Raw genomic sequence first — 64,352 nt, forward strand, 5'->3', positions numbered from 1 at the left:
GCAGATGGGAAGTCCTAGCGAGTGAAGCCAGACACATGAAAATCTAGGTGGGTCAAGGTTGACCGGACACCTGGTATTGAGAAGTCCAAGTAGGTCAAAGGGTTGACCTAGACCGGATACTTGGCATGAGGAGGAAAAGTCAAAGTGGGTCAAAGAGATTGACCGGGCACTTGGTGAGGAAGTCCTAGCAGGTCGAGGTTGACCGGATGCTAGGCATGATGTCCCAACAGGTCATGGTTGACCAGATGTTGGGTTTTAGGGGCTTGAGACTTGATTAGGGCAAATCAAGTTGGATCAATCGATCAACCGATCGATGGACTCATGGCCAATCGATCGGTTGATCGATTCGGTGAAGTGCCGCGACAAAACCTGCTCCCAATTGATCAACGGATCGATTAGGGAGAATCGGCGCGAGCACAGAACGCCTCTCAATCGATCACCCGATCGATTGGGAGCCTCCAATCGATCGGGTGATCGATTGAGAGGCTGGAAATCGCAAGTAAACATTGAATCGATCGGGCAATCGATTCAAGCGATTTCCAGAGAGCATAGAGGTGCTCTGGATCGATCGATCGATTGATCCAAAGCCTCCCCAATGGATTGGGAGCAATCCAATCAATTGGGATCCGACCGTTGGCGTAGATTATATCTGTTAGCGAGTGTTCTTCTTCGATATATACACAGTTCTTCGCCCAATTCATCTCAGATCTTCACAACAACTTCTCCAAGATCTCACCGCCAATTCTTGAAGGTTCTTGGAGGCAAGTGCTTGTGCACGTCCAAGTCAAGAGGCGATCTGTAACAAGAAGAAGAAGCTAGGGTTAGGGTTTCAAGTGTAAATCTTGTAAGATTTCAATTGTATTTGCTTCCCTTTCTTTCTTCTTGTACTGAGAGTGTTGTAGGGTTTCTCTGCCTTCGGTAGTTACCATAAAGGAGTGCTTTCATAGTGGAGAGTGTGTGTCGTGTGTGGATCCTTGGATTAGTCACCTCTTCTTGAGGTGGATACCAAGTAAATCCTTGTGTTAGCATTGTAATTGTGTTTCTTGTATTTTTCGCTGCATATCATCACCAAGAAGCAAGCAACGACGAGCACGATGAGCTATTCACCCCCCCCCCTCTAGCACATTTCGACTCTAACAAGTGGTATCAGAGCGAGGTCGCTCTTCACCGGAATCATCGCCGGAAGGGGAAACAAACCTAGAGGGCAAAGAAGTTGAAGCAAATTCAAAAGTCAAAGAATTCATCAAAAGCTCAACTTCAAATGGAATTCCGAGATGGACTCGGATTCGACACAAGGGTACCACCACCATTCACAATGACAAGCTTCGATTCTTGGAAATCAAGGATCGAAAATTTTCTTATGATGGAGATAGAGCAATGGTTTGCTCTAATGAAAGGCTTCAAAGCTCTAAGAAATTCAAAAGGCAAGATCCTCAAGAAGAGCAAATGGGGCCAAGAGAAAATTCAAAGGAGCGAGGCAAATGACAAAGTGACCAAGCTATTGGTCAATTTACTGCCAAGCAATATTTTGGCTCAAATTGTAGAATTCGAGGATGCCAAGGAGCTTTGGAGCAAATTGGCAAAGATTCACGAGATCCCCTCTACTGTACCAAATCAAGAAGAATCCAAAGAGTGTGACTCAGTGAATCAAGGTCAAGAGCAAGAGGACTCCGAAGTTGAGAGATGCTCAACTTTCGAAGAGGAAGTCCAAGAAGCCTCATCTTCAAAGGAATGCAATGAAAAGAGCAAGGAAGGAGCATATTCCTTATTCCATGTACAAGATGAAGATGAAGAAGCCTCTGTTGGTTGCTACTCGGAAAGCCTAGAGGTTCCACTGTACAAAAATTTTGTACAAAGGTCTGAACCTTTTCCTAGCTACCATGTGTTCTTTTAAATTAAATTTTGGATCGCCTGCGAAACTTAACACGTTTGATCCAAAACTTAATCTATTTGTTCTTTTAGGTTTTGACTTGGATCTCCTGCGGAACTTAACACGTTCGACCCAAATCACCTTAAGTTATTAATTCCATTAAATATTAATTTCCATAATTGGTTCCCAGTACTGACGTGGCGAGGCACATGGCCTTCTTGGATATGGGAGCAACCACCACTGACTAGACAAACCTTTTATAGAAATCTAATATTTAATTTCCTAAAATAACTTTAGGTTAACCGAAAAGAACAATCAAATCACAAGGAAAAATAAAACAAAAAAAAAACACAACTTCGAAAAACATATTCGAAATACTAGAATCGTAAGCCTCTTGTATTTGGTATTATTTCCAAAAATAACTAGTATGATGCGGAAAGAAAAAATACTAGTTATACCTTTTAGAAAGACCTCTTGATCTTCTACCGTATTCCTCTTCTAACCTCGGACGTTGTGTGGGCAACGATCTTCCGAGATGAGAATCCACCAAAGCACCTTCTTCTCCTTTCTTCAAGTTTCGGCCAAGCACAAAGCTTCCAAAAGATGAAGATCTTTTTCCACCAACCAAGCTCCAAGGGATACAAGCTTTGTCTCCTTCTTCTTCTTCTTCTCCAAGTAGTATCCGGCCACCACAAGAGCTCCAAGCAAATAGAGAAGGTTCGGCCACCACCAAGAGGAAGAGAGGAAGAGAGGTTGGCCGGCCACAACACCAAGGAAAAGAGGGAGAGAAATAATAGAGGTTGTTCACCATGAAGCCTTCTCTACCCCCTCTTTTATAATCCTTGGTCTTGGCAAATAAGGAAATTTAATTAAAAACTTCCTTAATTCTTTTGCCATGAAAAGGAAAAATTTATTTAATTAAAAATAATTTTCCTTTTCTCAATTTACATGGCCGGCCACCATCAAGCTATAAACAAGGAGAGTTTTAATTAATTAAAACTTCCTAATTTGTCTCCAGAAATTTATAAAATTTCTCCAATAATTTAATCCCTTCATGATTGGTTTATAAAAAGGAAATTTAATAAATTAAAATCTTTCTTTTAAACATGTGGATAAAAAGAAAGTTATCTCTAAAAATTAAAATCTCTTTTAATCTACAAATAAGGAAAGATATCAAATCATTTCTCAATCTTTTGTAGAAACTAATAAAAGAGAATTATTAATTTTTAAACTTTCTTTTAAATCATGAACATGGTTAAAAAGGAAAGTTTTCTTAAAATTTAAAATCCTCATTTAATCAACAAATAAGGAAAGATTTCAAATTTTAAACTCTCTTTTAAACATGTAGATGATTTACAAATAAGGAAAGTTTTTACCAAAAATTAAAACCATCCTTTTAATCTACAAATAAGGAAAGAGATTAATCTCTTCTCTTAATCTTTTGTAGAAAGTTATAAAAGGAAATTTTTAATTTTTAAACTCTCTTTAAAATCATGATATCCACATAAGAAATAATTTTAATAAAATCCTTTTAATATTCTAGTGGCGGCCACCTAAGCTTGGGACCCAAGCTTTGGCGACCACCATCATGACTCATCCACTTGGTCTTGGCCGGCCCTAGCTTGGGTTCCAAGCTAGCTTGGCCGGCCCCATTGGATGGGTAAGAAGGTGGGTATGCGGTGGGTATAAATCTCTATATACTAGAGGCTACGATAGGGACCGAGAGGAGGAATTGGTTTTGGTCTCCCGATGAAATTAAGCATCCCGTGTTCGCCCCAAACACACAACTTAATTTCATCAATAATAATTCATTCCACTAAAGAACTATTATTGAACTACCGCACCAATCCCAAATTACATTTTGGGCTCCTTCTTATTATGAGCATGTTAGTCTCCCTGTGTTTAAGATATCGAATGCCCACTAATTAAGTGAGTTACTGACAACTCATTTAATTAATATCTAGGTCCAGGAGTAGTACCACTCAACCTTATCGTCATGTCGGACTAAGTCCACCTGCAGGGTTTAACATGACAATCCTTATGAGCTCCTCTTGGGGACATTATCAACCTAGTATCTCTAGGACACAGTTTCCTTCTATAATCAACAACACACACTATAAGTGATACCATTTCCCAACTTATCGGGTTTATTGATTCATCGAACTAAATCTCACCCATTGATAAATTAAAGAAATAAATATCAAACATATGTGCTTGTTATTATATTAGGATTAAGAGCACACACTTCCATAATAACTGAGGTCTTTGTTTCTTTATAAAGTCAGTATAAAAGAAACGACCTCTAATGGTCCTACTCAATACACTCTAAGTGTACTAGTGTAATTATATAGTTAAGATAAACTAATACCTAATTACACTACGACCTTCCAATGGTTTGTTCCTTTCCATTATGGTCGTGAGCTACTGTTTATAATTTATAAGGTACTGATAACATGATCCTCTGTGTGTGACACCACACACCATGTTATCTACAATATAAATTAATTGAACAACTACATTTATCATAAATGTAGATATTTGACCAATGTGATTCTTATTTCTAGATAAATGTTTATACCAAAAGCTAGGCTTTTAGTATACACTCTAACAGCCTCCACCTCTAGGATTGAGGGGGAGAGACCTTCATTGACACTGGATCAAGAAGAAGGAGAAGCTTCTACTTCCGGGTCAAGAAAAGAAGAAGAAGATGATGTATCCTCCAAAAATCAAGAGACATCAAATGGAGGATCAAGTGTCATCCCTACACATAAAGGTATAATTATTTCAATTAAAAATAAAAATCATATTATATGTTTTGAGTGTAGGGAACATGGACACTACAAAAGCAAGTGTCCTAAATTGGCCAAGAAGAAAGATCAAGTGGCACCAAAGGGCAAGGAGAAGCCCAAGGAGACCGCCCCCACAACAAAGAAGAGCAAGGAACACATTGTGTGTTTCTTTGTCAACAAAAAGGACATTATCAGAGTCAATGTCCAAAGGGGAAGAAGGTGGTCAAAGTCAAAGGAGGAAGCACAAGTCAAGGGGGAACTTCCAAGGTAAAACCCAAGGTATCGTTTATTGAGTCTACCTCTTTAAATAATGGTAAAAGCATGCTAGCTCTAATTTATTTCATTTTAATGCTATTTACCATAAAAATAGAAAGCATGACAGCATTAAGGAAAAACATGTAGCTCTTCATGCTAAAACTACCACACCTAAGGTTAGGAAGGTAGATAAAAATTTAGACAAGAACCCTAAGGATCATAGTTATAAGCCTAGAAATAAAAATGCTCAAGGACATAATGAAAAATCAAAGTCTAGGGATTTATGGAAAGAAAATCAAGTTTTGAGGTCAAGACTTGATAAAATGGAAAAGACCCTCAAAAGGATGAAAAATATCCTAAAAGGGCAAAAAGAGCATAAAATAGGTCTAGGAGCACATAAGTCATCCAATGGTCATAGGGGTTTGGGATATAAACCTAAAACCAAGAAGGATGTGCCTTCTTATCATAGGGTTCCTTATAGTTATGGAACAAACCCTAGGTCTAGCGGTCAAGTCAAGGATACAAGGGAAGTTATCCCTAGGAATATCTTTGTAATGACAAATGTGACTAAGACTTCAAAGAAGTCTAAGAAAGTCACTAATAAGGTCACAAGGGAAGAAATCCCTAGAGTTGACCTAGAAAAGGTGACCAAGGCTTCTAAGAAGCCTAACAAGGTCATTAGAAAGATATCTAGGGAAGTTATCCCTAGTGAGTACCTAGAGCATCCAAGGAGCACCAATAGGTTTTGGGTTCCTAGGAGCATTTTCTCTACCCCTTAGATGGGTTAGAGAGTGTCAACTCTAATTGGAAGGGTAGTTAACTCAACCTTGATGAAGTTGACACTCGGAGAGCATTTTCAAGGTTATTATTAACCTTTGAAAATGAAGTGAATTTTCATTTACACTTTAAAAGAGTAAAATGTGCCATAATTTGAAATTTTTGATTTTATTTTAAATTGGCACAAATTGGGAAAACATAAGAAATACCAAGTTGGAGTTTTGGTATTTTCTTAGGAATTTAAAGGCAAATTTAAGCCTTAATTTAAAATTTTTACTCTTTGGACGAGTAAAATGTGCCAAATATTTGAGGATTATACTTAATTTTAATTGGCACAATTTAATCATGGGATAAAGAAATGTCAATTTGGATTTTTGGCATTTTCATGAGTAGATAAGAGGCAATCTAAGTTAATTTTAGGTTTAGCTAAGGATTTAAGAACACTTAGATAGATAATCTAGGTACTTTATTTAAGCTAAACTACCATGCCTTGATTGCTCATCACTTGTCATGACAACATTCTAGCATTCATGTTTTATTATGAAAAATATAAAAATATCATGTCATGTCATACATACATCATGTAGTTATAGAAAATTTTCTTTTGAAAATTATTTATTTTGATGTATGTCATAGCACATCATGCATTATTTTTAATTCCTTGCAATTAAGGACAAATGACATTTACCAACAAGTAACATCCTTGGTGGATGTTCAAAATTCTTAAAATGTATAGATATAAATGCATGATCCCTAGTTTAGGGCAAAAATAAATTTTACATCTCACAAAGACTTATAAGATGACTTGTATGTATTTTAGTGCATATTAGATACAAGTGAGATGTTAGAACAATGAACAAAACTCAAGATGTTGATTTAGTGCATTCTTTTGAGTTTTAGGTTCATCAAAACACATAGTTATGTGTTTTCCAATCATTGGGAAAGCTAATGTACAAGTCATGTGCATTGAGCCCAAATAATATGATTGGATATTGGTTTTGAAAAATATTTTAAAATATACTTTGGAAAACCTTGGTGAAGGCTATCTTTTGATAGTAATCATCATTGAAAAGTTAGATACAAACTTGAACAAAACACTAAAGTTTTTGTAAGTTTTCAAGTTTGTGTCAATCTTTGAAAATAGGAAGTATTTTCATAGAAAACTATTTTTCCTTGATAGTGTATATCCTAAGTAATGTCTACATGAATTTTCACGATTTTTAGAATTTTGTAGAATTTTTGGGGAGTTTCTGAAGTTTACTAAAATCAAATTTCAGAAAATCAGGCATTCAATCGATCACCCAATCGATTGAAGTGCCTCAATCGATCGGGTGATCGATTGAGAAGGATTTTATCATGAACAGAAGATTAATCGATCGATCCACACCTATTGAATCGATCAGTGGATCGATTGGGTCAGATTCAATTGATTCAAATCCCATTTTCAATCGATTGAAGTGCTGATTTTGGCTGGGAAAGACTGTTTTCAGTTGTTTAAACCTTTTTTAGTCCATGTAACCATTCCTAAACCCTCAAAACATATTTGTATACATTTAGGGAGAGTTTTCATGATGAAAACAAGATTAGATTGGTTAAGGAAGACTAAGTAGAAGTTTAGGTTGAGGTTTGGTTTCATTATTGAATTTTTGAACCTCCAACTTCTAAATTTGGGTTTCCTAAAGATTTAGGGATTCCAAGTCATTGTTGGTGCAATGACAGAAGTTACGTGCATGTCTTTAGGGGAAGTCACTCTTTAAGGACATGGAAATTATTTTTCAAAACCTTTGAAGGTGGTTAAACCTTCATTTTGAAAAACAATGCTCAAGGTTGAGCGTTGAAAAGCAATGGAGAGTGGATATCTTCATTGTGGGGTTATGGATGCTCTAGGATGAGCATCATAATGTGGAATAATGCTCCAGGGTGAGCATTTAATATAGTGAAGGGTATGAGACCTTCATTGTTGGATTGGTTAACACTCAAGGGTGAGCATTGAAGATAATGAAGGGTATGAGACCTTCATTGTAGTGTTGTGTCCAACAAGTGAAGTTATGAACAACGGTGAGTAACTCTTCAGGGGGAGAGTTCTTTTTGATGTGTGCCAATAGGGGGAGAATGTAGAGTTTAAGTTAGGCCTTCATTATCTAAGGAGGGAGTTTACTCTCTAGGAAAGGGGGAGAATGAAGGAAACCCTCATTCATGCCTTGGCATGAAGGAAGTTGAGGCTATGAGATTAGCCTAACTTAAAGGTATTGTCAAACATCAAAAAGGGGGAGATTGTTGGTGCAATATTCTCTAGGTCAAGGTTGACCTGGTTGACTAAGCTTGAGATGGCTCAAGCTTGAGTCTGGATGTTTGGATTTCGATATTTGACAATACATGGAGACTGATAATACATGGAGATTGCATGTGCAATTGTTCATTTGGGAAGATTGTTGGTACAATTCTCCTTTGGTTAAGGTTGGCCAGTTAGATGTGAAGAAGAGTCAAGTAGGTCAAGACTGATTGGATACTTGATTGAGAAATCCTAGTGAGTGAAGCCAGGTGAAAGACCTAGTGAGTGAAGCTAGGTGAAAGTCCTGATGAGTGAAGCTAGGCAGATGAGAAACCCTAGTGAGTGAAGCTAGGTGAGTGAAGCTAGGCAGTATGAAAATCCTAGTGAGTGAAGCTAGGTGAAAGCCCTGGTGAGTGAAGCCAGGCAGATGGGAAACCCTAGTAAGTGAAGCTAGGTGAAAGTCCTAGTGAGTGAAGCCAGACAGATGGAAAGTCCTGGTGAGTGAAGCCAAACAGATGGGAAGTCCTGGTGAGTGAAGCCAGGCACATGGAAATCCAGGTGGGTTAAGGTTAACTGGATACCTGGTATTGAGAAGTTCAAGTAGGTCAAAGGGTTGACCGGATACTTGGCACGAGAAGGAAAAGTCCAAGTGGGTCAAAGGGATTGACCGGACACTTGGTGAGGAAGTCCTAGCAGGTCGAGGGTGACCAGATACTAGGCATGATATCCCAACAGGTCATCGTTGACTAGATGTTGGGTTTTAGGGGCTTGGGACTTGATTAGGGCAAATCAAGTTGGATCAATCAATCAACCGATCGATTGACTCATGCCCACTCGATCAGTTGATCGATTGGGTGAAGTGCCGCGACAAAACCTACTCCCAATCGATCAGTGGATCGATTGGGGAGAATCGGCACGAGCACAGAATGCCTCCCAATCGATCACCCGATCGATTGGGAGCCTCCAATCGATTGGGCGATCGATTGAGAGGATGGAAATCGCAAGTAAACATTGAATCGATCGGGCAATCGATTCAAGCGATTTCTAGAGAGCACAGAGGCGCTCTGGATCAATCGACCGATCGATTCAAAGCCTTCCCAATCGATTGGGATCCGACCGTTGGCGCAGATTATATCTGTTGGCGAGTGTTCTTCTTCGCCCGATTCATCTCAGATCTTCACAGCAACTTCTCCAAGCTCTCACCACCAGTTCTTGAAGGTTCTTGGAGACGAGTGCTTGTGCACGTCCAAGTCAAGAGGCCATCTATAACAAGAAGAAGAAGCTTGGGTTAGGGTTTCAAGTGTAAATCTTGTAAGATTTCAATTGTATTTACTTCCCTTTCTTTCTTCTTGTACTAAGAGTGTTGTAGGGCTTCTCCACCTTCGGTAGTTACCGTAAAGGAGTGCTTTCATAGTGGAGAGTGTGTGTCGTGTGTGGATCCTTGGATCAGTCACCTTTTCTTGAGGTGGATACCAAGTAAATCCTTGTGTTAGCGTTGTAATTATGTTTCTTTTATTTTCCACTACATATCATCACCAAGAAGCAAGCAACGACGAGCACGACGAGCTATTCACTCCCCCCCCCCTCTAGCACATTTCGACCCTAACATTAGCCAATTATGTGACTCAAGATACTTAGTCACATTCTCAAAATCTAAATGCTTAATTAAAAATGTTGAAAACCCTAACATTACACTTAAGTGTATTAGGAAAAAGAACATCTATTCAATTGATCTACCAGCCTCCTCACTTAAGTGTCTATTGACATAACAAGAGAAAACTAAGTTGTGGCACAGAAGACTAGGTCACACTCACACCAGACTCATTTCAAAAATGAGTCAAATGGCTTAGTTAGAGACTTGCCCAAATTAAAATTTACCGAAAATTTAATTTGTAATGCATGTCAACAAGGTAAACAAACCAAGTCAACTCATAAATCAACCAATTTAAGTAGAACTAACTCAATATTTGAACTTCTACACTTAGACATGTTTGATTCACATGGGGCTAAGTCACTAAGCAAAAACCAATATTGCTTAGTAATAATTGATGATTACTCAAGGTTTACTTGGGTAAAATTTCTAAAATCTAAAGATGAAAGCTATGAAATCTTTAAAACTTTTTGTAACTTAGTAGAAAATGAAAAACATACTAAAATTAAAAGAATTAGAAGTGACTATGGGGGAGGATTTGAAAACCTAAAATTTATTGAATTTTGAGAGATTAATGGATATAAACATGAATATTCATGCCCTATAACCCCCCAACAAAATGGTCTTGTAGAAAGAAAAAATAGAACCCTACAAGAAGCCGCTAGAACTATGTTAAATGAATACAACTTAAATAATCAATTCTGGGCCAAGACAATTAATATAGCATGTTACATTCAAAATAGAATTTTAATTAATAAAATACAAAATAAAACTCTATATTAATTATATTACAACAAGATTCCTAACTTAAATTATTTAAAAGTTTTTGGGTGTAAAGTTCATATATTAAACACTAAGGACTACTTAGGAAAATTCACATCTAAGTCAATCCCAGGAATCTTTCTAGGGTATTCCACAACCAGTAGGGTCTATAGAGTTTATAACAAAAAAAAACTTAAAAGTTGAAGAAACAACTAATGTAATTTTTTATGAAGAAAATAACTTACCTAACTTGATAAACAAAATATTACTCAAAACACAGAAAATATTAATTCAAGAAATTTAGAAGATGATGAAGACATTCAAATAAAATCTAGTCAATCACAAGAACCAATTATTGACTCTAACATAAGACCATCAAGAACAAGTACCAATCACCCACCTGATCAAATTTTGGGTGATCCAACCATTGGCGTTTGAACTAGATCATCTTATAGGAACCTAAGTAAGATAGCTCTCATTTCAAAAATTGAACCCAAAACTATAGAAGAAGCCTACCTGGCCCAGACTGGATACTAGCAATGCAAGAGAAGTTAGCCCAATTTGAAAGAAACTAGGTCTAGGAACTAGTACCCAAACCTAATAACAAAATCATAGTTGACACTAAATGGGTATTTAGAAATAAATTGGATGATAAGGGTGAAATTGTAAGAAATAAGGCTAGGTTAGTAGCTAAAGGGTTCAATCAAGTAGAAGAGTTAGACTATGATGAGACCTATGCCCCGTAGCAAGACTTGAATCTATTAGAATGCTGCTGGCCTATGCAGTACACAAAGGATTCAAGTTATTCCAAATGGATGTAAAATCCGCCTTTTTAAACGGATTCATCAAAGAAGAGGTATATGTAAGTCAACCCCCAAGATTTGAGGACTTGGACCACCTGAACCATGTTTTTAGTCTAAAAAAGGCCCTATATGGGCTAAAGCAAGCACCTAGGGCATGATATGAGCGACTATCAAATTATCTAATATCTAAAGATTTTAAACAAGGTCAAATAGATCAAACCTTATTTGTAAAAACCTTAGAAAAAGATATTTTTATAGCCCAAATCTAAATTGACGATATAATTTTTTGTTCAACCAACACAAAATTTCTAAAAGAATTTACCAAATTAATGGAGAGTGAATTTGAAATGAGCCTCGTAGGTGAACTTAACTTTGTCTTATGCTTACAAATTAAACAAACCAAAGATGAAATTTACATCTTTCAAACAAAATATGCCAACAAATTAATTAGAAAATTTGCAATGGAAAATTAAAAAATTATAAGTACTCCAATAGCTACAAATATTAAAATTGACTCTGACTTAGAAAAAAAAACCAGTAGACTTAAAATACTATCAAAGTGCGATAGGAAGTCTACTCTACCTAACTGCAAGTCGATCGGACATCCTATTTACAGTAGGTATGTGTGCAAGATACCAATCTTGTACAAAAGAGTCACATCTAACAAATGTTAAAAGAATACTTAGGTATATTAAGGGAACCCTAAATGTAGGACTTTGGTATCCTAGAACTTGCACCTTTGACCTAATCGGCTACTCTGACTCAGACTATGTCGGGTGCAAATTAGATAGAAAAAGCAAAAGTTGTAGCTGTCAATTTCTAGGTCAGCGCCTAGTAAGTTGGTCAAGTAGAAAGCAACACTATGTTGCTTTATCCACTAGTACTGAAGCTGAATACATAGCTTTAGGGGAATGTGCATCCCAACTATTATGGATGATGCATACCTTAAAGGACTATCAACTGGAATATAAAAATACAAAAAATTTTATTGATAATATAAGTTCAATTAACTTAACCAAGAATCCAATTCACCATAAGGACTAAGCACATAAAAGTTAAACACCACTTTGTAAGGGATCATATAGCTAAGGGTGACATTGTGCTAATTAACTATGTTGAGTCCAAGTCAAACCTAGCTAATATTTTCACAAAATCCTTACCTGAACTTGAGTTCAGTGCACTTAGAAGGCAAATAGGGATGTGCTTAGTAGATAAGGTTTTTTTTATTCTTCATTTGTAATTTCAAAATACTTTGAATTTAAATTCTAGGAAAAATAAATTTCAAAAATTCCAAGTTTATTAGTTTTTCAAAATTTTAGATTTAGCCTAGGAATTTACCCCTAGAAAGCATCTACCCGTAGTTTTCAGCCAGAGCATCTCACAAGCACACTAGGATTACCTTGCTTGTGTATGAAAACACTTAGAATGGTGTGAGATGCATAGGGTACTGCTTAGACTTCAGAATTCTTATATCTGTGCATCACAGTAAGTCTGGGCAATAAATATCAAATTTACATTAATCAAGTTAAGTTATCCTGTCTTAGTCAAATCTAACTGGATCACTAACTTAACTTGACTAATCAAGTGAAAGCTATTACCTTTTTAGGTAAGTAGTTAGTAGCTAATGGTTAGACATTTGGCTAAGGAAACTAAGTATTTAGTTTGAATTTTTAATTACTCATGCTTGGATTTTAGAACTTTGGAAAAGAAAACTAAGTTTTTCTTTAACAAAATTATCTTACTCTTTTTGGTTCTAAATGAAAGTGGACTTAACTAAAGTTAAACAAATTGATACTATTTAAGCTAAGTACTTTTCAAATTTTAACTAAGTAAAATTACTTTTTGAAACACTAAAGTGTTTCTTTTTGAAAAATTCCTTCTTAAAAAATATTCTTAAAGTTTTATCAAATATTTTTTAACTCAAATTTAGCTAAGTTACTTTTCAAAGTCAATAAACTTTCCCTTAGCTAAACTACTCTCCAAACTTAGTTGTTGAGCAAAACATTTTCTTTAAGGAAAAGATTTTTTTTAAAAGCTAAGTACTGATTTATTTTTTAATCTATTCATTTACTTAGCTAAAAAGTCTTACAAGAAAATTTGTTCTAAAAGCTAAGTGTTTATCAAATGTTTTAAGTATTTATTCAACCTCCTATTAAACTAAGTTAGCTAGTTTTAAACTAAATTTTCTTTTCTCATATTTTTAAAAAGCTAAGTTCTTATAAGCTAAACTTTTCGAAAACTTAGTCTTTATCAATTTGTTAATAAATCAAAATTTTTTTTTAGCAAAGTGTTGTCAAATAGCATTTTCTTACTCCTTCCCTCACAAAGTTTTTTGATATATGGTAGAGGGGGAGAGAATAAAAAAATTCAAATCTAAAAGTCAAGAAAATTCTAAAAAGAGGAGCTTTTACTAAGGGGGAGCTTTTCACTTAAATTTATGCTTGAGTTGTTATTTAAATTCAGTTATGCTTGTGCTGTTCTCAAATTCTTTATAGCATTATTCCTTATTCTTTATGTCTTTTTACTTAACTTTGAATTTTTGTTGCCATAATCAAAAAGGGGGAGATTGTTGGTGCGGGAAGCATCCGACGATCAAACCTGAGTTTTGATAATGACAAAGGATTCAAAGTTAAGGTTATTTGTGATCTAATGTGGTTGAATGAGTTTGTAGGAAAAGTCTTAATGTATCTTAGGCAAAAGTCCTAGTTGCGGTTAAGTAGGTAGAAAACCCTAGGGGGTGGTAACCCTAGGTCTTAGGGGGTGGTAACCCTAGGCGGAAAGCTTTGACGGGTCAAGGTCTTCGGGCAAAAGTCTTAGAGTCAGAAACTCTAGGTGAAAATCCCGATGTCGCGAATCGGGTGGAAAGTCTGGGCGGGTCGTGGAGCAGACGTCCAACGAAAAGACCTGAAGACTCGGGCGCTGAGAAAAAATCCAGTCGATCTAGAGGATCAAACTAGCAACAGGTATACTCTCCTGAGTGGAGTAGGTGAGGACGCGTTCTCCGCTGAGGGAACAGTAGGCGTCGGTTCGACCTAGGATTCCCGATCGGAAATCTGAAGTTAGAACCGGACAATTCGGTGATTGTCAGACATTTATGTTTATGTTATTATTATTATTATTATGTGCTAACTTTGTGTTGCAGGGTATGTTTGGTATTTTGGGACTAACATATCTTGCAGAGAAAAAAGAGCAAGTTTTACCTCGGATGAACAGTACCGAGGTGCCCTTCATGAAGCTTGGAGGCACCTCGGGTGCAAGGACTGAGGAGTTTACGCAGCGGAGCTGGAGGCGCTCTCAAGGGAGCTAAAGGCGCCCTCAAGGGAACTGGAGACGCCTCGGACAGCCTTGGAGGCGCCCTCAAGAGGATAAGTTGCGGGAGTTGTGGATCTTATCTACGCTGCGAATCCGCCGGTGATGGAGGCGCCCTCAAGGGCCTTGAAGGCACCCTCAATGGCCTATATCATTCGGTCTCAACCAGCAGCTTCAAACAACACCTTCTAAGTAATCCTTCTTCAGCGCACTGCTAACGAGACGATCCGGCTAAGCTACAACAAGACACTGACGACCAGAAGCTTCGAATTTACGATTCCTTTGTAGTCGGTATAATTTCTTTACAGTATTCTAAATTGTAAGACTCTCTTGTAAAATTTCCGAACTGATAGTGAATTGCCCAAAATAAACACTCAACGAGTGTGAACCTAGGAGTCGCTACAGGCTCCGAACTAAGTAAAACCAACCTACGTACTTGGTGTGTTTTCCTTGTGTTGTTTTCTTTTATTCCGCTGCATTTACTCGATCGTTTTAAAAACGAAAGTGAAAATCACGAGCACTATTCACCTTCCCCTAGTGCTTTTCGATGCAACAGATGATTTATAATTTTGTTATAAAATTTGTTATAAATTTGGGATGAAAATTTTTATCCCTAAATTAAAGTTTTTTTTAGTGAGAGGGAGAGAGAGCAATTGTAATTTGGTGAGTTGGCTTTGCTGAGGAGGAACGCTTATATATAGGGATATGGTCGAAATTAAATAAGTCTAAAAGTGATTTAATTATGTATTTTTGGATGATAATTTTGGTAACGGAATTTAGTGTTGAACGGAGAGAGATTGAAACCGTACTTTTTTCCTTTTTTGCATTATTTTTCAATGAGTGAAACGGCATCAAAGCGCATAAATCGCGCCGAGTAGTTTTGGGGGTTTTGCCGTGTTGGTTGTATTCTGTGGATTAGATACATTTGGTTATGTCAATTATATCTACTTTGCTGTATCTGTAGCTAAATTTGGTATGAGATATTTAATATTTTTTTTACGAGATCTTTTTAATATATTAGTGTTTTGACATTTATTATGGATTCCTTGCACAACAAAGAGGGCTAAGACAATGACGGAGGAATTGTAATCTACTCGGACTAACAATGGCCTCCGGATGGACCTCCGGGTTAATATCAAAAAGAAATAAAATAACTTACGAGTGGCTCTCAGGCTAAAGCTCAAGTACTCTGGTACTCGGCTCCGCCCTTGCTAGAGATATTTCAAATTTTTTTTATGCAGTGTTCTCCATCTTTTTTTTTTATCCCATCCTTACCGACTCAAGTACTTGGAAGCACTAGTAATAAGAGCACGTCTTTATCTCCAAATTAATTTACTTTAAGGCAGGGATAAAACCAGAGGAAAAAAATTATAGTAGAAAATTATCTTCCAAACAAAGGAAAGAGAAAGGTTAAAGAAATATTTTTGATAGAAGAAGATAGATACATATATGATATAGTTTTGTAAATAAAAAAAAAATATATACAGCATTTTTTTTTAAGTATATAGTATAATTTTATAAGTTAAAAAGATACATGCGTCAATTTTTTTAGTTATATAATGTAATCTTGTGAATAGAAAATTGTGCATGTGTCATTTTTGTCATCCGTTGTTTTCCGTCCAATTTTAAGATGATCAATTTTGACTTTAAAATTATCCATTGATGGATTATATTTCTCTTCCGTCTGAAAATTTTAATAAAATAAATAACAGAAACTTTTCTGCTATGATTTTTTTTTTAATTTTATTTTCCGCTCTTCCAAATAAATAGGGCGTAAGTATCAATATGTATCCCAACTGAGGAGTGAGGATTGATTATGATGTTCTAAGAATTCACTTTGACACCTTTACTGATGCACCATGACTGGGAGCATGTTAGAGATTTTTTAATTTTGTTCATAGTTTAGGTGCTCAATTTTTACAACTCAACTAATTTTGGAAGTGATTCGTGTTGTCCTATGGAAGTTTTTCATCGATCCCTAGATAAATCATGGAAGTGCTATAGTAAGTCGTCGGTAGTGGACCTTCATGGTTTTCGCCGTCCCTGTAAGATCGTGGAGGCTAGCTAGAGATTTTTTATTTTTATTTTATTTTTGATAGTCTAAGTGTCCAGTTCTTACTACCCATAATCTTTGAGACGATCAGTCATGTCCTACGGAAGTTTTCCACTGATCCCCTGACTAAATCACAGAAGCACTGTAGAAGTCGTTGAGAGTGGACCTCCGCGATCTTCACCATCCCTATAAGATCGTGGGAACAAGTTAGAGATTTTTCATTTTTTTTTTAGCCTAGGTGTCTAGTTCTTACTACCCAACTAATCTTGGAGATGATCGACCTTATTTTACGGAAGTTTTTTACCGATCTTCATGATAAATCATGGAAGCCCTACAACAAGTCGTCGACAATGAACCTCCATCATTTTCGTCGCCCCTATAAGATCGTCCAACACCGAGCGAAACTTCGCTCATGAAGGCAAACTTATGGGATTTTTCCACCCATAGGTACTTCAGCTCACCGCCTCTAAGCCCAAATTTTTCCATTAAATTTAGCGTCATTACATATCCCAGCATAGTATTGAACCGTGACACTCTCTTTAACTCCATTGCGCCTTAATCGTTGTGTCATGTCCGTGGGGTCGGGCTAGAGATTTTTCACGAGAGCCCATCATGTTCATGAAATTAAAATTCGAATAATTATTTGCCTAAGTTCGCATTCAGTCAATTTTACAATTGACTAAACTCTTCAATTGAATAAGATTCACATCCAACTCAAACCAATCGACGCGACACTATCGAGACATCTAGCTCTACAAGCTCCATGAGTATTATTTCATGTCCTAACACAAACTCTGTTTCAAACACATCAAAACAACTTAGGGGGCGTTTGGTTCTTTCCTAGGAATAGAAATCGGAATGGGAATCATTGTATTGTGGAATGGGAATGGGTATGAGCATGGATATCACTCTTAAAAGCAATGTTTGGTTAGTTGTATATCTTCTATCGGAATAAATCAAAGTTTCCTTTTTTACCCTTAAAGAAAAATAAGAGAAAAAATTAGGTGTGAGAGAAAGATGAATGTGAGAGAAAAATATGATGAAAGAGAATTATGAGAGAGAAAGTGTGATAAGAAAGAATGAAGAGAGAGAAAGTGTGATGAGAGAAAATGAAAAAAGAGAGTGATTGGAGAGAGCATGATGAGAGAAAATATGATGTGAGAGAAAGTATGATAGGAGAGGATGAAGAGAGAGAAAATATAGTGAGAAAAAAATGATGAGAGAGAGTGTGATGAGAGAGATTGAGGAGAGAGAAAGTATGGTGAGAGAAAAAAGAACAGTGAATATGATGAGAGAGATTGAGGAGAGAGAAAGTATGATGAGAGAGAAAGTGTGTTGAGGAAAAAGGAGTAAATGTGATAAGAGAGATTGAGGAGAGAGAAAGTATGATGAGAGAGAAAGTGTGATGAGAGAGAAAGTGTGATGAGGAAAAAAGGAGGAAGTGTGATAAGAGAGATTGAGGAGAGAGAAAGTGTGATGAGAAAAAAGATAAAAGAGAGTGTGATGGGAGAGATTGAGGAGAGAGAAAGTGTGATGAGAGAGAAAGTGTGATGAGGAACAAGAGAAGGAAGAGGGTGCGATGGAAGAGATTGAGGAGAGAGAAAGTATGATGAGAGAGAAAGTGTAATGAGAAAAAAAGAGGAAAGAGAGTGTGATAGGAGAGATTAAGGAGAGAGAAAGTGTGTGATAAAATGATGAGAGAGAAACTATGATGAGAGAGAAAATATAATGAGAGAGAATAAGGAGAGATAAGTGATATGAAAGAAAAAATAAATAAATATATTTTGATATTTGATATTAATGGAGAAAATTTTAGTTTTAAGTCAATGATATTTTTGGAATAAGGGAATATTTTGATTGATGAAAATAGGGTAATGGCTCATTGAAGGGGAGGTACATGGGAATGAGTCATTACCCAATTTCAAGGATTCATTCCCTTATTTGTATTCCTATTCCTATAATCCAAACATTAACAATGGGAATCAATGATTCTCATTCCCATTCCCCACTCCTATTACCCTAAACCAAACGCCCCCTAAGGGATATATTAGTATTATTTACGTTACTTACATGGAAGGGAAAGAAAAAAAAAAGATAAAGAAAAAAAATCCAAGTTAAGGAAAAAATAAAATAAAATCTACAATTTTAATTTCATTGTTTTGCATTCAACTTATTTCCTTGGAAGGAAGGAATAAAAACTACATGATTTAATTATGTGTTTATTAAATGCTTAATTCCATTTTCTTCTCCTTGGAAGGAAGAAAAGAATGGCATGGAATTAGATTTCTTCTCGCCTTTGTTTTTTTTAAGTAAATAAGATATTTTCTCTCTTTTATAACTCACTAGGTTCTAAAGACATGTAATATATGATGATTTTACTACTAAATTCTTTGATAAGGGACCATCTCAAGCAATGGGAATTTTTGTTTAAAAAATTCACTTAGATAGCTATTGACCGGTTGTGCTGTGCAGTCCATGGAATGGAAGGGACTTGATGACTAACAATAGTTTTTTATAAGTATAATTGGGATTAGATTTGTGGAAATTTTTATCTAAATACATATAAAATTAAGGTGACATTTGATATGTGGGTATGGAAATAGAGAATTTGATTTATTCTCAAATCTTGATTATAGGAATGGAATTAAGATTTTAGAATGGAATCTAAAAATTTAGATATGGATGAAATCCACCTTTTATCTTAGATTTTGATGAGAATTGGAATGAGAATTAAGTTTTGGACAAAAATACTTTTAATATATTTGTTCAATTTTTCTTTTATAACACTTTCTCTTTTCTTGTTCTCTCTCATCATACTTTCTTTCTCCTCATTTCCGTATCATACTTTCTCTTTTATCGTACTTTCTTTCTCCTCATTCTTTTTCATCATACATTCTCTACTATTTTCTCTCTCATCATGCATTCTCTCCGATCATATACTCTATCTCCTCTTCCTCTCTCATCATGCTTTCTATGTCATCACACACTCTCTTCTCATTTTTTTTCTCACCACACTTTCTCTCTCATCATTCTCTCTCATTACATTTTTCTCTCATATTACTTTCTCTCTCCTCTGAGAACAAAGCAAAGAATGCATATAAAGTGTAAAAGGCAACAAAGCGAAGGAGAGAAAGAGGTAGCAGCAAAAAGAAGACTAGCAAATTGTATTGCGAAAACTTAGGTTTACAAAGGAAAAGAAAATATAAATAGATAATAAAAATAATAATAAAAAACTAGTCTACCCTTATATAATAATAATTTATCATATACTAACATCCCATCAAACTCACGATACACGAATAGAAAACATTGAGAGTTTGTTAACTAGAAATTAAAACCATGCAGTAGAATGTGCCTTGGTAAGTAAGTTTGCAATTTGCGTGGAAGATGAGACAAATGGCAAAGTGATGGTGCCATTCTGATAGCGATGGCGAATAAAATAACAATCAATCTCGATATGTCTGGTGTGCTCATGAAAGATAGAATTGCGAGTAATTTGAATGGCAATGGAATTGTCACAATACATAGAGGTAGGGTTCAAAAGAAAAACACCCATATCAGCAAGTAGCCAACGTAACCAAACAATTTTAGCAGTAATAGAGGCTATAGCATGATATTCTACTTCGGTAGAAGAACAAGAGACATCTTTCTTTTTACTCTTCCAAGAGATAAAAGAAGATATCAAAGGATAAAGAAAACTGTAGAATCACCACCCCAATCTACATTTGAATAGGCCCACAACTCTAAGGTAGAAGTAGAAGGATAAAGAAAACTATGAAACTGGGTACCTCGAAGATATCAAAGGATGCAAAGCACAGCTTCCCAATGTACTGAAGTGAGAGAATCAACAAATTGGTTGACAATATGTACAGCATAAGCAATGTCAGGTCTAGTAATGGTGAGATATACTAGACTGCCAACAAGAGTGCGATATAAATATGGATCTGGCAAGGGAACCCCATCAATAAAAGAGTACTGAGCATTAACCTCATGCGGAATATCAACAGTGCGAATGTTGGATAGATGAGCTTGCTCTAGAATGTCACCAATATATTTGGATTGCGAGAGAAGATAGCTGCGAAGAGAATAAGCTACTTCACGTACCAAAAAATAATGTAGAGGACCCGAATCTTTCATATCAAACTCACGAACCAAATGCAATTTCAACTCTTCTATTCCACTTAAATTATCCCCTATAATAATCATGTCATCAACATAAAGAGAGAGTAATGTGAGACCTGACGAAGTATAATGAACAAAAAGAGTAGAGTCATGCTGGCTAGGAAGAAAGCCAAGAGATCCAATCACAATGGAGAACTTGTCAAACCAAGCTCAAGGAGCTTGTTTAAGGTCATAAAGAGCCTTCTTTAGTCTGCAAACTTCACTAGGGTTGTGAGTGACACCTAGTAGAGGCACAATGTAGACTTCTTCTTAAATATTTCTATTTAAAAAGTATTTTTAACATCCATCTAAAAAATAAACCATTGACGAACTGATGCAACTGCAATAAGAGTACGAATAGTAACAAACTTGGAAACTGAAGAAAAGGTTTCCTCATAATCCATACTATATTGTTGGGAAAATCCATTAGCAATCAAACGAGCTTTATATCGCTCAACTGAACCATCAGATTTAGTTTTGATCTTATACACCCATCGAGAATCAACGCACGCTTCCCCAAAGGAAGAGGAACAAGATCCCAAGTATCTATTTGATACAAAGCAGAAAGTTCTTTCTGTTGGAGCAATCCCAATGGTCCGTGCGACCATGTGTTTTGGTGTTTGGGCAAAGGGTTTAAGTTAGGTTCACCCTTGTATTTGATATGTGTATTTGAGTTGTGCAGGTTTGCAGGATACACATGTGACTCAGGTTGATGGCTTCGGGTCTGGTGAAGGATGGAGCATCTGAGGGACCATGGACAAGGCAGCGAGGACAAGGGCCGAGGGAAGCGACTTCGAGGCATACGCGAAGGATGGCATTGGGGACGAGCCGCGGGCTTGAATGCATCCGAGGGACGAGAGCCAAAGGAAATAGGCTTGAAGGTAAAAGGTCAAAGCTGCAAAGGAAGCATCAAGTGAGTCATAAGGGTGAGGGTACGAGAGATTGTACTCGGAGTAAAATTCTAGTTTTAGCAGTACTGTAGCAGTCGACTGGATGTTTTAGCAGTCGACTGCATGTTTTAGACTGGGGCAGTCGACTGGCAGCGAACAGAATGTGTGGAATCGAGCCGTTGGGATGTAACGGTCGAATTTCCATAGAGGGCAGTCGACTGCATGTTTTAGCAGTCGACTGGTAGGCGGGGTTTTCCAACCCGTGGCCTATAAAACCAAAGCTTGGGAGCTTGGTTTGAGTTGATGAAATAGAGGTGGTTAATCTCTATTAGTAGTCTACTTGTGCCCTAGCGTCAAAAGAGCTCTTGTGAGGGTTGTGGTGAGGTTTCTCCACCCACAAGGAGGTTTGAGCTAGCCGGAAGTTTTCCGGGGAGTAATCCACCGAAGGATCGGGATCGTCCACCTTACGGACACGCCGTGGAGTAGGAGCTTTATCTCCGAACCACGTAAATGATCGTGTAGCTTGGTTTGAATTCTTTCCTTTAGTATTTAGCTTTCTACTTGTTTTGTTTGCATTTCCGCTTGCGCACTAACGTTGTAGAAAGAAGCGAGTATTTGGGGGCGCCGTCTATCCAACCCCCCTTCAAGCCGGTCGTCCGATCCCCAACAAGTGGTATCAGAGCGAGGCCGCTCTCCATTGGACTAATCGCCAAGGAAGCAAAGATGATCGGCTTGATTGAACCGCCAAAATTTGAAGGAGGAAGCCTTGGGGACATCACGTATTGGATGATGAAGATGGAGATCTTCTTCAATACGGATTGGGACATCATGATGATTATCAAGGACCCATTTGAAGTCCCAAGAGACAAGAAGGGAAAAAGACTCCGACCACGACATTGGACGGAAGAGCAAACCTCACGATCGGAGGCAAACTCAAAGGTAATATCAATCTTAATAGATATATTGCCGTCTAATGTGATAAATGGTGTAGGTGAGTATAAGAACACCCACGAGTTGTGGAGCAAAATAAAGAAGGTTCAATGGGAAAAACTCATGCCTACACAAGAAGAAGAAGAAAAAGAAAAATCCGAAGAAACGGATGTAGAAGCTCAAGTAGAGGAAGATCAACAAGAAGTTGAGAAATGTTCAACATCCGAGGAGAAGAAGAAAGATGAAGTGGTTCAAGAGGAGAAGAAGGACCATTTGGATGTGGAGACCAATTCAATATCAAAAGAGGAAGAGGAAGTGAATTCGGTCACATCTAAGGAGAAGGAGGATGAAGAAAGGCCATCCACAAGTGTGGATGAGGAAGATGAGGCATCATCAACATCCTCAAGAAGTGAAGAAAAATCCAAGACAAGTGAAGAGGATGAAGAAGAGGTCTTGGAAGTGGCCAACATAGCAAGCACCTCCACCGAAGTGAAGTCAAAGGACAACATAATATGTTTCGAGTGCAATGAGAAGGGACACTACAAGAGTAGATGTCCATTGGGTAAGAAGAAGGTAAATCCTAAACCCGTTCAAGTTAATTTAAACACTAACAAGGGTTGTAGGAATAAAGAAACCCAAGGAAAAAGGATGCGTATCATATGCTTCACGTGTGGGGAGAAGGGGCATTACCACACAAAATGCCCCAAGAAGAGGGAGATCAAGAAGCTTGCGCAATTAAAGAAATGGGAGAAAGAGAAGAAGAAGAAAAGCTCAAGTCAAGGGGGAGCTTCAAGGGTAAGGGAGGTATACCCTAATTTGAAGTGTAACTCAAATTCAAATTCTTATGTTCCCATGCATGTTAGGAAAAATAATGTTAATCATTATATGCCCATGAAAAATTTTGGTTTTAAATATCATGATAGGAATAGGGTTAATGTAGATCAAAACCCTAGGAAATCTATGCATGAAAAATCTAGAAACAATAGACCTAGGGAGACCCAAGGCATTAATCCCAAAAAGGGGAGACACATGCCTAGGAAGGGTAGGTCTAGGAATGTCCAATTTGGACAAATTAACTCTAGGGTTAGAAACCTAGAGAAGGAGAATCAAGCTTTAAGGGGAAAGCTTGATAAGTTGGAACAATTCCTTAAGAGATTCAATGTTGGATCTAAGGAATTAAGGATGATGTTGGGTAGCCAAAGACCCAATAATGATAGATCGGGCTTGGGATACCGATCTAGTCCCTCCAAGGCCAATGAGAGTTCATATGCTAGGGTGGCAAATGATCATGGCAAGGGAGAGGTCTCCAAGGCTAAGGGAAAGTCTTATGCTAGGGTTGCATATGACTATAGCAAGGAGAAGTCAATTAATGGCAAGGGAAAGTCATTTAATGGTAAGAAGAAATTAACCAAGGACAAGGTGTCCAAGGTTAAGAAAGTTACGTTTGTAGGCCAAGTGTCACCGGGGGTGGATCGATGTGGCCTAGCCATTGTGGAAGAGTCACCTAGGGAGGTGGCTAAGGCTAAGAGCTCTAGGGGGAGCTCAAAGAGTCAATTTGGGACCCATGGCCAATGGATCTCAGGTGGGTTCTACTTGGGGGTCTAGAGGAGCCATGGAGTGTGCCAAGTGGTTTAGAGACGGACTTGAGTCTCAAACCTAGGGAATTGGCACACATGGTTTATGTTTCATGCAAGAAATATGACAATTGGGGTCATATTGCATGATAATTGGTTTTGGAAGTATAGATGCCATATAAACCAATGCTAGGGATGCATTGTGGGTTGGTATGGGCAAATACATCAAGAGGAAGCCAAAACTAGGACTTTAGGTCAAGGTTCAATTGAACTTTTTAGCTAGTTTTGTGTTTTGTGTCAATCTTGGGATTGGTGATAGATATATTTTTATATATATTTTTCCCAAGTAGATATTGATATAATAGACCTCTCCACAAAATTTGGGGATTTTTGGAGGTCTGTGGAATTTCTGGCGCATTTCTGAAGTTGGCCAGAAAAGGCTGATTTTTTCATGAATAGTGTACCAGTCGACTGGTACAGTTACCAGTCGACTGGTAACACTGTTCATTGTAAGCTCGTTTTCATGGGGGCAGTCGACTGGTACTTCTTGCAGTCGACTGATACCAGTCTGAAAGTGTTTTCAGCACTAGATTTTGACCGGGTCAGCTCATATAGATGTATGCGATCCATGGGTGATACATACATGAGTTTAGGGTCATTTGGATGACAAGTTTTCAATAATTGGGATATTGTTGGAGAACTTTTTGGATGTTAGGCAAAGGGGGAGAAGTAAGGTTTAGTTAGGAAAACCTGAAAGTACCTTTGTGTAGGGGGAGCCTTGGGATAGGTTCTTAAAAAGCCCGTTGTAAAAATCCTAGCTCAATGGAGAGCTTAGGTAAAGGGGGAGCCTTGGGATAGGTCCTTCAAAAGCCTTATGTGGAAAATCCTAGCTCAATGGGAGCTTAGGTGTAGGGGGAGCCTTGGGATAGGTTCTTAAAAAGCCCTATGCATTGTTTCGGCGGTTGCCAAGTGTGTAGCCTTGGCAACGTAAGTCCATTCGGCGGTATAAGTCCAAGTGTGTAACCTTGGCAACGTAAGTCCATTTGTTTTAGCATGTTTATTTGTTATATGTTTTCCCTAACTTAAATGTATTGCCAAATACCAAAAAGGGGGAGATTGTTGGAGCAATCCCAATGGTCCGTGCGACCATGTGTTTTGGTGTTTGGGCAAAGGGTTTAAGTTAGGTTCACCCTTGTATTTGATATGTGTATTTGAGTTGTGCAGGTTTGCAGGATACACATGTGACTCAGGTTGATGGCTTCGGGTCTGGTGAAGGATGGAGCATCTGAGGGACCATGGACAAGGCAGCGAGGACAAGGGCCGAGGGAAGCGACTTCGAGGCATACGCGAAGGATGGCATTGGGGACGAGCCGCGGGCTTGAATGCATCCGAGGGACGAGAGCCAAAGGAAGTAGGCTTGAAGGTAAAAGGTCAAAGCTGCAAAGGAAGCATCAAGTGAGTCATAAGGGTGAGGGTACGATGCACGAGAGATTGTACTCGGAGTAAAATTCTAGTTTTTAGGGTTTTACTGTAGCAGCACTGTAGCGCTACTGTAGCAGTACTGTAGCAGTCGACTGCATGTTTTAGCAGTCGACTGGTGCAGTCGATTCGTGTGGAATCGAGCCGTTGGGATGTAACGGTCGAATTTCCACGAAGGGCAGTCGACTGGTAGGCGGGGTTTTCCAACCCGTGGCCTATAAAACCAAAGCTTGGGAGCTTGGTTTGAGTTGACGAAATAGAGGTGGTTAATCTCTATTAGTAGTCTACTTGTGCCCTAGCGTCAAAAGAGCTCTTGTGAGGGTTGTGGTGAGGTTTCTCCACCCACAAGGAGGTTTGAGCTAGCCGGAAGTTTTCCGGGGAGTAATCCACCGAAGGATCGGGATCGTCCACCTTACGGACACGCCGTGGAGTAGGAGCTTTATCTCCGAACCACGTAAATGATCGTGTAGCTTGGTTTGAATTCTTTCCTTTAGTATTTAGCTTTCTACTTGTTTTGTTTGCATTTCCGCTTGCGCACTAACGTTGTAGAAAGAAGCGAGTATTTGGGGGCGCCGTCTATCCAACCCCCCTTCAAGCCGGTCGTCCAATCCCCAACACTTTCTCCATAGCCTACTGCCAAAGAGGATCAAGAACAGCCTCTCTATAAGAGGAGGGCTCAGAAAATTGGTAAATAGAAGCCAAAAAAGAAGAAAAAGAACCAAAATAAGTAGAATACATAAAATCAGGTAATTGAGTAGACTTATGAGATTATTAAGGGTACTGAGAAGGAGGATATGCTATCACAGGAATATTAAGGGAAGCAGTAGGAGTAGAGGGATCATCAGGGAGCTGAAGACCAGAATCTGCATTAGTGTCAATCCTGCAAGTAGCATCATTAGAAAAAGAGGTGCTAGGGTGGTCTAATTGTAGGGAAACATGAGATGACATATCATCAAAGTCAGTGCAAAAAGGATCAATACAAGTGAGATCAGATTTTCTAAGATTAGGAGTCTCAGAGTGAATGGAATAGAATGGGATGTGTTCAAGAAAAATAATATGACGTGAGACATAGACTTTTTGAATAACTACATTATAACATCTATATCCCTTTTGACCCTCGCCGTAGCCAAGAAAACACAAAAAGTGGACCAAGAACTAAGCTTACTATGTTCAACATGAGGATGAAGGACAAAACATGGGGATCCAAAAACTCTTAAGACAGAATAATCAAGAACATAACCATATAGTTTTCAAAAGGAGACAAACCGGATGTAATAGAAGATGGAATTCTATTGATAGAATGGATTGTAGTAAGAATAGCTTCGCTCCAGAACTCGCTAGGAACATATGCAGATAATAGGAGAGAACATGTAGTTTCAACAATATGTCTATGTTTTCTTTCAGCAACACTATTTTGTTCAAGAGTGTCAATACAAGAATTTTGACAAAGTGTACCATATGAGGCAAGTAGTTCAGAAAAAAGATTGGATGTATATTCACCACCCAATTCACATCGAAAGTATTTAATAACAGCGTTATGTTGAGTTTTTACCATGGCAGAAAATATTTGATAGATACCAAGGAAATCAGAAAGATGTTTCATAAGATAAACCCAAGTATAATGAGTATAATCATCAATAAAAGAAATGTATAACAGGATCCACCAGGTGTATGAATAGGTGATGAACCCCACACATCAAAATGAACTAACTCAAATGGTGCAAGAGAAACAGAGATACTTCTATAGAAAGGTAAATCAAAGAATTTTATCAATTTACAGCGACAACAATTTGAAATATCATGAGTTTGCAATTTTCCTAAATTTCCTTTAGAAGCTAAGTATTTCAAATGAGAAGAAAAAACATATCCAAGACGAGAATGCCGCAAATAAAAATCAGAAGAAGTAGAGCTTAACCGAAAGGATGACAAATCAACACTAGAAGCTGCAACATCTGGAACTTTTAGCTCTTCTAATAATACATATAGCCCCCCCTGCCTACGACCTATCCCAATCGGCTTCTAGGATCGTGGATCCTGCACATAACAATAAGATGAAGTAAAAGAAACTGAGAAATCATAGTCACATAATTGACCGACTGAGACAAGATTCAAAGTAAGATTAGGAATATGATATACATTAGACATGGATAAATTAGACGTACAAATAGAGCCAATACCAGCTAATGACATGGGAGAACTACCAACGGTCATGATCGACATAGAAGGTGATGAATTTATAGATATAAAAGAATTAGCATTATGCGACATATGATGTGAAGCTCCAGAATCAAGGATCCAGATGGGGAATGTATACCTGAGGTACCACTAGAGGGCAAATTAAACCTATCTGAGAAGAGACAAACATTGCATGTGGTTGAGATGCAAGGAACTTTTAAAACTATTCTATAAGAGCAACACCACTATAATCACCATAGCCACCTCTAGAAGTACCTCCCCGCCACCATAGCCACCACTACCATAGCTGCCTCCATAACCACCACCGCCATGAAATCCACTCATTCGATCAATAGCATAATTAACTCTGACCATCCAGCCATGAACATCCTTTTTATCCATGCCACTAATGGCAGTAGAGGCTTCTTTGCTAGAAGTAAATGTCACAAATCCAAACCCCTTGGACCATCTAGCTTCCCTGTCCATGATAACTCGAGTTTCAACCACTTCACCAAAACTAGTAAATACTTCTCTCAAACTTTGATCATCTGTGTCATATGAAAGTCCTCCAACAAAAACTTTTGAGGATGACATCCACCTTGCTGCTTGAAATAATGGACTGGAAGTTACAGATTTCTTCAAGAGATTACCAATTCTATTTGTAAAAGCCATTCTTGCATCGAGGATTCGTAGAGGTCGGCAGCTCCGCGCAGCCAAGACTCAATAGTCATTTTTTTGGTCATCGGGTGGACTTAAATAACTCAAAATCTGATCTTCACCGTCAAAAGGTAACCCGGGATGTGAGGAACATTCTCTCAAAGTTTTGAGGTGACCCAATGGTTGAAACTCAAGACAATACAATTCTTATACAACCACCTCAAAGAATTTTGAACGGCCAAGTCTACTGCACAATTCACTAATAAAGAAGATGAGGAGATGGATTGGCTCTGATACCATGAGAATAAAGCAAAACTACATATAGAGTGTAAATGGCAATAAAGCGAAGGAGAGATAGAGGTAGCCGCAAAAAGGAGGCTAGCAAATTGTATTGCGAAAACTTAGGTTTACAAAGGAAAAGGAAATATAAATAGATAATGATAAAATAACAAAAGAGTAGTCTACCCTTATATAATAATAATTTATCATATACTAATGATCCTATCTGAAGGCGATGAAATGGTGTGCTGGCTCCGATGGGTGGTTAATCGATGAACAATGAGCTTTTTGAGATCTGAAGGACACTCCTCAACAATCTTGCGCACAGTCAGACAAGCCAGCAAAGTGTTAGTGGCCTAAAACTGGGGTGAGAATTCCTAGCTAAGCCCTCTGACACTCAAGTCAGTCTCATTTCTTGAAAGTGGAAGAAGAACAGTAGCCAAAGTACAAGAAAGTAGGACTTCGATGCAAATATTTGCGTACCTTGCAGCAGATAGAATTTTCCTTTTTATGTGACCTTACATAATCTCCACGATCGTGAGGTGGTCCCCACTTTGTTAGGTGATGAAAGAAAGTACAACCTAGGTGTTTCATGATAGTTCTGAGAAATCTTTTTTCTACCCACAGATGTACCTCTTTTATCGTTTATGATTCTCACCATTACTAAAGTTGTTGAAGGAGAATGTTGTTATGACTGACTTATTAATGGGAAACCAATTAATTTTCACAGGATCTTTCAAGGGAATATTCCCCGATAATCATGATAGACTGTCAAAATATTATCTAATGTTTGCCTGCTGAATGCATCTCAGTCGCTCCACCAAGTCGGTCGCGCTACTTATTATTGTAGGACCGTTAGATTCGATAGAGGGGGGGGTGAATATCGATTCGAAAAACAAGAGTTTAAACGCAGCGGAAAAGTAAAATAGACACAATGGTTTTACTTCGTTCGGAGCCTGTGACAACTCCTACTCGAAGGCCCGTACTCCGTGAGTACTTTCGTTGGGCAATTCACTAGCAGTTCGAAATAATGATTACAAAAAATAGTACAATGAATGCTAATGAAAATGAAAAACAAATACCGACAATAAAGACAAGAGAGGAGCGTAGTGTCGGAGCTTTGTTAGCGTCGCAGAAGTGCAGAGCAGTGGAAGACTTTTCTTTTCGTTGTTGTGTTGAAGCTCTCCTCTGACCCTTCATTTATATGAGGCTCGGGGCGCCCTGGATGCCTTCCGGGCGCCCTGGTGAGACGTGGCAAGTCCAACCAGTGAGCTCCACGTGGCGACGCACGATCAGGATGAAATTTCCCTCCCGGGCGCCCGGATCCCTTCTGGGCGCCCGGATCCCTTCCGAGCGCCCGGATTCCTTCCGGGCGCCCGGACCCTGTTTTCCCGCAGAATCCGTCCTGCAAGACAAACGTTAGTCCGGAGGCAAATTTACCCTGCAACACAGATTGTTAGCAAAAGCAAAGTGAGTATGAATTAGCAAAAAGGAGTATGACTTAGATTCCGTCTTTCCGAGACCGGAATCTAGTCACGATCTCGACTTAGACATCCGAAATGGATCTAAGCCGGATCGACGTCTAATGTTCCCTTCCCGGGAACGCGTCCTCACAGTCACTCCCCTCCAGTGACTTACCTCACTTACCTGCCAGACGTCCGGTCAGCCCGTCGACCCGTCTGGACTTCTCGCCAAGCGTCCGGTCAGCCCGTCGACCCGCTTGGACTTCTCGCCAGCTATCCGGTCAGCCCGTCGACCTAGCTGGACTTCTCGCCAAGCGTCCGGTCAGCCCGTCGACCCGCTTGGACTTCTCGCCAGCTATCCGGTCAGCCCGTCGACCTAGCTGGACTTCGTGCCAGACATCCGGTCAGCCCGTCGACCTGTCTGGACTTCTCCTGCACACTCGATCAAAGTGTCAGACAACAACAAACTAACTTAACCTGATTTGTCATTCATCAAAACCTGGGTTAAATCGTTAGTGCTAACCGCACCAACAATTATTGTATTTATCTGGTCAACCATACATTAAATACTACAAGAACTTGTTCAAAAACTAATATGATACCCTATTATGTCATAAAAATGTATGTTAGAACTATATTTTAGGGTTATTATACCTTCAGGTAATTCAAACTCGTCCGACCTTTAACAGGTCGGGCATATACAGAGAGTCATATGTTCAATCTATTCTCATCCGAACGATAATGTACATATGAAGAGTTTTATGGCACGAAATATTATTAAGTTCGCTCGGGCTTTGCCTGACTAGGTGTTCACAAAGAACCTTATGTTTGTTCAGTCTTTACCCTGCCAAACGTGTATCGAGAACTATATATATATATATATATATATATATATATATATATATATATAAGGTTAAGTATCTCTGGGTCCACCCGGGCTTTACCCAGCTGGATATTCACAAAGAACCTTATGTTCGTTCGGCCTTTACCCAATCGAACACATATCGAGAGCTATATATATATATATATATATGGTTAAGTATCTCTAGGTCCGTCCGAACTTTGCCCGGTCGGGTATTCACAAAGAACCTTATATTCGTTCAGCCTTTATCCGGCTGAACTCGTATTGAGTTGCTATAGAAGGTCAAGTATCTCTAGGTTCGTCCGAGCTTTGGTCGGCCAGGTGTTCACAAGGAACCTTATGTTCATTCAGCTTTTACCCCTCCTGGTGCGTATCGAGAACTATATAAGGTCAAGTATCTCTGGATTCGTCCGGGCTTTTCCCTGTCGAGTGTTCACAGGGAATCTTATATTCGTTTAGCCTTTACCCATCGGGGAGCGTATCGAGAACTATATAAGGTGAAGTATCTTTGGGTCTGTCCAAGCGTTGCTCGGCCGGATAGTTATAGAAAAGCTTATATCCGTTCAGCCTATACCCAGCCGAACATATGTTAAGAGTTTTATACGGCTAATTGCCTTTAGGCTCAACCAAGGTTTGCCCAGTCGAGAGCCCATAGAAAGCCTTACGTTCGGTTGAGCTTCGTCTGACTGAATTCTTCTAAGTTCAACCAACCATTAACTGACCAAACACCGTATTTCTCTTTTTCATCATAAAATCTTAGAATTCTTACATTCTACCAAGCTCACAATCGGTCAGTCCTATACGAGTGTTCTACTTCAAAATCACTAGGACAAGATTTAAGGATTTCGAGGTCTAGCAATCAACAGAGCCAAATATCGAATACCCCTCCATCTCCACTTTGATCGCCACCTCATCTTGATCTGACCTCCACATCATCTCCTAAACTCACTCGTCATAACCCGTATCACTAGCCTCCCCTTCAAGTCTAATCAAAGGAAATGTAGGTGACTGGCTAAACCTAAGTCTTATTTTCTTCCGCTCACCTTCTTACTAAGATTATTCCACCATTCATGCTCAGATTCATGTTTCTTACACTTAGTGACTTTTTCATTTTCAAAAGACATTTATTGATAACTAACTATTTTATAAAGAAGAAGTATTATAGACGGGTAAAAAAATATTTGGGGCGTGAAAAGGCATCACTCGTCATGTCTCTCATAAATGCCCATTTATGGGTAAATGTCACATGGCATCACCACTCATTTTTTATAATTTTTTCTGATATTCTCCGCTTAGTGAACCGTGATGGCGTGGTCTGCCTCACGAATCAACAACACCCTCTCCCATGTAAATCAACGCTCCTCCTCCTTCTTGCCGTTTCAATTGGGCAGCTGTCCTTGAATTGTACTAGTTAAAAAAAACCCTAGACAACTAACATTCTTAACACTTTGCCCTTCATCTTCCCCGATCTCCCTCTCAGGCGATTTCTTTTCTTTGCAACCCTCTGCATTTCTTTGCTTCTTCACACTTCTCTTTACTGCTTCTTCTTTTCAGGATTCTAGTAAGTAACCCATCCCATCCTTATTCTTTCATTTCCTCATGGAAGAAGAATCATTTCCCCCTGTTACACTTATACTTGTTCGGATTTTGACAATTCTGATAGAGCCGCCCTCCACCTTCGCTACAAAATTCTTAAAGATTATCGTATCATCATTCCTGAGCCCAATGCTTATCCTCATTGCCCTCTTCCTAATCATGTTACCTTCTTTAAGGACTAACTAATGGTTGATCTCCGCTTTCTTATTCCCCCCCTTTATGTCGGAAGTCAGCCAATACTTCGGCATCCCCCTACAATAGTTTGCCCCTAATGCTTTCTGTTACATGTGTGGGTTGTACATGTTGTTTCATCTTTTTGACATTCCCTTTACCCCAGCAATATTTTTCTATTTACTTACCCTAAGAAATTAGAACTTGGGGTATTTCTTTTTCAATCCCATCTAAAGATGGTCTTCTTTAAAGAAATGTCTTCTTTCAATAAAGGTTGAAAATCTCACTTCTTATTCATAAGACTGCTCGAGCCTGCCCTTTGGTCTACTAGATGGTAATCCTCTTTTCCCCCTCTTCCTGATCTGAACAGCCTCAAACAGGAGCCTGCCCTTGGAAGAGGAGGTAACAACTAAGAAGAAATGAAAAAGGTGAAAACTTACCTTGGCCCCCTCTCCCCAAGGGAAAACACCTTCCGTATAAGAAGATCCTCCCAGAGGGACATGAGAGGGAAATCTCCTGAATCAACTTTGCCCACCCTTTATTCGACCCTTTCTACTCCATAATCTACTCAAATTCAGGAGACTATTCCTATACTGGGTGACACCTCTAATCCCAACTTATGTCTTTCCAGAGAGAATGTTCATTGTCTACACATGACTCACCCTTCTATATTTTTTCCTTACCCTCTGTTTAAGCATCATTATCCTCAACCTCCACTCCTTCTCGTACTCTTCCCATATTATTAGTAGGTTAGTTAATGAATGCTTAGGAAGAGGCAAGGAAACAACTTGGTGAGATTACTCCCACGAAATTATCAGACAGATTTTCATATGAACAAACTAAGGTAACGTAACTTTTAATTAACCATTTCTCTTCCATTTTGATTACTACTAATAATATCTAATTTTCAGCACTGGGTGATGAGTATGAGCATAGCTCAATAATTGCATGATTTGACTCAGGAAAATGAGTCATTAAGGCAACAAATTCTGAAAGCATCTTCTACCCATACTTCTGAGTGAATACAAGAATTGTCTACTCAACTCCAAGAGGCTAAGAAAGTAGCACAAATCGAACTTGATAAAGCAACTTAGCGACAAGAAACCATAGAGAGTCTGGAATCTCAACTTCAATCAGAGGCTCATCTCCTATTAAATTTGAAAACTAAGTTAGACGAACAGATTGTAGAGAGTCAACAATTATCTACTCAGTTGTAGAAACTAAAAGCTACGCATGCTTTTGAGTTATCCACCAAAATTTATGAGCTAGCAGCTAAAGACACCGAACAAGATTCCTTATGTTCTAGCTTGGCAAAGACCCAGACTATGTTATTTGCTAAAGAGACTAAGTTGACAAACACTAAGGTGGAATTGGAAGCCTACAAGGCAGGAGAAGATGAACGATTTGAAAAAAGGAAGGAGTTGCTCCTTAAATCTCCTAAATTTAATAATCCTATCGTCATATTCATCACCAAAGCCTTCAAGCATAGATATGAAGGGGCCATAGAATAGTTAAAATAAGGAGGTTACTTAGCATCCCAACCCCCTACTAATTTTCTTGATCGCAAGAGATTACTGAAAGATTGTCCCTCTGATCTTTTTCTTAAACTAGTGTAATTTGCTATATTTCTATGTTCTGACTATGTGTTTTAAAGAGCATTTTAACAATCTAAGTATTAGTATTTCTATGTCTGATGATAATTTATATTTTTATGGATGAGCTAGCATATAGGCGAGAGAATAAGACTTAATTAATTTTTACTTAGATTCTATTTATCCTACACTCATTCAACCCTCAGCAACTAGCCGAGTTAACCTCTGCTCGAGTTTTCCTCCATTCAGGACTAGATGCATTCACAATCTGTCTAGTCTTTAATCAGCTAGCCAAGTTCACTTTCGTCCTACCTTGTTCTTGCCCAATCTTAAACTTATTTAGTTCTTATGACAAGCCGGACTGCAACTTATATCGCCAACCTAAATAGAAACTTCACGGCTCCCTTTCTTCTAAATCTAACTTGACCTAGAATTTTATGCCCATTCTCAGTACTCATGCTAATGCTTTGGGATGATGGTTCATTACCTCGATTACTAATGTAAGCCTCTCATTGGTGACATGAGAAAGCCAGATGTCATAAGTGCACCCGCTTTTCTATGCCCACTGCCTCATCCAATCATCAAATGGTTCTCAGTTAATCCCACCTTTTGTATTGCTAGAATTTGACGGTCCCCCTCAATTAATCTTTTTGAAGGATCATTATAAACATTCGGCCAAAACCCTAAGACTTCATCATTTCTTCTCTGACTCTCTGTTCTTCTCCCCTTTGCCCTTAGTGATCTTTTCTCTCAAAGATGTTGGAGCATAATGAGTAGCATGCTTAGTGGTCTTCTAATTTCACCATCCACGAGGCTTATGATCTCCATCTAAACTATGGTATTCTTTTCTATATAGTCATTCCTATTCTAGAAGATCATTCTCACCATCCTCCACTATAAAGCATTGCGATCTTCAGGGAACAAGTTGTTGGGGTTGCAAGGTTGCAAACATAGTCCCATATTGAAAACACATGGAAAAGATCATGGGTTTATAAAGAGAAAAGATATCTCTATTGACTTGAGACCTTTTAGGGAGAGCCCAAGAGCAAAACCATGAGGGCTTAGGCCCAAAGTGGACAATATCATGTCATTGTGGAGATATCTAAATTCTTTTCGATCCTACAATTGATATCAGAGCCCGGACTGCTAGAAGGTTTAACCGTCGACTGTGCACAAGAGCTATGGTCTGATTGAGCCATGTGGGTACAATATTAACCTCGAACAAAGAAAGTGGGGGCTCCTATGTTCGGATCAAGAGGACCAGACACCAGGAAGGAAGTCCTAGTTGCGGCTAGGCAATGAAATCCTAGTAGGTCGGGTGGACTGAGGGGCAGGAAGACCTGGTGGGTCGATGATCGGACGTGGGAAGCCTATGGTCCTTTGTTTGAGGGGGGAATTGTTGGGGTTACAAGGTTGCAAACATAGTCCCATATTGAAAACACATGGAAAAGATCATGGGTTTATAAAGAGAAAAGATATCTCTATTGGCTTGAGGCCTTTTGGGGAGAGCCCAAGAGCAAAAATCATGAGGGCTTAGGCCCAAAGTGGACAATATCATGTCATTGTGGAGATATCTAAATTCTTTTCGATCCTACACAAGTCCTATTGAGTCTTCGATTTTTTCTACATCCTTTTTTTTGTTGATGTTAGTCGATATTTCAACTTTCCCCTACACCAACTTATTTCCCAATCCCTCAACATCCCAAGTGATGTTGTTATTATTTTTCACTTGCTCAATGTGCCCTTATCCCCTCATCTATTCCACCATTTTTTCTATCCCCGTCAAATAGAAAATGGTTTGTTCAAGTTCCAGGTGCATCCTAAGGCGATTTTATTCAATAGAGTTTCACCACAGGGAGAATGGAGAGATAAATATTTCTTCATATGCCTTCTCTTTCCTCCACCTTGTCCTGTAACTTGGCAACAGAGTCTTCCTCCTATCCCCAACTTGGGCAATATACCCGCAAATCCCACCTTCCGTGGCTCTGTGGAGAAACTAAAAGGTGTTAAGTTTAACTTACCTGCATTGACCATAGAAGGCTTATTATTTACTTTTGGACTACTCTGGTCGACATAGAACTGAGTACTTCCTTGGTGAGTTTGTTCTCCTTATAAATAATTGTTTATCATTTTTTGATCGTTTATTATATAAGTTTTTAACCCTTCCTTGTTTTCATAACTGAGGTTATTCTTCCAGCTTTTTTATATAAAAATACTCAATTAATGAGAGTGGTTCTGACTATAAGCTAGGATAAGATTTACTAAAGGAACATCAACTTAATTAAACTTCTTCCTCCATTGGTCTACTTCCTTCAGCTGAGCCGACACGAGAGCCATCTTCTAGCTCCTCAGAACAGGATACTCTTTTCATCGTCAGACGCAAAAAGCCCTGAATAGAGGCTTCGAGTCTAAACTTACCTGCAATACCCCTCGTCGAGCAAGTTTCCATTACCCTAGCCGAGATTTCTTACGATCGAGGTAAAGAGCCTGGATCTCCAAACTATAGTCGTTCTCATTTTGCACTTGATATGATGAGGCCAGGCCTCCTTATTCCTATGTCTCATGCGATTCCCCCAGTTACTCCTCCTACCGAGATAACAATAGATACCGCAACTACTTCGTCGACTCTTTTACAAACCTTAGTCCCTCCTCCAACTAAACCCCGCACGAGGCAACCCCCTTGTAGGAGATCCACCTACTTAGTGTCTAAAGGACTAGTATCTGGGCAAAGTCTTGAGTTAGTTGGGCCAACGTTATCTTCCCAACCATCTCTCGCTCCATCACAATCGTCGGAGCTTTCCCTTGCTCCTCCTCCAGAGCCTATAACCTCAACTAGCTCCTCATGTCTCTTTAATTAATCTCATGGATTACCATCCCAACAAGGATTAGATTCTACCTCCCTTCCACCTTATGGGATACTTAAGCTGAAAGGTTCATTGGTTGAATCATGGCTACAAGCACAAAGACAAATGCAAATGAATACAATTTCTGAGCGTGCTGATAAGCACAACCATAATGCCACTGCAGTAAGTCTTTGATTAAATTCTATTAGCTTATTACTGTGAAGTATAATTCTATTGTTACTTTATCCAATTCTATGCTTCAAGCCTACATTTGGGCCAATTAGCTATGGACTTGGAACAGGCTAACAAAGTTTTAAAAGATATAGTGAAAGAGTTGTAGGTTGCCTATACTATTCCCAATGATAAACTGGTCCAATTACAAGGAAAAATAGAGTCACAAACTGAGCTTATCACTAGCATAGAGAAAACTCTGCAAAACTATCACCAATTACTATAGTCCCAAGAGTCGGACAAAAAGAACTTGGAGCTTCAGTTATAGAGGAGTGAGTCCAAGCTTCAAGTGGAGAGGGCTCTAAAAGAGAAAACCCTCTTAGCTCTCAAGACTATTTTATTAGAAGAACTAAAAACTTCACATGCATTCAGATCTCCTGAGCTAAGCCAAGAGTTAGCTTCTGAGGATTTTTTGTTGTTGACTAATCAGGAGAAGCTGAGAGCCCAAGATGCACAAATAGCTTCATTACTATTTGAGCTAAACTAGATCAAAACCAAATGGGCTACTCTCCAAGCCGAGCAAGATGCTGCTCAATCTAAACTACAGTCCTATAAGGTGGGGGAAGACGAGTGAGGTAAAGCTAAATGGAGAGCTTATCTTGATTCTCTTGTATTTGGCGAATCATTTTCCACCCGTATTGCAAAGACTCTTAGTCATGCAGCTGGAGGAGTCATTCAACAATTACGAAGGGTGGTTATCTATCTACTGACCCCCCTCCAAATTTTATAGATCGTCGGCAGCTTAATAGAGAGCTTCCAAAAGATATCCTAAGTAAATTTGATTAAACATATATCCATGTACTCCATTCTTGTGATATCTTATGGCTTGTGTTATCTTATAGAAATAGCATGCTCAAAAAATATTCAAAACAATGTTAAATGATACATGTTGCTTTTCGTGACTTAATGTCGAACCAAAGTCATCAACATCTTTACGGAGACAATGAGCTCTTTGATATGTTCATGTTGCATGCCCTAAGAAATTCTCCTTAATTGATGCCGAGCGAAATGACTCGTTCGAACACACATGAGTAAGCTCCTCGATGAACTTCTAGACAAACTAATAAGCTGGGTAAGAATATAACGTCGAGCGAAATAACCCATCCAAATATATATATGAGTGAACTTTTTGATGGACTTCCGGATGAAATAATAAGTTGGACGAGAATATAACACAGAGCGAAACAACTCATCCAAATATATATATGAGTGAGCTTATTGATGAACTTCTGGATGAAATAATAAGCTAGACAAGAATATAATGTCAAGCAAAACAACCCGTCCGAATATATATATGAGTGAGCTTATTGATGAACTTCTGGATGAAATAATAAGCTGGGAAAGAATATAACGCCGAGCGAAATGACTCGTCCAAATATATACATGAGTGAGCTTCTTGATGAACTTCCAGATGAAATAATTAGTTGGACGAGAATATAATGTCGAGCGAAATGACTCGTCTGAATATATACCTGAGTGAGCTTCTTGATGAACTTTCAGATGAAATAATAAGTTGGGTGAGAATATAATGCCAAGCGAAACAACCCGCCAAATATACATATACAATTTCTATAATAAATTCTCGAATTGGATAATAATCTAAGTGAGCCACTACACCCAACGAATGCTGAGTGAAATAAGTAGGTCATATATAAACAACCTCCATGATGAATTCCCAGACCAAATACTGAATCGAACGAACATATAATACCAAGTGGGATAAACAAATCATATATATGGGTAATGTATAATGAATTCCTGGATTGAATAATACACTGATCAGATCTGTGATACCGAGCGAAATAAACAGACTGGATATTTATATAAACAATCTCCATAATGAATTCTCAAACTGAATAATAAACAGATTGGATTTGTGATGTCGAGCGAAATAAACAGATCGGATATTTATATCTTTGTGATTTATGGAATGAATATGATTCAAAGTCATAGTTCGACTGCATGAAGTTCAAAGTCAGACTTGAATATATAGAGTTTAAAGTCTCCGGTCATCTATTTAACATGACCAATCGACTGTGAGTTTTAAAGTCTCCAGCTGTCTGACGCGCCCGATCGACTATAATGTTTAAAGTCTTCGGTCATCTGACGCGACTGATCGACTATAAGGTTTAAAGTCTCTGGTCGTCTGACTCAATCGATCGACGATAAGGTTTAAAGTCTCCGACCGTCTAACGCGACCTATCAACTGTAAGGTTTAAAGTCTTTGGTCGTCTGACGCAATTAATCAACTGTAAGGTTTAAAGTCTCCGACCATCTGACGTGACTGATTGATTGTGCTAATTCCACCTACACTTTTCATTAAATATATTGAGTAAAATATAAAAGTAAGTTACAGGTGTACTTGTTAAGTTCTATAAGGTTCTAGATGATTGACACTCCAAGGTCTATCTAATCTTCAGCCTTCAGCATCTTCTAAATAGTAAGAACCAGAGACGAGATTTTGCACCACCCTATAGGGTCCTTCCCATTGTGGCTCCAGCTTATTAACATCTCTGATTGGCTTGATGCATTTTTAGACAAGATTGCCCACATAAAAGAATCTAGAAATAATCTTTTTGTTATAATTTTACATCATTCTTTGACAATATGATATAAACCGAGCTGTTGCCCTATCCCGTACTTCTTCTATCAAGTCGAGCTCTATAAGATGCCAATTAGCATTATTTCATCATATAAGCATCTCCGATCGAATTCCACACCAATTTTGATCGGGATTATGGCCTCTCCACCATAAATCAGATGAAAAAAAGTTATACCTATCGATTCTTGGGGAGTTGTGTGATATGTCCAAAACACGCTAGGTAATTCGTCCACCCAACTTCATCCAATATGATCTAATTTAGTTTTGAGCCCTCTGATAATATCCCTATTCGTTACCTCGACTTGCCCATTACTCCATGGATAAGCCACAGAGGTGAAAGTCTAGGTAATACCATATCCCAAACACCATTTTTGTTTTTTTTTTCTACCTTGGAACTGTTTTCCATTATCGGAAACCAGCTTATATAGGATGTCAAATCTTCAAATAATATGTTGCCATAAGAATTTGATAACTGCTTGTTCAGTAATTCTGGCCAATGATTCAGCTTCCACCCATTTTGAAAAATAATCCACAACTACTAATAAAAACCTCCTCTGAGTAGGTGTCATAAGAAATGGTCCCACTATATACATACCTCATTGATCAAAATAACAAGATACAATGGAGATCTTTACTAATTCAGTAGGATGATGAGAAATGTTCTAATGCCTTTGACAAGACAAATATGTTTTCACGAGTTGAGCGGCATCAACTTGTAAAGTGAGCCAAAAATATCCAGCCAATAATATTTTCCTGGCAAGAGACTGACCTCCTACATGATTACCACAAAAGCCTTGATGCACTTTCTGTAGAATATATTGTATATCATCTAGCACAATACATTTAAGTAAAAGACAAGAGAAAGCTCTTTTATAAAGTTAGTCCCCAACCATAGTAAACCGGCAAGCTCTCTTCTTGAATATCCGTGCTTGTTGGTAAAATACCTCGTTGTAAGAATAAGATAATTGGCGCCCTCCAATCGCTTTGTAATTCTAAATCGTCCTATCTCTCTATGCAAGCTACCAATAACAACTGCTCCATGGGCTTATCCAAATTCCAAGGAATTATGGTAGAGGCTAATTTAGCTAACTCATCTGCTGTCTGATTATCTAAACGAGGAATTTTATGTATACTAACTTCTTGAAATTTCATCTTTAACTTATCAAATACCTTTGCATATAACTTAAATCGTTCATTGCTGATCTCAAAATCGCTAGATAATTATTGAGCGGCCAGCTGGGAATCAGAATAGAGTAGAACTCGAGCAGCTCCCAAGCGCCAAGCAGCTTGCAATCCTGCTATTAAGGCCTCATATTCTGCTTCATTGTTGGTTGCCCTATAATTTAACCGAACAGATAATTGCATTTGATCTTCCCTAGGTGACATAAAAAGAATATCTATCCCCTACTACCCTGCTGGATGGAGGATCCATCAACATATATTTTCTAAGTCTTTTCGGTTTAAAGACCTTGCACTTTCGTTATGAAATCAACTAGAGTCTGGGCTTTGATGGCCACTCGAGGCTGGTATTGTATATCATATTTGCTAAATTTGGTCATCCATTTGATTAATCTTTCGGGCGCCTATGGGTTAACGAGTACTCGACCCAAGGTACCATTAGTTAATACTATGATTGAATGTGATAAAAAGTAAGGGTGCAACCTTCGAGCAGCTAAAACCAATCCATACGCCAACTTCTTGAGTGCAGTATAGCGGCACTCTGCTCCTTTTAATAAATAGCTCAAAAAGTATGCAGGTTGTTACTCTTTTCCCTCTTGCCTCACCAATACTAAACTAACAGCATGTTCATTAGTTTATAAATAAATTCACAAAGTTTCACCCACTATAGGTTTAGCTAATATAGGAAGAGTAGATAGATAGTTCTTCAGTTCCTCAAATGCCTTGTTGCAATCATCGTCCCATTGGAATTTGGTTGTTCGACGCAGTATTTTAAAAAAGGGGAGACTCCAATCGGCTGACCGAGAGATGAAGCGAGACAGGGCAGTAATTCGGCCAGTCAATCTCTGCGTCTCCTTCAAATTACGTGGAGGAGTCATATCTACAATGCCTGCACTTTACTAGGATTAGCTTCTATTCCCCGCTCGGTCACCATGTAACCCAGAAAATTTCCAATTTTAGCTCTATATAAATATTTACAGGGGTTAAGCATTAGCCCGTACTTTCTCAAAGTTCTACAGGTTTCTTCTATGTCTACACACAGATCTGCCACACGAAGGAATTTGATAAGAATATCATCCATATAGACCTCCATATTTCTTCCAATTTACTTTTGAAAAACCTTGTTCATGAGCCTTTGATAAGTAGCTCATGCAATTTTTAGTCTCAATGGCATAACATTATAGCAATAGATGCCCTCAACAGTTATGAAGCTAACCTTTTCTTGATTTTCTTTAGCCAAAGGGACTTGGTGATACCCTTGGTAAGCGTCCAGCATACAAATAAATTCACAACCAGCAGTAGAATCCACCACTTAGTCGATGTGGGACAAAGGATAATAGTCCTTCGGGCAAGTCTTGTTGAGATATTGAAAGTCGATACAGACTCGCCATTTATTTTCAGGTTTGGACACCAGGAAAACATTGGCTAGCCAGATTCAAAATTGCACCTCCCGGATGTAGCCTGTCTCTAATAATTTGTCCACCTCTTCTTTGATGACCTTATTCTAGTCGGCTCTGAAATCCCGCTTCCTTTGCTTGACTGGGCGGGCATTAGGATATACATGGAGTGCATGCTCTATGACTGTTAGAGACACACCCATCACTTCTCTGGGCATCCATGCAAATACGTCACTGTTGTATGTCAAACACTCCAACAGTTCATCCTTGAGCTCAGGAGATAGGTCAGTTGCTATATGAGTAGTCACCTCTGGTCGGTTGACCTGAAACCGTACTTCCTCCTTCTCTTCATACACCAGGACAGGCGGCTTTTCTTAAATGCGTTAACCTCCATCCTTTGGACTTTCCAAGTGCCATTAGCCTTTGTCTTTACTATCTTCATGTAGCACTTGTGTGCCACTAGCTGATCGCCTCTGACCTCCCCCACTTGATCATCCACGGAGAATTTTATCTTCTGGTAGAAAGTTGAAACGACAGCCCGAAATTTATTTAAGGTCAGTCAACCCAGAATGACATTGTATGTAGAGGGTGCATCTACCACTATAAAGATCGATTGACGTATCCTCATTAGGGGCTCCTCCCCTAAAGATATGGACAACTTTATCTGGTCGATCGACTATACTTCATTTCCCGTAAACCCGTATAGAGGAGTTGACATGGGTTGAAGGTCACTTGGGTAGATTTGCAGCTAATCACATGCTTGTTTGAAGTGATGTTAACGGAGCTACCTGTGTAAATAAAAGTGCGATAGATATTCTAATTGGCTATCACAGCCTTAATTATTAATGCATCATCATGGGATATTTCTACTCCCTCTAGATCTCTGGGCTCGAAGTTGATTTCATGTCTAGCAGCCTGCTTTGCACTACATCTAACTTCATGGATGACCGACCATCGAGCATGTGACTTCCTCGCTCAATTAGAGTTACCATCAGTGGGCCCCCCAACTATCATATTGATATTACCTCGAGCGATATTATTGTGATTTTCTTCCTGCCGAGTGGATGACTGCTCTTGTTGCACCCAGGCAAGCATTTGAGCTTGCTCAGCCAGGAGTTGTAAAGTTCCCAGCTGTGACTCAGTCACCCGGTACTCAATCTTGAGTGAGCTATTTTATCGTGGATACAATTGACGATTTAGGGCTGGGGAATGCCGACGGATTACCATCTCGTTGATTCAGTAAAGTGTAATACTCCTCCGTGTTATGAGTGGTTGTCTAATGATAGGTGCACTACTTTCGTGGGGTTTCTCGAGGAACCCCTACATGTTGCAGGCTTGGGGCCGCGGCTCCGGATAATGATACTGAGGACCTGCACGAGGTCCTTTGGGTGGAGGAGTGGGTACCATTGGGCGTTCAGGGGATGGAACGGAAGCGGGTGTAGCACCCTCCTGTTGGTTGCTACTCGGAAAGCCTAGAGGTTCCACTGTACAAAAATTTTGTACAAAGGTATGAACCTTTTCCTAGCTACCATGTGTTCTTTTAAATTAAATTTTGGATCGCCTGCGGAACTTAACACGTTTGATCCAAAACTTAATATATTTGTTCTTTTAGGTTTTGACTTGGATCTCCTGCGGAACTTAACACGTTCGACCCAAATCACCTTAAGTTATTAATTCCATTAAATATTAATTTCCATAATTGGTTCCCAGTACTGACGTGGCGAGGCACATGGCCTTCTTGGATATGGGAGCAGCCATCACCGACTAGACAAAACCTTTTATAGAAATCTAATATTTAATTTCCTAAAATAACTTTAGGTTAACCGAAAAGAACAATCAAATCACAAGGAAAAATAAAACAAAAGAACACAACTTGAAAACATATTCGAAATACTAGAATCGTAAGCCTCTTGTATTTGGTATTATTTCCAAAAATAACTAGTATGATGCGGAAAGAAAAAATACTAGTTATACCTTTTAGAAAGACCTCTTGATTTTCTACCGTATTCCTCTTCTAACCTCGGACGTTGTGTGGGCAACGATCTTCCGAGATGAGAATCCACCAAAGCACCTTCTTCTCCTTTCTTCAAGTTTCGGCCAAGCACAAAGCTTCCAAAAGATGAAGATCTTTTTCCACCAACCAAGCTCCAAGGGATACAAGCTTTCTCTCCTTCTTCTTCTTCTTCTCCAAGTAGTATCCGGCCACCACAAGAGCTCCAAGCAAATAGAGAAGGTTCGGCCACCACCAAGAGGAAGAGAGGAAGAGAGGTTGGCCGGCCACAACACCAAGGAAAAGAGGGAGAGAAATAATAGAGGTTGTTCACCATGAAGCATTCTCTACCCCCTCTTTTATAATCCTTGGTCTTGGCAAATAAGGAAATTTAATTAAAAACTTCCTTAATTCTTTTGCCATGAAAAGGAAAATTTTATTTAATTAAAAACAATTTTCCTTTTCTCAATTTACATGGCCGGCCACACCAAAGCTACAAACAAGGAGAGTTTTAATTAATTAAAACTTCCTAATTTGTCTCCAGAAATTTATAAAATTTCTCCAATAATTTAATCCCTTCATGATTGGTTTATAAAAAGAAAATTTAATAAATTAAAATCTTTCTTTTAAACATGTGGATAAAAAGAAAGTTATCTCTAAAAATTAAAATCTCTTTTAATCTACAAATAAAGAAAGATATCAAATCTTTTCTCAATCTTTTGTAGAAACTAATAAAAGAGAATTATTAATTTTTAAACTCTCTTTTAAATCATGAACATGGTTTAAAAAGGAAAGTTTTCTTAAAATTTAAAATCCTCCTTTAATCAACAAATAAGGAAAGATTTCAAATTTTAAACTCTCTTTTAAACATGTAGATGATTTACAAATAGGGAAAGTTTTTACCAAAAATTAAAACCATCCTTTTAATCTACAAATAAGGAAAGAGATTAATCTCTTCTCTTAATCTTTTGTAGAAAGTTATAAAAGGAAATTTTAAATTTTTAAACTCTCTTTTAAAATCATGATATCCACATAAGAAATAATTTTAATAAAAATCCTTTTAAATATTCTAGTGGTCGGCCACCTAAGCTTGGGACCCAAGCTTTGGCCGGCCACCTACATGGCTCATCCACTTGGTCTTGGCCGGCCCTAGCTTGGGTTCCAAGCTAGCTTGGCCGGCCCCATTGGATGGGTAAGAAGGTGGGTATGCGGTGGGTATAAATCTCTATATACTAGAGGCTACGATAGGGACCGAGAGGAGGAATTGGTTTTGGTCTCCCGATGAAATTAAGCATCCCGTGTTTGCCCCGAACACACAACTAAATTTCATCAATAATAATTCATTCCACTAAAGAACTATTATTGAACTACCGCACCAATCCCAAATTACATTTTGGGCTCCTTCTTATTATGAGTGTGTTAGTCTCCCTGTGTTTAAGATAACAAATGTCCACTAATTAAGTAAGTTACTAACAACTCGCTTAATTAATATCTAGCTCCAAGAGTAGTACCACTCAACTTCATCGTCATGTCTGACTAAGTCCACCTGCAGGGTTTAACAATGACAATCCTTATGAGCTCCTCTTGGGGACATTCTCAACCTAGATCACTAGGACACAGTTTCCTTCTATAGTCAACAACACACACTGTTGGTGCGGGAAGCATCCGACGATCGAACCTATGTTTTGATTATGTCAAAGGGTTCAAAGTTAAGGTGTTTTGTTTCTAATATGTTGAACAAGTTTGCAGGAAAGTCCTAAGTGGAACTTAGGCATAAGTCCTAACTGCGGTTAGGTAAGGAAAAATCCTAAGGGGGGGAAACCTTAGGTCCTAGGGGGTGGTAACCCTAGGTGAAGGAAAATCCTAAGGGGGGGCAACCTTAGGTCCTAGGGGGTGGTAACCCTAGGTGAAGGAAAACCCTAAGGGGCGGCAACCTTAGGTCCTAGGGGGCGGTAACCCTAGGTGAAGGAAAACCCTAAGGGGCGGCAACCTTAGGTCCTAGGGGGCGGTAACCCTAGGTGGAGGAAAACCCTAAGGGGCGGCAACCTTAGGTCCTAGGGGGCGATAATCCTAGGTGGAGAAAAACCCTAGGGGGCGGTAACCCTAGGTCCTAGGGGGTGGTAACCCTAGGCGGAAAGTCCAGTCGGTCTGGAGGATCAACTGGCAACAGGTAAATCTCCTGAGTGGAGTAGGTGAGGACGTGTTCCCCGTAGAAGGAACAGTAGGCGTCGGGTCGACCTAGGGTTTCCGGGGGGAAACCCGAAGTCAGACTCGGACAGTTCGGAGACTGTCGAACTTTCATTCATATTTATGATATTATATGTGCTAACTTTGTCTTGCAGGATATGTGTGTATTTTGTGGACTAACACATTGTGCAGGGACAAAAGAGCAACATTAGCCTCGGATGATGGAGGCGCCATGGAGCTTGGAGGCGCCTCGAGGGTAAAGGAAGCGCCTTGGACATGTTGAAGGCGCCTTGAGTGGTGATGGAGGCGCCTTGGACCTGTTGAAGGCGCCTTGAGTGGTGATGGAGGCGCCTTCAACTGTGATAAGCGCAGAATGGTCAGCGCTTATCTGCACGGTGGAATCGGAGCGGTGGAGGCGCCTTGGATGGCTTTCAAGGCGCCTTGGATGCCCTTTATAAGGGGACTTCGAGCAGCTTCTTGATTGAACAACTTAGAAGCGATCTTTCTGCTACAAGCTGCTCACGAGACGATTCTGAAGTGCTGCTACGAGACATCGACGACCCGGAGCTCCGAATTTTCAGATTACGATATTGTCGTCGGTATAATTAATTGTTGTCATTTATTGTACTTGAAATTGTAATCATTATCGAGCTTATAGTTGTTGCCCACCGGAAGCGATCAAGGATCGCGGGCCTTCGAGTAGGAGTCGATCAAGGCTCCGAACGAAGTAAAATCGACCTGTCTCAGTGTGATTATTTCTTTTATTCCGCTGCGTATTTAACTCCGATAGTTTTCCGATACGAACGAAATAGCCACGAGCGCTATTCACCCCCCCTCTAGCACGTCTCGATCCAACAATTGGTATCAGAGCGGGGTCGCTTTGAATTGGTGTAACCACCATTCAAGCATTTTTTGTGGCTTTGTCGTTTATATAGGTTAAAAATATAACCTTACGCCTTTCGTTTTTTCCCTCCAAAACTGTTTTTGAAAAATTAATTTTCATCTTTTCACCATTGGTTGGAATTAACAAAATATTGCATTTTCAAAAATTTGTAGTAATATTTTTTTAATATTATTTTAATATTATTTTAATAATATTTTATTATTTTTTCTCAAAATTCCTGAATTGCTATTTTTATTTCTCTCCCGCACTACTAATCCAAGACTAAGTCTTGGAACAAGTTTTATTGTGTTTATTTTGCGAGATTGTCTTTCTAAGATGACCCATCAAGAAGGCTACAACATTGCTCGCCCACCGCTCTTCTCCGGAGATAATTTTGGAGATTGGAAGGGTCGGATGGAGGCGTATCTCCAGACTCACTTTGAAGTCTGGATGATCGTCAAAACCGGGCTTCAACTGCCAACTAACGGCGCCGGCAAGCCACTACCGTTCGAGAACTGGGACGCGAACCTTATCAAAAAGGTAGAAGCAAACGCAAAAGCAACGTATACACTTCAGTGCGGCTTAACGAATAAGGAGCTGAATCGCGCCGGCCCATTCTCAAGCGCCAGGGAGCTGTGGGAGAATCTGATTCAGTTACACGAAGGCACCGAAGTAAGTAAGCATAATTTAATAAACGATTTATTTGAATTAGATGAACAATATGATACTACTTCGGTCGAGGAAGGTATTACATTGGTTGCAGGTACAAGCAAGACAGAGGAAGCTAGAAAGAAAAAGACGAAGAAAGTGTTAAAGGCAACATGGTCCGAGTCATCAGACGAATCTGAATCCGATGAAGAAGAACAAGCAAGCCTCCTCGCTCTACCAGTACTAGCACATGTTGTTGAAACAGAGTCCGAGTTCGAGTCCGATTCAGAAATCGAGAGCGAATCAGACACCGAGTCCGAGCGAAGCCACGGATCCGTATCCGTTTCAGAAGGACCCAAAACCACTGTAAGTGCTTTAATGTCTAGTATTAACTTAGATGACTCGCAAAAGTTAATTCCATACTTGCTTAAAAAATTGGCTAAATCCAACGTCCGGGTTAAGTCGCTCCAAAAGGAGGTAACAACCCTTAAGGAAGCGACTGACTCGAGTTCTTTAACTGAGTCAGTTCAAATTGGAAGTTCAACTCAAGTCCAACAACTTGAGGAAGAAAATTCCAATCTGAAAGCTCAAATTAAAGAACTCAAGAACACGTTGGAACGGTTCACCTTGGGTTCTAAGAATCTGGATCTGATTCTTGGAAAACAGCGAGCCGTTTACAATAAAGCCGGACTTGGATTTAAGACCAAAAAGAAATACAAATCGTATTTATCATTAGTTAATAGAAATAATATAAAGGTAGTCCAAGCATGGGTCCCCAAATCCAAATTGATCAATCAAGTTGGACTTGGCCAATACTGGGTTCCGAAGGATCAAATACACTACCTCGATAGATCATATCGAGGCCATGATCCAGGGGGAGCAAAAAGAAAAACGATATTAATCAAACCAAATTAAATTCAAAATTCAAATTATAAATTCTAAATTCGAAATTAAATTAAACTTCAAAAATTCAAAATTCAAAATTCAAATTATAAATTCTAAATTCGAAATTAAATTAAAATTCAAAAGTCAATAGAAGAAGGATCCAGAATAGCTGGCACCCCCAACTAAATTACCCGACTGGCTAACAGAACTTAATCTACCCGGAATGGGTAAACAAGAGTAGACTACCGGGCAGGGTAATTAAGGTTAGATAAATGGACGAGGTTTAACTTGACCCAAGGTACTGGTGAAGTTTTTGGATGATAGTACGTTAGGGAAGCTTGGGCATCGCATGTCTAGGAAGATATGGCTTCGACCTGGTGCATTTGGCCAAGTGGAACTGACCGAAGCTACCCTTAAATGGATCCTAACTAGTTAGACCAAGGTTTAGTATTAAGTTCAGTGGGTAGGACTATTTGGAAAACCTCGAAGGCATGGTTACTTTAATGAGTTCCCTGTGACTCACCATAGCCCAGAAGTTTATCCAAAGAATGCTTACTTGTTGACCTCAAAACTAAATCTAAATCTAACACAAAATTAAACCAAACCCTTAAATAGAACCTCAATTCATCTCACAAAAATTATAGGATTACCTGATTGAAAACTTAGATCGGGTGAGATGACTAAAGAATTTAAAGTTCAAATTAAACTCATAACTATAATTCTATAATCAATTAATCAATTTGAAAAATCATTTCAAAATCATTTTAAAATTATTTCAAAATGTTTGAAAAATCATTTCAAAATCATTTTAAACTTAATTTCAAAATCTTTGAAAAATCATTTCAAAATCATTTTAAACTTAATTTCAAAATATTTGAAAAATCATTTCAAAATCATTTTAAACTTAATTTCAAAATATTTGAAAAATCATTTCAAAATCATTTTAAAATTATTTCAAAATCTTTGAAAAAAATCATTTCAAAATCATTTTAAAATTATTTCAAAATCTTTGAAAAATCATTTCAAAATCATTTTAAAATTATTTCAAAATCTTTGAAAAATCATTTCAAAATCATTTTAAACTTAATTTCAAAATCTTTGAAAAATCATTTCAAAATCATTTTAAACTTAATTTCAAAATATTTGAAAAATCATTTCAAAATCATTTTAAAATTATTTCAAAATCTTTGAAAAATCATTTCAAAATCATTTTAAAATTATTTCAAAATCTTTGAAAAATCATTTCAAAATCATTTTAAACTTAATTTCAAAATCTTTGAAAAATCATTTCAAAATCATTTTAAACTTAATTTCAAAATATTTGAAAAATCATTTCAAAATCATTTTAAACTTAATTTCAAAATCTTTTCAAAATTATTTCAAAAATCTTTTCAAAATAATTTCAAAATCTTTTAAAAATCTATTTCAAAAATCTTTCAAAATTATTTCAAAATCTTTGAGAAATCATTTCAAAATCATTTTAAACTTAATTTCAAAATCTTTGAAAAATCATTTCAAAATCATTTTAAACTTAATTTCAAAATCTTTGAAAAATCATTTCAAAAATCTTTCAAAATTATTTCAAAATCTTTTAAAAATCTATTTCAAAAATCTTTTCAAAATTATTTCAAAAATCTTTTCAAAATTATTTCAAAATCTTTGAAAAATCATTTCAAAATCATTTTAAACTTAATTTCAAAATCTTTGAAAAATCATTTCAAAATCATTTTAAACTTAATTTCAAAATCTTTGAAAAATCATTTCAAAAATCTTTCAAAATTATTTCAAAATCTTTTAAAAATCTATTTCAAAAATCTTTTCAAAATTATTTCAAAAATCTTTTCAAAATAATTTCAAAATCTTTTAAAAATCTATTTCAAAAATCTTTCAAAATTATTTCAAAATCTTTTAAAAATCTATTTCAAAAATCTTTCAAAATAATTTCAAAATCTTTTAAAAATCTATTTCAAAAATCTTTTCAAAATAATTTCAAAATCTTTTAAAAATCTATTTCAAAAATCTTTTCAAAATAATTTCAAAATCTTTTAAAAATCTATTTCAAAAATCTTTTCAAAATAATTTCAAAATCTTTTAACAATCTATTTCAAAAATCTTTCAAAATAATTTCAAAATCTTTTAACAATCTATTTCAAAAATCTTTCAAAATAATTTCAAAATCTTTTAAAAATCTATTTCAAAAATTAATTTCAAAATTATTTTAAAATCCTTTCAAAACTTAATTTCAAAAATTATTTTAAAATCTTTTCAAAATTAATTTCAAAATTATTTTAAAATCCTTTCAAAACTTAATTTCAAAAATCATTTTAAAATCTTTTCAAAATTAATTTCAAAATTATTTTAAAATCCTTTCAAAACTTAATTTCAAAAATCATTTTAAAATCTTTTCAAAACTTAATTTCAAAATCTTTTCAAAATCATTTTAAAATTTCAAAACTAAATTTCAAAAATTACTTTAAAAATCTTTTCAAAACTAAATTTCAAAAATCATCCTAAAATCTGTTAAAACTTCATTTCAAAATTATTTGAAATTCAAAACTTATGTTTTATATCAATTGCAAAGACAACTCCATCTCACGCTCACTCATATGCTAAACATGCTTGTTAATCTAGAATGAGTGAGATGGAAAGATAGGAAAATATTTCTTTTACCTCTCATGCTTGGACTCCTGAACTCAAAAATTTATTAAGGCATTAATTAAGGGGGAGTGATTTTGAGTCGGTTTTAAAATTAGTTTTTCTTTAAAATTTTTAACTTTACCTCAAAATTAAAAACTATTTTTACTTATCTTCAAAAAATTCAGGTTATTTTTAACTTAACTTTAAAATTAAAATTATTTATAACCTGACTGTTAAATTACAATTCTTCTAGAATGTTTTCAAAGCTAAGCCTTTACGTAAAACCTCTTTAAGCCAAGTACTTAATCAAGTCTTCTTTAACTAAGCTTAGTTAGATTATACTCTAAACTTAGCTATTTGGCAAGAAGTTTTCTCAAGACAATCATTTTTAAGCTGAATATATAGCTAAGTATTTTCAAATTTAGCTAAGTACTTAATCATTTTTTGTGATATCACAAAAATTTGCTGAGTCACTTGTTAAAGACAAAAATACCCTTATCTTAGCTAAAAGTATCTCTCAAACTAAAGGAAATGGAAATATTAAGATTAAGATTACCTGTACTTTAGGGCTCTGATACCTGATCAACACCAATTAGATAATTTGATTACTATTTAAACTTGACTCATACTTGGACTTAAAGACCAACTGAATAAATAATCTAAATTAAAATTTTAGATTATTTTTGGTGGAGGCAAAAACTAACAAGTTCTCTTTCAAAAATAAGTATTATTTTATTCAAAATTAAGCTAAGTCCCTTTTCACTTAAGCTATATCTTCAAAATTCAATATTTGCAAAAGGCGATTCATAGAGCAAAGGGGGAGAGAGGAAGTTACATAGACTATTTTTCTCTTTTCCTAAGTTTCTTTTTTATCTATGTCAAAGGGGGAGAGAGAAAAGTTAAGTAAAGAGTAAACTTAAACATAATCAATGGGAAAGCATAATAAAGTTTTTTGTTTAAGTTTCTGTACTTACTGTCTTATTTGTTATTTAACTTTGAACTGTATTGCCATAATCAAAAAGGGGGAGATTGTTGGTGCGGGAAGCATCCGACGATCGAACCTATGTTTTGATTATGTCAAAGGGTTCAAAGTTAAGGTGTTTTGTTTCTAATATGTTGAACAAGTTTGCAGGAAAGTCCTAAGTGGAACTTAGGCATAAGTCCTAACTGCGGTTAGGTAAGGAAAAATCCTAAGGGGGGGAAACCTTAGGTCCTAGGGGGTGGTAACCCTAGGTGAAGGAAAATCCTAAGGGGGGGCAACCTTAGGTCCTAGGGGGTGGTAACCCTAGGTGAAGGAAAACCCTAAGGGGCGGCAACCTTAGGTCCTAGGGGGCGGTAACCCTAGGTGAAGGAAAACCCTAAGGGGCGGCAACCTTAGGTCCTAGGGGGCGGTAACCCTAGGTGGAGGAAAACCCTAAGGGGCGGCAACCTTAGGTCCTAGGGGGTGGTAACCCTAGGCGGAAAGTCCAGTCGGTCTGGAGGATCAACTGGCAACAGGTAAATCTCCTGAGTGGAGTAGGTGAGGACGTGTTCCCCGTAGAGGGAACAGTAGGCGTCGGGTCGACCTAGGGTTTGGACAGTTCGGAGACTGTCGAACTTTCATTCATATTTATGATATTATATGTGCTAACTTTGTCTTGCAGGATATGTGTGTATTTTGTGGACTAACACATTGTGCAAGGACAAAAGAGCAACATTAGCCTCGGATGAACAGTGTCGAGGCGCCTCCATGGAGCTTGGAGGCGCCTCGGGTACAAAGGAAGAGCTGGCTGTGAAACAGTGGTCAAGGCGCCTTGAGTGGTGATGGAGGCGTTGAAGGCGCCTTGAGTGGTGATGGAGGCGCTTTCAACCGTGATAAGCGTGGTCAGCGCTTATCCGCACGGTGGAATCGGAGCGGTGGAGGCCTTGGATGGCTTTCAAGGCGCCTTGGATGCCCTTTATAAGGGGACTTCGAGCAGCTTCTTGATTGAACAACTTAGAAGCGATCTTTCTGCTACAAGCTGCTCACGAGACGATTCCGAAGTGCTGCTACGAGACATCGACGACCCGGAGCTCCGAATTTTCAGATTACGATATTGTCGTCGGTATAATTAATTGTTGTCATTTATTGTACTTGAAATTGTAATCATTATCGAGCTTATAGTTGTTGCCCACCGGAAGCGATCAAGGATCGCGGGCCTTCGAGTAGGAGTCGATCAAGGCTCCGAACGAAGTAAAATCGACCTGTCTCAGTGTGATTATTTCTTTTATTCCGCTGCGTATTTAACTCCGATAGTTTTCCGATACGAACGAAATAGCCGCGAGCGCTATTCACCCCCCCTCTAGCGCGTCTCGATCCAACACACACTATAAGTGATATCATTTCCCAACTTATCGGGCTTATTGATTCATCGAACTAAATCTCACCCATTGATAAATTAAAGAAATAAATGTCAAATATATGTGCTTGTTATTATATTAGGATTAAGAGCACACACTTCCATAATAACTGAGGTCTTTGTTTCTTTATAAAGTCAGTATAAAAGAAACGACCTCTAATGGTCCTACTCAATACACTCTAAGTGTACTAGTGTAATTATATAGTTAAGATAAACTAATACCTAATTACACTACGACCTTCCAATGGTTTGTTCCTTTCCATTATGGTCGTGAGCTACTGTTTATAATTTATAAGGTACTGATAACATGATCCTCTGTGTGTGACACCACACACCATGTTATCTACAATATAAATTAATTGAACAACTACATTTATCATAAATGTAGATATTTGACCAATGTGATTCTTATTTCAAATGTTTATACAAAAGCTAGGCTTTTAGTATACACTCTAACAATCTCCCACTTATACTAAAAGACTAAGCTGCCATATCCCCTGCCATACATCCGATTCTCAACCCTTCAACATGCCCATCAAAAGCTCTTGCCTTAAGGACCTTAGTGAAAGATCTATAGGTCATCACCGATGCAATCTAGGCAAGAACAACTTCTCCTCGCTTATACGATTTCTCGTATTGGTGGTACTTGCGCTCTATTGTGTTTACTTGCCTTATAGATTTATGGTTTCTTCGAGTTTGATACTGCACCAACATTATTACATTAAATTGTAACAATCTTTGGACAAACCAGAAATCATATCTAAGTCTATCTTGAGGTTATTGAGTCATTCAGCTTTTATGGCTACCTCAGAGGCTTGCCATATACTAAGCTTCTATGGTGGAGTCCAGAAAAACACCTATGCTTATCACTCTTCCATAGTTATCACTATACCTCCTAAAGTAATCACAAAACCCCGAGGTTGACTTATTATTATCCCTATCCGATTGGAAGCTAAAATCCATGCAACCCACTATGACCAAATTAACTGCCTTGTAAGCTAGCATATAATCTCTAGCGCCTCTAAGGTACTTTAATATATGCTTTACTGCAGTCCAATGTCCTTGTCAAGGGTTACTTTGATATCTGCTAATTATGCCCTTGGCAAAACAAATTTCAGATCTCGTGCATAGCATACATTAGGTTGTCTAACTGCCGAAGCATAAAGAACTGCCTACATGTCCTCAATCTCCTTTAATGTCATCGGAGACATCTCTTTAGATAAAGACACTCCATGCTTAAAAGGTAAGAAACCTTTTGAGGAGTTTTGCATGCTTAAAACGAGCAAGGATTTTTCCGATGTATCAAGCTAGGAATAAATATATTTTTTCTTGTGATCCCTTATTACTTTGATCTTAAAAATATATACATTCTCCCAAGTCCTTTATATCGAATTATTTGGACAACCATACTCCTACTTCTGACAACATTTTGATATTGTTTCCAACTACCAAAAATGTTATCTACGTATAGTACAAGAAATACCACCACGTTTCCATCACATCTTTTGTATACACAAAACTTTATCCGTTTACTCAATAAATCCATAGGTGTGGATTACTTTGATAAACTGGATGTTCCAAGACCTTGAAGCTTTGTATCAGTCCATAGACTGATTGAGCTTGCACACAAGATGCTCTTAGCACTTTGCAATGAACCCTTCTGGTTGCTTTATATGGATGCTTTCTTCAAGACTTCCATTAAGGAATGCTGTCTTGACATCCACTTACCAAATAGATAAAAGAATCCGGATAGACTTAAGCATGGCTACTAGTGAAAAAGGTTTCCTTTTTCATTAAGCCTTGCTTTGAAGGTTTCTACCTTCCTGTCTATCCCACTTTTTCTATTATAGACCTTTTACACCCAAAGGCTTTTACACCACTTGGTGGTTCTACAAGCTTCCAGATTTTATTAGAATACATATATTCTAATTCTATTATTCATTACTCTTTGCCAAGATGCTTCATATTTATCTTGGAGTGCTTCGTCATATGTCCGGAGATCAGGTTCATGTCCTTCAGGGATCGAGTTCAAAAACTCTCCCAAAATATGAATCTTTTAAGGTTGCTTAACAACCCTCCCACTACGACAAGGCATTTTCTGTAATTTGTGTATCATTTGTGATACGTGTTGCAGTTTTCTTGTGGTATCTCATCTTGTACAGTTGGTACTAGATTAGACATGTCTTTTATTATTTTCTTAAGAACAAATTTACTTATGAGCACGTGGTTCATTATATAGTCCTTTTCTAAAAATCAGTCATTGATGTTATCAATGACCTTCTGATTTTTAAGACTATAAACCTACTTTTGTTTATCTAGGATAACTTACAAACAAGTGAACTCCTATCCAACTTATCATTATCTCTCTTTAACATATATGCTGGATTACCTGAATCCGAATATGCTTCAAAATAGGCTTACGCCTATTCAGCAATAATATATGAGTAGAGAGTTATGACTTGGAAGGCACTATGTTCACTTTCATTTTCAGAGTTTATCCTTAAAACAAATTTGGTAATTTTCTTAATAACTCATCATCTATCTAATTATTCCATAAGAGTTCTTTTCCTTCTTTCTACTACATCATTCTGTTGGGGTGTACCAGATGCAGTTAGTTAGGATTGAAATCCAACTTCTGATAAGTGACTCCTAAAATCTCTCAAGAGGTACTTGCCACTACGATCTTCCATAGTGACTTTGTACTTTATTCCTCCGCATCAACCTTGTACTCTTTGAACTAATCAAAGTACTTAGTCTTGCGGTACATTAAGTAAATTTATTTGTATCTTGAATAGTTGTCTATAAATTAGACAAAATATTCAATACTACCTCTTGTCTGGATAGTCATAGGATCACACAAATCAGAATGAACCGATTTCAACATATCTTTGACTCCATACCCCTTGGACTTAAAAGCTTCTTGGTTATTTTCCTTCCAAGTAAAACTCGCAGGTTGGAAAGATTTCCACTATCAATGAACCCAAAAGTTCATCAGCTACCAATGAATCCTACTCAAGTATAACCTAGCTTTAGATGCCAAAGATATAATTGGTTCATTTCCGAAGGTTGCTTTCTCTTAAAATTAGAAGATGTGTTACTAATTTTCATTTGTTGCATCGTGGGAGTTATTGGACTATAAATTGTCAACCATCATACCAAAATAGATAACTTCCCTATTTTTCTTGATAACAACTTTGTTATCAAAATAGACACAATATCTATAATAGTTTAGAAACTGAAATCAGGTTCTTTCTAAACTTGGTACGTAAAGACAATTACTTAAAATCCATATTTTATTCTTATCAAAGGATAAACATCTCCCACTGCAACAGCTACCACTTTTACAGTAGTACCCATGTGGACGGTGATTTACCTTTCATTTAGTTGTCGGGTTTCCTGGAACCCTGCAATGAATTGCAGACATGATTAATGGCATCTTGTATCTACACTCCAGGTTCTGGTAGATAACACCACTAGACATGTTTCAACTAATGAATTAAATACACCTAAATTGTTCTTAGTTCTTTAGAAGACAGTCTACCTTAATGTCCAAGTCCTATTTCCAATCATTACAATTGGGACTACTAAGTCCTTTCTATAGTATGACTACTGGGGATTGACAAACATCATAAATCCTAAGAATCACAAAAATATTTGGTCAAGATCAATTCTTTAAAATCCCCATGAATTTTGTATGCCACGATAGTGTGGACGTATACAAAATCAAAGAGGAGATTTTATCCATTAATTTTACTATCTCGTCAACTTTACTTTATGACGAATAAAATTAATAGTTGATCTGTCTTTGATCAAATATTTGGTCAAAAACTTTTTGAATTTAAAATAAAATATTGATTCCTCAAACAATATTATTTAAATTCACCAACACCTCAAACACCGTGAATTTTGCATGCCACGTTAGTGTGGACGTATACAAATTCAACATTTGTAAAAGGAGGGTTTTACCCATTAACTATCTTGTCAACGTATCTTTATGACAAATAAAATTATCTCAAACACCGTTAATTTTGTATGCCACGTTAGTGTGGACGTATACAAAATCAATCATTTGTAAGAGGGGTTTTAACCCTTTAATTTTATTATCTTGTCAACCTAGTTTTATGACAAATTAATAGTTGGTTTCATTTGGTCACACAAATAATAGCAGTGACTCCGATGGGGAGGATACTATTAGATGTGTCTAAGTGTATACCATTACTTGACACTAAGTCCATTAATAAGATTATGCCCCTTCCGTTGGGGAAGATCACACGCTCTTAATTAACTTCCTATAGTCATCCAAAAATGGAAGTCTGTTCTAGTGATCCACAAACAAGCTCATCCGTTATGGAGGAAGGCACTCAGAGCCAACGCAAGCTTGTTTGCATCACTTACAAACCAGTAATGGAGACCATGGGATTTATTTAAAAATCCCTCTCCCACTTAGTTATTTATAAACGAGGAATTTTAACTATGCTAGCCTACTAGTCATGTATACTAACATGCACACACAGCACAATATAAAAGCAATAAATAGAAAATCTAATTTTCAACTATTATGGCTTTTATCTCTAGTTGTCCTCCGTGTGTTGTCATCCCAAGCTGCTGCCATATTTGGCCACCGCCACCGGGTCTAGCTGTCGCATCCATCTTACTCCTAGTTCCGCTGTGCCTCTGGTCCTTAGAAGGTTCCACGCTTTGCAAGATTCGATCCGCGACATAAATAGAATTTTACATTTTGATCCTATATTCCATAAAAGGAATGTACATGTATCTAGATCAAAAATAAAATCCTAATAAAACTAAATACAGCTCCTGCTGTATTTTAATACAATCATGCACACACAGATAAATACCCTTGACATGTCCAAGGGTCCAATCACACATATAATAACTAAAAGCCATAATAGTTGGATCCTGCATCCACAAAGTTAGCACATCCTACTATTAACCTGCCTAAATTATGTATGACATGTGCATAATTAAACTAATACCAAATACACAGAGACAAAACCCTCGCTCTGATACCAATTGTTGGTTGCTAATCGGAAAGCCTAGAGGTTCCACTGTACAAAAATTTTGTACAAAGGTCTGAACCTTTTCCTAGCTACCATGTGTTCTTTTAAATTAAATTTTGGATCGCCTGCGGAACTTAACACGTTTGATCCAAAACTTAATCTATTTGTTCTTTTAGGTTTTGACTTGGATCTCCTGGGGAACTTAACACGTTCGACCCAAATCACCTTAAGTTATTAATTCCATTAAATATTAATTTCCATAATTGGTTCCCAGTACTGACGTGGCGAGGCACATGGCCTTCTTGGATATGGGAGCAACCACCACCGACTAGACAAAACCTTTTATAGAAATCTAATATTTAATTTCCTAAAATAACTTTAGGTTAACCGAAAAGAACAATCAAATCACAAGGAAAAATAAAACAAAAGAACACAACTTCGAAAAACATATTCGAAATACTAGAATCGTAAGCCTCTTGTATTTGGTATTATTTCCAAAAATAACTAGTATGATGCGGAAAGAAAAAATACTAGTTATACCTTTTAGAAAGACCTCTTGATCTTCTACCGTATTCCTCTTCTAACCTCGGACGTTGTGTGGGCAACGATCTTCCGAGATGAGAATCCACCAAAGCACCTTCTTCTCCTTTCTTCAAGTTTCAGCCAAGCACAAAGCTTCCAAAAGATGAAGATCTTTTTCCACCAACCAAGCTCCAAGGGATACAAGCTTTCTTTCCTTCTTCTTCTTCTTCTCCAAGTAGTATCCGGCCACCACAAGAGCTCCAAGCAAATAGAGAAGGTTCGGCCACCACCAAGAGGAAGAGAGGAAGAGAGGTTGGCTGGCCACAACACCAAGGAAAAGAGGGAGAGAAATAATAGAGGTTGTTCACCATGAAGCCTTCTCTACCCCTCTTTTATAATCCTTGGTCTTGGCAAATAAGGAAATTTAATTAAAAACTTCCTTAATTTTTTGCCATGAAAAGGAAAAATTTATTTAATTAAAAACAATTTTCCTTTTCTCAATTTACATGGCCGACCACTATCAAGTTATAAACAAGGAGAGTTTTAATTAATTAAAACTTCCTAATTTGTCTCCAGAAATTTATAAAATTTCTCCAATAATTTAATCCCTTCATGATTGGTTTATAAAAGGAAATTTAATAAATTAAAATCTTTCTTTTAAACATGTGGATAAAAAGAAAGTTATCTCTAAAAATTAAAATCTCTTTTAATCTACAAATAAGGAAAGATATCAAATCTTTTCTCAATCTTTTGTAGAAACTAATAAAAAAGAATTATTAAATTTTAAACTCTCTTTTAAATCATGAACATGGTTTAAAAAGGAAAGTTTTCTTAAAATTTAAAATCCTCCTTTAATCAACAAATAAGGAAAGATTTCAAATTTTAAACTCTCTTTTAAACATGTAGATGATTTACAAATAGGGAAAGTTTTTACCAAAAATTAAAACCATCCTTTTAATCTACAAATAAGGAAAGAGATTAATCTCTTCTCTTAATCTTTTGTAGAAAGCTATAAAAGGAAATTTTAAATTTTTAAACTCTCTTTTAAAATCATGATATCCACATAAGAAATAATTTTAATAAAAATCCTTTTAAATATTCTAGTGGTCGGCCACCTAAGCTTGGGACCCAAGCTTTGGCCAGCCACCTACATGGCTCATCCACTTGGTCTTGGCCGGCCCTAGCTTGGGTTCCAAGCTAGCTTGGCCGGCCCCATTGGATGGGTAAGAAGGTGGGTATGCGGTGGGTATAAATCTCTATATACTAGAGGCTATGATAGGGACCGAGAGGAGGAATTGGTTTTGATCTCCCGATGAAATTAAGCATCCCGTGTTCGCCCCGAACACACAACTAAATTTCATCAATAATAATTCATTCCACTAAAGAACTATTATTGAACTACCGCACCAATCCCAAATTACATTTTGGGCTCCTTCTTATTATGAGTGTGTTAGTCTCCCTGTGTTTAAGATAACAAATGTCCACTAATTAAGTAAGTTACTAACAACTCGCTTAATTAATATCTAGCTCTAAGAGTAGTACCACTCAACTTCATCGTCATGTCGGACTAAGTCCACCTGCAGGGTTTAACATGACAATCCTTATGAGCTCCTCTTGGGGACATTCTCAAACTAAATCACTAGGACACAGTTTCCTTCTATAGTCAACAACACACACTATAAGTGATATCATTTCTCAACTTATCGGGCTTATTGATTCATCGAACTAAATCTCCCCATTGATAAATTAAAGAAATAAATGTCAAATATATGTGCTTGTTATTATATTAGGATTAAGAGCACACACTTCCATAATAACTGAGGTCTTTGTTTCTTTATAAAGTCAGTATAAAAGAAACGACCTCTAATGGTCCTACTCAATACACTCTAAGTGTACTAGTGTAATTATATAGTTAAGATAAACTAATACCTAATTACACTACGACCTTCCAATGGTTTGTTCCTTTCCATTATGGTCGTGAGCTACTGTTTATAATTTATAAGGTACTGATAACATGATCCTCTGTGTGTGACACCACACACCATGTTATCTACAATATAAATTAATTGAACAACTACATTTATCATAAATGTAGATATTTGACCAATGTGATTCTTATTTCTAGATAAATGTTTATACCAAAAGCTAGGCTTTTAGTATACGCTCTAACACCTCCTTCTTTCGAGCAACTTGAGCTTCTTCAACATTAATGAATTCAGTTGCCCATTCAATCAGCAGGTCAAAGTTGGCCAGAGCTTTTCTAACCAAATCTTTGAAGAAATTATTATCATTAAGTTCCTAAGAAAAGACATTTACTAAAAGCTCTACAGTGACCGTGAGAACATCCATAGCCACCTGATTGAACCTCTTGGTATAGGCTCGAATGATCTCCTTGGGCCCCTGCTTAAGTGAGAAGAGGCTCCAAGGGGTTTTCTGATATTGTCGATTGCTGGAGAAGTGATGGAGAAATACCTTACGAAAGTCCTTGAAGTGACGAATAGAGTTATCTAGCAATCGTTTGAATCGTCACTGGGCTGCTCTGCCAAATGTAGTGAGGAACATCCAGTATTTTACACTGTTCATGAATTGCTGAATAAGGGTGGCATGCTCAAATTTGAGGAGATGATCCTTCGGATTAGTTGTTCCTGAATATTCTCCTATATTCAGGTTCTGATAACGCTTGGATAATGAATCATCCAACACTCTATGAGAGAATGGAGTAGCAATTCGCTCAGAGGAGTTATCATTGGTCACAACTTTTCCTCTGTACCCGTCTTGCATAGGTACCTCTCTAAAAGACTCCTAGGGTATTATTCCTTGGCCCATATGTTCTAATGGTGTACAAAAAAGTACTCGAGATTGTCGAGTTGGTGAGAGAGGCGCAGGGAGCAAGCAAGCCCTCCTAAACCCCTCTCTCCATTTAATGAGCGGTTGTTGATGCTTTCAGATTTGGTGGTGGCAACATACCACCAGTGTTGGCTTGTTATTGTTGAAGCAACTTTTGTTCTTTGGCATTGATGAGCAACTCCAGATCTTCCTGTGTCAAGGTGACGGTATTGAGTTTTCCAGCCTTCTCCATCGTAAAGTTTCATATTCAAGCGAAGATTCTCATAGACGGCGTCAAACTTGATCCTGTCTGAAGGTGATGAGATGATGCACTGACTCCGATGGATGGTTGATTGATGAATAATGAGCTTCTCGAGATCTGAAGGAAACTCCTCAACGATCCTATGTGCAGTCAGACGAGCCAACAAAGTGTTAGTGGCCTAAGATCGGGGTGGGAATCCCTAGCTAGGCCCTCCGACACTCAAATCAGTCTTCTCTCTTGAAAGTGGAAGAAGAACAATAGCCAAAGTGTGGGAAAGTAGGACTTCAAATGCAAATATTTGCGTACCTTGCCAGCGGAGAGAATTTTCCTTTTTATACCACCTCACATAACCTCCGCAATCGTGAGGTGGTACCCAGTTTGTTCGACTTTGTTAGGTGATGGAAGAAAGTATAACCTGGGTATTTCATCATAGTTTTAAGGAATCTTTTTTCTACCCACAGATATACCTCTTTTGTTATTTATCATTTGCACCATTACTAAAGTTGTTGAAGGAGAATGCTGTTATAACTAACTTATTAATGGGAAACCAATTAGTTTTCACATAATCTTTTAAGGGAATATTCCCGATAATCACGACAGGCTGTCAAAATATTGTTTGTTGTTTGCCTACTGAATGCATCTCAACCACTCCACTAGGTCGACCGTGCTACTTATTATTGTATTTATCTGCTCAACCATACATTAAATGCTGCAAGAACTTGCTCAAAAACTAATATGATGCCCTTATTATATCATAAGCATGTATGTTAGAATTATATTTTAAGGGTACTATACATTCAGATAATTCAAACCCGGCCGACCTTTAACAGGCCAGGCATATACAGAGAGTCATATGTTTAATTTATCCTCATCCGAATGATAATGTATGTATGAAGAATTTTATGGGACAAAATATTATTAAGTCCGCCCGGGCTTTTCCCGGCCGAGTGTTCACAAAGAATCTTATGTCCGTTCAGTCTTTACCTAGCCGAACGCATATCGAAAAATATACATATATAAGGTTAAGTATCTCTGGGTCCGCCCAGGCTTTGCTCGGCCCGATATTCACATAGAAGCTTATGTTCGTTCAGCCGTTACCTGGTCGAACACATATCGAGAGCTATATATATATATATATATATATATATATATATATATATATATATATATATATATATATATATATATATATTTAAGTATCTCTAGGTTCGTTCGGCCTTTGCCCGGCCGGGTATTCACATAGAATCTTATATTCATTCAGCCTTATTCGGCCGAACACTTATCGAGATCTCTATAGAAGGTCAAGTACCTCTAGGTCCATCTAGGTTTTGCCTGGCCAGGTGTTCACAGGGAATCTTATGTTCGTTCAGCTTTTACCCATCCAGACGTGTATTGAGAACTATATAAGGTCAAGTATCTCTGGGTTCGTCCGGACTTTGCTCGGTCGGGTGTTCACAAGGAACCTTATGTTCGTTTAGCCTTTACTCGTTCGAG

At 37.7% G+C, this 64,352-nt stretch overlaps 1 protein-coding gene across 1 annotated transcript; it reads right to left on the reverse strand.

Annotated features, from left to right (window-relative positions):
• Nucleotides 1–27,594: 27,594 nt before the first annotated feature.
• On the reverse strand, nt 27,595–28,422 carry LOC122043755 (glycine-rich RNA-binding protein 3, mitochondrial-like). The gene is made up of 2 exons (XM_042604344.1): nt 28,006–28,422; nt 27,595–27,609 (listed from the first exon to the last, which is right to left on the reverse strand). Exons 1-2 carry the CDS (start codon nt 28,420–28,422, stop codon nt 27,595–27,597), a joined length of 432 nt encoding a protein of 143 aa, XP_042460278.1.
• Nucleotides 28,423–64,352: the final 35,930 nt, after the last annotated feature.

The sequence above is a fragment of the Zingiber officinale genome, chromosome 1B (assembly GCF_018446385.1).
Source record: "Zingiber officinale cultivar Zhangliang chromosome 1B, Zo_v1.1, whole genome shotgun sequence".
In the NCBI taxonomy this organism is placed as follows: domain Eukaryota; kingdom Viridiplantae; phylum Streptophyta; class Magnoliopsida; order Zingiberales; family Zingiberaceae; genus Zingiber; species Zingiber officinale.

Coding starts and splice junctions, on each gene's coding strand:
- LOC122043755 (XM_042604344.1), bottom strand. CDS start 28,422: ATGGCTTTTACAAATAGAATTGGTAATCTCTTGAAGAAATCTGTAACT.